This window comes from Hibiscus syriacus, unplaced genomic scaffold, assembly GCF_006381635.1.
Source record: "Hibiscus syriacus cultivar Baekdansim isolate YM2019G1 unplaced genomic scaffold, ASM638163v2 tig00013738_pilon, whole genome shotgun sequence".
Taxonomy (NCBI): Eukaryota; Viridiplantae; Streptophyta; class Magnoliopsida; order Malvales; family Malvaceae; genus Hibiscus; species Hibiscus syriacus.
This window is the reverse complement of record NW_024062308.1, coordinates 512010-584098: the sequence shown is the minus strand read 5'-3', so window position 1 is coordinate 584098 and position 72089 is coordinate 512010. Positions and strand designations below refer to the sequence as shown.

General features: G+C 33.3%; 2 protein-coding genes, 1 long non-coding RNA gene and 3 pseudogenes across 8 annotated transcripts; 2 read left to right on the top strand and 4 right to left on the bottom strand.

The window, feature by feature from the left end:
• The first annotated feature begins 8592 nt into the window (after positions 1-8592).
• On the top strand, positions 8593-10644 carry LOC120206355 (annotated as a pseudogene).
• Positions 10645-19405: 8761 nt separating this feature from the next.
• Positions 19406-20700, bottom strand: LOC120206356. The gene is made up of 4 exons (XR_005524104.1): positions 20658-20700; positions 20458-20531; positions 20220-20289; positions 19406-19419 (listed from the first exon to the last, which is right to left on the bottom strand). It is a non-coding gene; the product is annotated as an uncharacterized LOC120206356 (long non-coding RNA).
• Positions 20701-23232: 2532 nt separating this feature from the next.
• On the top strand, positions 23233-25377 carry LOC120206364 (annotated as a pseudogene).
• A 2670-nt stretch (positions 25378-28047) lies between these two features.
• Positions 28048-33457, bottom strand: LOC120206362 (annotated as a pseudogene).
• On the bottom strand, positions 32968-38628 carry LOC120206396 (protein ANTI-SILENCING 1-like). The gene is made up of 13 exons (XM_039206061.1): positions 38521-38628; positions 37784-38168; positions 37088-37256; positions 36295-36986; positions 35689-35715; positions 35454-35546; positions 35223-35301; positions 34638-34728; positions 34108-34207; positions 33772-33888; positions 33607-33688; positions 33436-33505; positions 32968-33281 (listed from the first exon to the last, which is right to left on the bottom strand). Exons 2-11 carry the CDS (start codon positions 38126-38128, stop codon positions 33638-33640), a joined length of 1764 nt encoding a protein of 587 aa, XP_039061992.1. The 5' UTR covers positions 38129-38168; positions 38521-38628; the 3' UTR covers positions 32968-33281; positions 33436-33505; positions 33607-33637.
• Positions 38629-48492: 9864 nt separating this feature from the next.
• On the bottom strand, positions 48493-50321 carry LOC120206397 (BURP domain protein RD22-like). Of its 6 annotated transcripts, none has more exons than XM_039206067.1 (5): positions 50227-50321; positions 50024-50129; positions 49682-49717; positions 49550-49618; positions 48493-49483 (listed from the first exon to the last, which is right to left on the bottom strand). In XM_039206067.1, exons 1-5 carry the CDS (start codon positions 50260-50262, stop codon positions 48720-48722), a joined length of 1011 nt encoding a protein of 336 aa, XP_039061998.1. In that variant the 5' UTR covers positions 50263-50321; the 3' UTR covers positions 48493-48719. The 6 variants fall into 6 exon arrangements, with proteins under 6 accessions (XP_039061998.1, XP_039061997.1, XP_039061996.1 ...); XM_039206066.1 differs by having other exon boundaries at positions 48493-49507; positions 49574-49618; positions 50227-50318; XM_039206065.1 differs by having other exon boundaries at positions 49550-49717; positions 50227-50320.
• Between the last annotated feature and the right edge of the window lie 21768 nt (positions 50322-72089).

The window sequence follows — 72089 nt, the reverse complement described above, 5'->3', positions numbered from 1 at the left end:
AATCCCGAAAATCATCAACTTCACTCAATTCTTCTATTTTATGCCCCTATCATGTCATTAAACTCAACTATCACTTCATAAACCACTTATATCCATATAAACTATCTTTATTTTCCATATCTCATGATTCTTAAAATTAAGATTCATACCCAATTTTTCGTGTTATCTAAATTTTGATTTAACACTTATAACTTCTTATTCACAACTATGAAAAGTCAAATTCCATCTCAACGTTCATTTATTAACTCTTTTTCATAAATTCACTTTAAAACTCATTTTCTTTAATCTTTTATAGCCTCTTCATCTTTTGATTTTAAGATAACTTAAGCTTTCCCTAAGCTTAAGTATCACCTAATGATTAAAACCCCACTTAAATTTTAGCTAATAATCAACAACTAAGAAATCTTACCTTTGCCATGGAGCTTACGGGGAGAAGAAGGAGAATAAGAAGAAGGAAATAAGCTTCTAGATACTCCCCACTCATATGCTCATCTCTTTAATAAGAGATAAATATCTTTTTCATAAAAAGACCATTATATCCCTTCCATAATTCCTTAATTACCATTTAATCCAATATTGAAATATTCCTACTTAAATCATTGAACTTTTAAATAAATTATAATTTTGTCACCAAATTTTTAATTTACAATTTGGTCACTAACCATAATTTGGGATGTTACAAATCTCCCATCCTTTTAAGAAAATTCATCCTCGAATTTTTCATTGCACACTTTAACAAGAACATATCTTTTAATATTCTTAAGTTGTTTTCACAACTTTATCCCTTCACAATTTATAATCAATGATTTGCCTTCCATTTTGAAAAGAATCCAATCCATTACCGTCTTTTCTTTCCTTCAATCTGCCTTTTCCTTTGATATTTCTAAAATTTCATATAATGTCACTTATCACGTAGACAGTAACAATCATCACACCGCTCTATAACATAAATCCATATATTTCTTCATAACTCTAATTACCTTATAACTATACCAAACTTTTATTCCGTCATCATTTGACCAAAACACAATTTTAAATCTTCTTCAATTGTGATTAAACATATACTTTATGAGTCAAACAATCTTTCACATCACCTTGCACACTTTTCGTTCTATATCAAACTTTTCATTTACACTTCCATATAACCTTTATCACATCTGATCCTTTAAACTTCATCATTTCATTTCTTTATTCCATTTTCTATAACTCTAATAATCAGCTTTACTTATACAGAACCTTCTTCACCACTTCTTGCACTTGTATTTCCTTCCTCAAAGCTCCCTTTAAACTTGTAAATACTTCTCTTGCCTTCATCATATTTATATAGGATCCAAATACATAATCATATTCAAATTCATATCATACTTAATTAACTCACTCATCTTTTCTTTCAATCTTATAACTCTATCACATTTACTATTACAATTAGCAAATATCAACAGTTAAATCTAGGGCACAAACCCTAATTAATCAATCATATATCCGACCTTTATAAATCCATATACTGTTACTCATTATATATACAGAAAAATCTAATCCTTACTTCTCGATATCATAACTCAATTAATTTCTTATCTCTTCTAATTGCCTTGCAACATAAACCTAACCTTTCCTCAGTTCTTAATCATTGTATGCACTACAATACACATGATTTTTATATTACTTTATACACTTTTCTTATTCCTTATCAAACTTAAAATCTATACTCTTGTATATCCTTGTCATATCTGATTCTGTAAACTTTATCATTTCCTTATTCCATTACTTTCCATAAATTAAAATATCCTTACAACATCGGTCATCTTTTCTTTATACTTCCTCACTCTTTTCATATTACTTACTCTTCACTATCAATCCTCAACTTCCCTTAAACACAAGAATCTTATCTCCTTCTCTTCATCACATCCACACTCTTGCTTATACACAATACTATTTACGTCGAATATTCCTTTCACATATTCTTCAATAAATCTTTGTGCTATCATAATCTTCACTTCATTACTTTAATTATTTCATTACCCTATTTCCTTATGCTTTTACATTCCTTTCTTATCCTTGATATTTTTCCTTCTTTATCATTTTTAACCTTTCTTTCAATCCTTAGCTTCCGTCAAACATACAAATCCTTTTACTTTAATACATTTACTATCCCACTACTTTATTATTGACTTATTCCTTTCAATCAAAACATAAACTTCATTAAAATAATCTATATATATATATATATTCTTTACAGTCAAAATAATTCATTCGTTTTTTCCCTCACTAATCAAACCTTCATTCTCTCTCGTACATAATACGATTCCTTTGGTTCAAATTCAACCATTCCATTTACCTTTGTCTTATAACTGATCACTGATATACATATCTTAAACCCTTCATTGGTCTTTTAATATTCTCTAATTAACATCAATCTCTTCCACTTTGTCTTGCTCATGCTGTAAACTAATTATTCTACTTTAGATCGATAAAGTTCCTTTAATACTATAATTTCCAATCCATCTGAACTGATTGGCTTTATTCTCTAGCGGAGAATACAACTAATTCATATCTGGTTTAAAGTTGAAAACCATATTCTATATCTTTCTTTGATGGTGCTTAACTTTATTAAGCAATAATTTTCTTAATCCTCTAAGATTTTTTTTTCCAATCCTCTTATTCTGAGCTCTCTCAAGAACTTTAACGCAATTAACCATTTCTTAAAAATGAAAACAAATTTAATACCATTAACACTCTTTTAATCTAAGGCACAACAAGCCCTAGACAACCAATCACAGGTATCATTCTTATCTTTCTTAATAAAAATCAACCCAGCAATAAATCTGCTTAACTTATTAAACTTATACTCATACACATATACCTTAACATGTACTCACGTATACCATATAACATATATATATATATCATGTCATGTAAAACATATATCCTATCGTAAATCAAACACACAAGCAACTATATCATTATCTTCATTCTTGAACTCTTCTACAACAATAACCACGTTATTTAATCTTTTAACATTCTTATGGTGACATTTTTCCACCATACTTCTAGATTACCCATGTAGTAACAAAACTACTCAATTTAACTTCTCCACTTTGGAGAAATAAAAACCTTCTAACATTATCTTCATATAATTTAATCAAATCTCTATAACAATAGAACATTTCTCAAATTCACCCTTGAAATCGGGTATTCTCAACTCTCTTTGATACATTCATTCTATGAATTATAGCAGTATAAAATTGAAATCATACTAAATATCATTCCATCATATAATATTCTCTAATCTTATACAGGCACTCCCTGAGGTTTTCGCTCTTCTCCCTGCCTGGCAGGGCCAGGTGAATGCTATTACCTTCAGTATTTCCTTGTGTTTCTCTTTGAAAACTTCATATATTAATGTGCTCATATCATTTCTTCTATCACATATCACGTGTACATATTATCATCTAATTCATATCATATAACATGTCATTTGCATATGTTCACATATCATCTATCATATCATATCATATAAACATATATATCTAATAAATCATTCTCAGGTATTCAATTATCTTATATAACATAAAAAAATTTAACTCTATTAACAAGACAACACACTCCTTACCCTATCAGATCAGAAAATTTTCCACTTTATGTTGGCATGTATATATTTTTTTAAAACACTTTTGACTTCGTTTTTAGCCTAGAATCGACTAAATCGTAGCTCTGATACCATTAAATGTAACACCCCTCAACTCGTACCCGACCCGGATACGAATCCGAGGTGTCACACTGACATATTAAATCATTTACTTGCATAAAATAGTGAGTAATTTAAAAACTTTTATAACATATAATTGACCAATTTACATAAAATACATTTTCATTATTGCAAAACCGATCAGAGCGTCATAATTCACTTATTCATTTACATATAACTTATTCAAAGCGTGTACAAAATTATTCCGAGATTATACAACATTCTTTTGAATACATGCCAACATGAACTTATATATACTAACATACATATTGTTTATTTTTTTTCTGATCTGACCTTCAGTAAGGAGAACTGACCTGTCTTCCCCAACTATCCATAAGCTTGTAAGAACCTGCATGTGAAACACTCACACGCTAAGTCTATGACTTTGTGAGACAATAAACATATAATGCAAACATTATCTAATAACCATACATAAACAATTACTACTATCATTCCATACAATTCATATACTTTTACATGTAACAAATACATATACACACATATATATATATATCATTATTATTCATATCTCTTATCACTATCATTGATTCCTTTTATCGTATCATATTATAATTACCCTTGTACAATCCTATATCACACATAACATTTCATAAGGACACAAGTATATCATCATATCAAGTTTTAATATTATCTTTATTAGCCCATGGTATATATGTGAGAACTGTAGATACGTGAGTCTATTGAGGTTGTGCACCACTATGCTGTCACCACAGCTCGTATAATTGCACCGAAGTGCCACGTAGAATTGCTCCGGAGTGCCGAGTATAATTGCACCGTAGTGCCATATAATAATGTCCTTAAGGACCACATATCATTCCTTAAGAATCATATACATATCTAGGGATCAAGTATGTGTCTCACAAGACTTCACATGTTCCAAAATATATATATATCCCGAAGGACCGCGTAGACCTTCAACTCTTGGCATGCCAACTATACCCCTAACTCTCGTATAACATAACATGGGCATTATTATTTATGTTATCACACTTTCACATATTCACATGTACATGTCACTTTCATATGATTCATATTCATATGTCATTAACTTGTAACACTTCTCATGTTCATAACTGAATATCACTAGTATCTCTTGTTATCAGATGCTTCACATATATCATATATATCACATTCATCTTTTCATTTATTTAATAAGCCATAACATTTACAAGAACATATCCACATATAATCAAACATACATGCATTTTCATGTCATTCATTTCACTCTCTATATCCTTATCACATAGCTTATTTGATCTCATGTTCTTATGTAAGCACATATATATATCACACAACACATAGAACATGTTAAACATATCACATACAATAACATTTTAAGAGTTACTTCTTACTATAGTAACTCTGTCAGTGGCTCATCGCAAGCCAATGTTCGTTCTATAAGTACAATTTAAATTGCACTCACCTTAGCCTTGTTTTCTTTGAATCAATCCTAATCCTTTGATTGTTCTGGAATAGTATTACGCTCTAAATCTACATAGCAATACATTGATACATATTAGTATACTAATTACATTAGATATATCTTAAACTATCACTTCTTAGGCTAAGAGAAAAGCTAATTTCAACTCTTAATGAAGGTATGCATCGATGCACTATACAGTGTATCAATGCATCCTTAACGGTGCATCGATGGTGCATCGGTGCACAAAATACATTCGATGTTTTTGTATCAAGGGAATGCATCGATGCACGCCTTATGCATTGATGCACTAATTGCATTCGATGTTTATTCTTTAAAGGGTGCATCGATGCACTTTGAATGTGAATCGATACACCTTACCTAGAAATTGTATTTCAATCTTGAAAATCATCAACTCTTCACTCAATTCTTCTATTTTAAGCCCCTATAATGTCATTAAACTCAATTATCACTTCATAAACCACATATCCATATAAATTATCTTTGTTTTCCATATCTCTTCATGATTCTTAAAATTAAGAATCATACCCAATTTTTCATGTTATCTAAATTTTGATTTAACACTTATAACTTCTTATTCACACCTATGACAAGTCAAATTCCATCTCAACGTTCATTTATTAACTCTTTTTCATAAATTCACTTTAAAACTCATTTTCTTTAATCTTTTATAACCTCTCCATCTTTTGATTTTAAGATAACTTAAGCTTTCCCTAAGCTTAAGTATCACCTAATGATTAAAACCCCACTTAAATTTTAGCTAATAATCAACAACTAAGAAATCTTACCTTTTCCATGGAGCTTACGGGGAGAAGAAGGAGAATAAGAAGAAGGAAATAAGCTTCTAGATACTCCCCACTCATATGCTAATAAGAGATAAATATCTTTTTCATAAAAAGACCATTATATCCCTTCCATAATTCCTTAATTACCATTTAATCCAATACTGAAATATTCATACTTAAATCATTAAACTTTTTAATAAATTATAATTTTTCACCAAATTTTTAAAATTTACAATTTGGTCACTAACCCATAATTTGGGATGTTACAGTAGATCTGAGGACACCGCTTCCAATCATAAGGGAGCTAATGTTAGAAAAGGTAGACAGACTCAGTCAATTGTTGCAGGTGCAAGCATATCTTCATAAAGTCAGAGTTATAGTTTACCTTGCCAACCGTGTGGCTGAAATCACACTGGTATAAGCATAATAGTCACAGGAGCATGTTTCTGATGCGGTCAATCATGAAATTTTATTCGAGTTTGCCCTCTAATGTCAGGTGAGAAGTAGATGCAATCTGAGAGATCTGTAGTAACACCTCTAAGAGGATGTGACAAAAGTAAATAGATTGCTCCGTCAGATTCTTCTAGTGCTAGGGTCAAGCATATAAATAGAAATTATTCGCTAAAAATTCAAGGCATTGAGTTTCTTGCAAACTTGATGGAGCTACCTTTTGAGGAGTTTGAGATGGTTATCTCCTCATCATGCCATGATAGATTGTCGTTTAAAGCTACTAATATTGAAAGACTCGGACGGTTTAGAGGTCATAGTAGTTGAAGAAAGGGTAAACCCCTTATCTAATGTGATTTCAATTTTTATGCTAAGAAACTGATGTTACAAGGGTGTCAAGCTTTCTTGGCCAACTTGGTGGATACTCGAACCTTGGAAGCTAGGTTGGAAGATATCCCAACTGTTAGAGATTATCCAAACATGTTTCCAAATGAGCTACCAGGATTACCTCCCGATAGAGATGTAGAGTTCATAATTGAGGTACTTCTGGGTACTGCTCCAATATCGATGGCTCCATACCGTTTTGCTTCGTTCGAGCTTCAAGAGTTAAAGGTGTAATTACAAGAATTGCTAGATAGATGATTTATCAGGTTGAGTGTGTAGCCCTGGAGAGCACATGTATTGTTTGTAAAGAATAAAGATGGGTCTATGTGATTATACATAGACTATCTTCAGCTAAACAAGGTGACCATGAAGAACAAGTATCCATCTCCAAGGATTGATGACCTATTTGACCAATTAAAGGGTGTCACAATGTTTTTGAAGATTGATCTTCGATCTGGGTACCATCAACTAAAGATTAAAGAAGAGGACATTCCAAAGACAATATTTCATACTCGATATGGACATTACGAGTTTATGGTAATGCATTCAATTTGACAAATACTTGTAATACCCCACATTTTGACTAGTGATTAAAATGAAATTTTTGAAAGTTTAGTGACTAAAGTATAAAGTTTGAAAAGTTTAGGATTTCTATTTTCCTTCTCGATTATGACTAATAGTGGGGTTTATCCACTTTCCTCTTTTATTGTATTTTTTTACTATTCTAATAAAGGCCACCGACGGTTTTTACGTAAAAAAAAAAAGGAACAGATCAGCATTACCTGAAATCGGGTTATCGTCCGAGTTAGTAAGGATATTTATTTTGGTATTTTGTTTAAATATTAGCATGTATAATATAAGTATTTTAACTACTCTGCTATATATTTTAAACAATGTTTTGTAATATAAAGTTAGTTTTATTAAAATATAGCAGTATCAATACATTTTATATTATAGTTTCCAATGAAATATATTAGTATACGTTTTAAACAATTGATGTGACATCTCTTATATACGAGATAGGGATGTTACATAATGAACGCTCAATAATACCGCTTCAGTTGTTAGTGCTCGAACTCATTATTTTTAGGAACAACAACAATTCCTTTGACCATTGAAATAAGTTGATTCGTGTTGTTTTGGGTTTTAATTGAGAGATTGTGATTGAGTGGTAAATAATTAATTTTATATACATTTTATAAATATTTTGATTATTAATTGTGATTGTAACATAATGTAGCCATAGTATAATAACAATTTTTAATGTCATATTACAACCGTATGACTTTAAGACAATACTGATTAAGTTGGCTACATTTACGACAATCTAATTTTAGGAAATGGAACGACAGGAAATATGTACGACAAAAAATGTTATAAAAATTATAATATTTTAAGTTAAGCGTAATATATTTTAACATTTTCGGTCAATTAAAAATATTATGTAGAATGTAATATTTTCGGTTGTCAATCGAAAATGTTATAAAGACAATCGAAAAAAATTAATAAAATTAATATTTTAAGTTACTCCTGTAGACACCTATTTTTGTCGAATAAAAAAATTATACTATTATTATTATTATTTTATATATATTTGTTGGGTTGGTAATATGATCGATTATCTACTTGGAATCCCATGAAATCCGCTGTATTTGACCCCATTATCTGACATTTGAGAGAAATGGCTTTGTGGGTCCATAAAAAGTGGATTTTAGGTACATTCGGAGGTTCCTGCCACTTGCTTGATAAGGACCACGGTGCCAATAAGGCTAAAAAAATGCTGAGGAAAGCTTGGAGGAATTACAGGAACTGTTTGAAGAGATGTTCCAAGTGGACATTTATTCGTTAGGGTCGAATTGTCAGTAGACTACGCCCTGTCCTTCTTCATCTCGGTTTGCATCTTTTGGTGAAAGTTCTGGCTCCAACAAATGGAATTCTACTGATATGAGTTCAGGCAGGACGATGCATGAGAGTTCGCGTCTAGCTTTGATGTACAATTTCACGGCTTCTGTTTGGGGACAGGTGGAGCGCAAGGCGGGTATCAGGCATCGGAGAGGAGCCAGAGGAGGAATAACAGTAGGCGAAGCCCGCTGAGAAACTGCTGGAAACAAAAGCTTTCATCTGGCCAAGAATACGACATCTCCGGTTCATGATCAACACTATTTCATTTGTACTAGTCGATCATATTGATTTTAACCGATTAGGGAGATGAAGATGGAACCATCGAGTGAGATCACTGTTATGGAAGCCGAAACCGAGTTTTGACGAAAAACTAAAGCAATGGCAGAGGAGGGAAACAATGGAGGAAGACAGGTGGTGATCAATGTCTCCGGCGAAAAAAATTTAAGAGGGTCTTGTCCAAAAGAAGCGAAAGCATTGGACCCTAAGCTCAATTCTCAAGGTTCACACAACAAAGCATCGACCGAATCTAGCACTATTACGGCTGGTCTATTGCAAACAAGCTACCTAAAGTCCCAATTGCACTCTTCTTAGACGAAGGTCATTTGCTAAACCCAATTCTAGATTTGGAGAACAATCTTATGTCCCTAAATCTGATCAAATGAAAGATAATAGTTTAGCTAATCCAGAACAAGTTGGTGGTAATTCACCTTATAAACTCTCCTCCATTAATAACAAGTCGGCTAGAAGTATTAGGGTGGATTCTGCCATGTCAAAAACGTTATCAATAACCTCTAGAGGCTCCACTGAGGAGGATGAAAATGAAGAGATAGTTAAGAAAGTTAAACTGCATAAAGAGAGGCTCAATGGATTGAAACCCAAGGTTGTGATTCAGTGGTTTGTATTTGTGTTGCTATTCGGTTGTTTAATAACTAGCTTAACCATAGGTAAACAAAAGAACATCCTTTTATGGGGTTTGGAAATTTGGAAGTTATGTGTACTTGTGGTGGTTATATTCTGTGGCTTTTTGGTTACTCGTTGGTTTATGCTTATGGTTGTTTTCTTGATCGAGGTTAACTTTCTGTTTCAGAAGAAAGTGTTGTATTTCGTTCATGGTTTGAAGAAGAGTGTTCAGGTGTTTATTTGGCTTAGCATAGTTCTTGCTACTTGGGTTCTTCTGTTTCTTGATATTGAGATATCAAAGACTGGAACAAAAGTTTACAATCATTTAACCTAGACTTTAGTAAGTATAGTTTTCGGATCACTTTTGTGGTTATTGAAGACTTTGTTTTTAAAGATATTGGCTTTGAATTTCCTTAAGAACAAATTCTTTGATAGAATACAAGAATCAGTCTTCCATCACTACGTGCTTAGGACACTTTCAGGACCACCATTTATGTAGATTAATGGGATTCAAAAACCGCCAGCTCAGTTGATTGTTATCAAGGCAAAAAAGGGTAAGGAGCCTAAAACAAAAAGGTTGATTGACATGGGAAAGGTCCATAGGTTGAAGCGAGAAAAAGTTTCAGCTTGGCATATGAAGCTATTGGTAGATGCTAACACGAAGTCAGGGCTTTCCACTGTTTCCAACACATTAGAGGAAAGTGCCTGTGATGAAGGTGGCAAACAAGCATATAATGAAATTACCAATGAGGAGGAGGAGACTGGGTGGAAGTACATTCATGGGGATGTGTTCAGGTTTCCAGAGCATAAGTCTTTATTTGCAGCAGCTCTTGGTTCTGGCACCATAGCTATGTTAGTCCTGCATGAAAACTCACTACTCACATCCAATTTTTTCTTTTGAACTACCCATGCAATCAGAAATGAGTTTACCCATTCGGCCGAGGCATATTTCCGGCGATCGGAGGCTCCCTTCATTGATCCGAACGGTCAACAAGTAGAAGGCAACGCGAGGATCAACATACCCCAATCACAGCTTGATCCAACGGTTCAACCTCACGTACTCGAAGGTAAAATGGCCAAGATTTTTAGTTTTCTTTCTCGTGTTTATGTTTGAAAATAATGGCTACTGCAAAGGAAAATATTATTTTTTGGTTAAAAACCCTTTAAATTATGTTTTATAAGGGGCCCACGATTGCTTGGTGTAATAATTCCATCTTTGAATACCATTCATTTTAATTCATTTTTATTAATTTTTTTATCGTTTGTTGTATTTGATTTTTATTTTAACCTTTTACATTTTGTTTCTCCTAATTAATATATTTCGTGTTTATTTTATTTTTAATCAAATTTTATTTCATTGTTTATTTACATATTTAATTTATGCTAATGTTTTTTATTTTTCAGGTTTTCTGCCACATTAATTTTATTCCAATCATTTTATTTTTTATTGTTTAGATTTTAGTTTATTTAATATTTTAATCTAATTATTTTATTTTATTTCATGTTCCCTGTAATTAAGACTACACTTTTAATTTCTAATTTTTTATATTTTTATTTATTTTATTTTTATTTGTTTTGTTTTGTTTTGTTTTCTTTCTTAACTCTAATTTTATTTTTTAGGAAATCCAATTAAATTTTATTCGATTATCAGAGATAAATAATTCATATTTTATTTAAATTATTATTTAAACTTCTACTTTTCGCGATTACGACAACCAAAAAATTAAAATTGTACCGAAAAGACAGTTCAAGGGTGCTAATTCTTCCTTGACTATAACCGACTCCCGAGCCCGACATATTTCTGGTAAAACGCATATCAGGTAAGATGGTGTCCGATCAGCCTAAATATTTTTTATGATCGGTGGCGACTCTAACCATTTTATTCAAGTCGGAACTCAATTCTGGGCCCACCCAAAAGACGGCTGTGACAGCTTGGGACTCTGCTGGGGACAGATAAATGAGTCAAGCCATAATTAATTTTCGGTTGTTTTTTAAGCGAAAATTATAAGTTTAAATTTTAATTTAACTTTTCAATTCTTATTATTTATCTTTGATTATTTTTTCAAATAAATAGTTGTAATGACGTTTTTCAATGATTCCATATTTTTGAAGAAAAAAATCATCTAAGGCTCTATACCGAGCTCTAAACCCTTTTTAAGTGGGGGTGAAAGCGACGCCTTCATGAGAATTTATTTCTGTGTGAGCCTAGCAAGTAACCTTTAGGATTCATATACCTTATTTCTTCGTGTGAATTTATTCTTCGTGCAGATATAAGGGAATATATCCTCTCGAGTTTAACTTAGTCCACATAAGCTTGTAATTGGCTTAGGACTAAGGGTTTGGTAAGACCAAGGGGGCACCGACAAGGATAACTCGGGTACCTTCTTTAGAACCTAAACCGGGAGACTACAAGAAGTTAGAGCCCACCTCAAAACTTCACTTCAAAACCTAGGATGTCTTGAGTTATTTCATGCTTTACTTTTTGTTCAAAGCATGCAGACTAGAAAGATCTACGATTAGGACTTGTTCAAAATTAACATGCGGGATAGAAATCATGTCCGGGTAGGAATAATAAATATGTGGGGTATGACTTTTTTCACCATTATTCTAATTATTATCTTTATCTCACTAACTTTTTCTTTTATTTTTTTCCTTATTTTTCTATTTTTTATCATTTACATCGTTCAAAAGAGGTGTTATTCCACAAAAAACGTGTTCGTTAAACATAAATAAATTGCATTAATGAACAAAAGGGTTATAATACAAGAGGTGAAAAACACAGATGTCCGACTATGGTCAGAAAAGACTCATAAGGAAAAAGAGACAATCTACAAGGCAACTATGTGTCACATTCAATCAAGAAGACATGGTGCCCACAATCGAAGAGTATACCACACTGCATTGTGAAGAACCCATAATGGACCGGGATTTATACCAAGCACATCAAAAGTTAACTTTTTGAGTTGGAAAAAGTTACAGGGGCAGATGAGAAAAAGGTTACTGACCTGGAGAGTCTCTTCAAAGACAACAAGAATTGAAATTGGAGGACGTTGTTGACGAATTCAAGAAACAAGAAAATGAACTTCAGATAATCCCTTTGATAGAGGATTTCAATGGCATTTTCGTTGGGAACAACTCAAAAAAGGATGAAAGCCAAAGATGCAGTCATTCGAGACTTCTTGGAGCAAGTAAAAAAGCAGTTGGTCACTTGCATGATTTAGCCAGAGAAGTCGGGGTGCTTCGACGGGTATTCAACCAGTGACAGACAAAGGAATAAGACTAGTCAACCTGTTTCGGGTCTAGAAGACTAGTCAGAATGTACCTTTAGGATGTTTTTGTCTCTTAATAAATAACACTTTTGTCCCAATAAAGATTATTTATAATAACAGACGCGTTTTCGGATCAATGCCTCGAACATTTAATACATCATTGCATTTTGCATAACATTCATTTAAACATTTTTACATGCAGTGCTTCTAACGGTAACTGCATTCACATAGTAATGAGAATGGAAGCAAAATTTGATAAATTGAAGAAATAGCTGAAAGAGAGTTTGCAAAAGATGCAAGTAGAGTGGGAAGCTAAAATGAAGTAGGCACAAAAGACTAACGTGGATTGTATCTTGCAAAACCAAAAAGACCTAGTTGACCAAGTAGCTAGGCTCAACCAATAAAGATGCAATGAGAAGATTTTCTCGATTATAGGAACCTCTGAATGTGTGAGTACACATGCAAATCCACTGATACACATTTTGCCCCATAAAGCTTCTAAGTCACCCAGTAGGCTTCACTTCCACTGATCATAACATATCCACTCCTGAGGCGATAAAAAATGCCAAGAATGAGATCCTTGAGAATTTAAAAAAAATGGTGCAAAAAGACATTCAAGGGGATGAGAGGACAGAACTCTCACAATGATATAGATGCAAATGAACTAGTTTTAGTTCCCGACCTGATGCTTCCACCCAAATTCAAGATGCTCGACTTTGAAAAATATGATGGAACCATGTTGTCCTAATCTCTATCTCACGATGTTTATTCGAAGGATGACTGGATACCCCAACAATGATCAGATGTTAATCTACTGCTTCCAAGACAGTCTGATTAATCAACTGAGTCATATTCAAGTTCACTCTTGGAAGGATTTGGCTAGTACTTTTTTGGGCCAATACAAACACATGATTGATATGGCCCCTGATCGTACAACACTGCAGAAATAAAAATGAAGAATGGTGAGAGCTTCCGACAATATTCTCAACGATGGAGAGATGTCACATCTCAAGTGTATCCACCAATGAATGTAAAAGAGTTCATCACTCTATTCATCGATATATTCAAGTCTTCCATATATCAACTACATGATAGGAACTGCCACTAAGAGTTTCTCTGACATCGTCATGTGTGGAGAAATGATATAAATAGCTATCAAGAATAGCTAGATATGTGACATTGAGGAAAGAGCTGAGATTAACATTGTGGGATCTTACCTAGATAATATGGGGACTACACCTCATAATGTCTTCCGTGAAAAAACTCGCGTCGATCCAATTCCAATGACGTATGAGGAATTGCTCCCAACGCTAGTTGAGAGAAATCTTGTGATTACAGTTCAATCCAAACCAAGAGAAGCCCCATATCCTAAATGCCATTATATTAACGCCATATACAACTATCATATTGCGGGCTTAGGGCATACCACTGAGAACTTTAGGGCATTGAAGCGCAAAGTCTAAGATCTGATCTATTCAGGGGTATGATTGATTCCAATGACAGGACCAGCATACAAAGAATGAGATTATGTCTGAGGAATAAAACAATAACTAATTCATTATGCATACATCTTAGACATACTTAAGAGCATCACATTTATCATTTTTTGCATACATAATTTTTGTAGATTTATAGTCAAGTTTCAACTTCAAGGCAAAAGATACTCAATTCAAAAGAGTTTTAAAAAAATTCGATGATGGTTGCTTAACTCACCAGTGAGGAGCTACACCTCAACCAACTTGACCTATGGAAAGTTCAAGAGATAATTCAGAACGGATCCAATTTAGTTTGACTCAACAGCGAGTGGCTAGTTACCATTTAAAGTTTTTAAACCAATTTCAACGTTACTCGAAGAACATCTCACATGACTTTCCCATGAAGGGGAGTCATCCAAATATCATCTCACTTGGTTCAGACCCGCTAAGGGGAACCACTTGAAGAATTATGACCGGCTTAGACCCGCGAAGGGGAGTCATCCTTCACTTAAAAGAACTGTTCGCAGCATAGCTCAAGGCGAAAGGGTTATCTGTCAACGAAAAACTTTCAAGTTCAATTCCTTTCAGCTCGATGATATGTCAACCACATGGTAGTTGCGAGGAACTACTTTTCAGTTGAAGTTTAAACTGAGGTCTTTAAGTCAAGAAGAAGACCTAGGTTGGTTGCGATTCAGCAATAAGGAAATATATCCCAGTCAAATTTACAGCATAGCTCAAGGCGAAAAAGGTTATCTGTCAACAAAAATCTTCGAGTTTGATTCCATTCACCTCGAGGGCATATCAAACACATGGTAGCCACACTTCTGTTTTATTTCCATAGCATTTTAAATAAAATGCTTCTTTTTGAGGAAATGAGCGATGTGGGAATTTTAATCTTCAATTCCTTGAATATAACCCTAATTAAAAGCTTTTTTAATTGAGATTGTAAATCTTTGACAAACGACAAAATTGAACCCCTGCAAAACAAGGACCCCTTGATCCTAATCTAAAAGATTCACCTGAATATACATCATTCTCTTGCATTGACCTAGCTAGTTTTCTCTTCTCGTGAAGAGTCCATCAAGGATTTGGCATTCAGGTATGTGTTAGGAGCGGACAAAATGGGGCAACTAGCACATGAAATTGCAAAACTAATTGGTTTCTACTTCTGTTAATGACGTTCAATGATGATCATGATATTCTCAGATGGAATGGTCAAGTAGGTGAATCTAGTTTAGGTCAGGTTCTTGGGAATTGAACTATAATGATGAGATTTCTAACCTTCAACAAACACCGAGACTATAACAGATTCTGCTCGAAAACTTAAGAAATATAATTTGTATACCCAACAAATATATATATGTATACAATAAAGCTGAGTTATTCCGCTAAAGAAATTAGTTATAGAGGAAACTCGAAAGCCTGGCTTTATGAATAATTATATTCAATCCATGACATTGATCGGGTACTTGGCAATTCGGTGTTTGCTCCACTGTGGTTGTCAAGTCAAAGGCTTTGTGACGACATGAATCCTTCAGCTAGCCGAACAAAGGCAATTAAAGATATATGTACAATAAAGCTGAATTCAGCTAGCCAAACAATGGCAAGTTAAGGAGTTTCAGTGAATATGGACTAAGGGAGTTGAGGAACACCTGTTATAGTCGAATTTACACGAGCACTCATAAATCTCATTTTAAACCGATATTTTTGCATTATCTTGACTAGATGAGTCTACGAAGCTTGAACAAATGGAAGATTTCAGAGAACTGGAGAAAAAGTGTTCTAAAGAGTCTAGAAATTGATTATGCTAGTTGTGAAATTTTGTTCACATCCGATCAAAATGTCAAACCAAGAAAGATGGGCATGTCATGATCTTCAAGGTGACTGAATTGATGAAACAAACCTTAGAATTTAGGTAACCAACCTCTAAGATCTTGATATTTGTCAAAGATTAAAAAAGCAGTTGATTATTTTGATATCCAATGAACTCCTATTTTATGATTTGTTTCAATTGTGAAACTTAGGAGGAGGCAAAGTTTTCAAAATTCCTTTTGATATGTTTCAAAATTTTGAAAATTCAAAGGAAGAAAAGTATTTTCAAATAAGATAAGTTCTCTAGAATTATCTTGGAATTCAACATATATCTTTCTGAAGCTCAATATCAAAGCTGGGGCAAAGGAAACCAAAATTTTGGCAAATTTTGATGGGGAAAGGAAAAGAAATTGTCTTAGGTCAAGGTTATACACCATACTTGAGAAATTTGAAGGGCATCGCCCAAATCAAGACTGAAAAATGATATTCTATACATCGGATTTAAGCATGTTAAAGAATCCAAGATCAAGAATAAAAAATTCAAGATTTCAAAATCAAGAGTCATTAAGACTAACAACCAGAGATTGAGATTTCTCTCCAAATCCTAAAATAACATATTTCACATATACATTTTAGGCACACATAAGAGCATTGGATCCATAGCATCGCTTATGTGTATAATTTTACATATTCATGCTAAAGTCAGTTTCAACTTCACAGCGAAGGATATTGGACTGGAAGCGATGCAACTTACACAAGATTGGATTTTAACTTCACAACGAAGGATATCCAACTCAAAGCCAATTTGGTGAAGCAATACAACTCGAGATTGGATTTCAACTTCATAACAAATGATAACCAATTCAAAGCTCAACTTCACAACGAATGAGCCATCCACGATTTCAACTTCATGAAGAAGTATATCGTGCCCAAATGGATTGACTTAATTTCACAGCAAATGGGTCATCTGCAACAACAGGGGTCTATTTCCCAGCCCAGTACAACATAACTCAATGCGAGAAGAGTTATCTATCAACAAGAACCTTCGAGTCTGATTTCATTCAGCTCGAGGACGTATTTACCGCAAGGTAGCAGTAAGGAACTATTTTCCAATAAAATTTTCACACCCAGTTCTTTAAATCGAGAAGAAGACCAATGTCAACCAAGATTGGAAACAAAGAGCCACTTTCCGATTCACTTACGATTTTAACTTCACAACGAAGGATATCGTACCCAAAAGATTGAACCAACTTCATGAAGAATGAGTCATCTCTGACACAATAATGAAAAACATATTTTATTTATGTCAAATTTTAGCTTCACAACAAAGTATATTGGGCTAGAAGAAAATCCAGGAGCTACTTCCCAATACTTTGAGCTCGTTTCAACGTCACAATGAGGGTTATCGCGCTCAAGAGGTCAACAATTTCAACTTCACGATGAAGGATATCGTGCTCATGATTTTACAGTTCATCTCAACTTCAGAACGAATGAGTCACCCACGATTTCAACTTCACGAAGAAGGATATCGTGCCCATTGGATCGACTTAGTGTCACAGAAAATGTGTCATCCACCGACCATCCATCCTCATCGCATAGGAATCGTGTCACCCTAGATAACCAGTCATCCTTATAACGTAGGAACCATGTTATCACCCTTTAGATAACTAGTCATCCTCATCACGTAGGAACCGTGTTATCACCCTCAGATAACCAGTCATCCTCATCACGTAGGAACCGTGTTATCACCCTCAGATAACCAGTCATCACTAGTAGAAAAAACCCCTTTAATGACGCGCATTGCTCATCATCTATGGGTGCGAATGACACACATTTTGCCTGTCGTTGAAGCCACCGACATGAATTTAAGATGGCACGCAACTGTGCGTCATAAATTTATGACGCGCATTTATGACACACATTTATGACACACATTAATGACGCTAATTTATGACGTTCATTGAGCGTCATTGAAGCCCCCGTCATAAATTAAGATGACACACATTTGTGTGTCATAAATATATGACACGCATGTATGACTTACATTGCGTGTCATTGAAGCACACGTCATTAAAAAAGATGACACACATTCGTGTATCATGATTGTATTTCGTAAATTTTATATATATATATATATATATATATATATATTGTAGATTGATAAATAATTAAACTAAATCACATTTAATGCCTCATAATACTAAATATATATATATATATATATATATATATATCATATTATATATAAGCAATCCATTTGCATACAATATATTCACATTAAGTTATCAAAAATATTGTAATCATATGTTGATACAAAATATCATGGCATAATAAAGTTCTACTAATATGCCCTCGCCATCCGGGCGTGTACACAAGAAATAATTGAAAATAATTGCAACAGTTAAAACTAGTTGCAATATATAGAACAAACACATTCCTAATATGCACATTAAACTTCTGAAAACACCTTCCTTGGTCCAGTATATTTATGCTCAAACATGCACTCATGTTTCAACAAACCAAGTGACAGCTTACTTTTTGAAACTCTATCAGATTTTTCAGCAACTTTGTATTATCAATTCCAATGGAGTTGAGGCTTCCTGATTCTAGTTGTGTTTCATCAACCATCAAGTTTGAGTTCGCAGGTAGCTGAAGAACTCCAGGAATCAATCTGCAATACAACGTGAAGTTATTTAGAAAAGAAAAAGCTGAAGGTTCCAAGCTGCTTTCTTAATGCTTGCAGACATTAACTTCCCCTAGTTGCAGGGATACGATTAAGGATACTTATTTGTTTGATAATCCTTTTTTGGGGCAAGAGAGGCAGTGTTTATATATTCCAGTGGAGAATCATATATATGCAATAAAAAATGGAAAATAATCAGCCTTGGTTGAAAAGATAAGAACAAAGGGATTAAGAATTATATATCCCAAGAAGTAATAATCTGATACAAATACACCATGTATATGCAAGAATAATCACCTAGAAATAAGACACACATATCTAGTAAATGTCTTTATAAAAATAAGCAGCAGATTCTCAAATCATTTAAAAGAATTGCAAATTTTTCATATACAAATATAAGAATTGATCTCAGGTCCCACATCCATCCAATTTCTAAGTACTAATGTGGTTTTACAAATAAATCCAAATAAAACTGCTACATGAAGCATAAATTTTCACTTCTAGAATGACCTACAAAAAGAAATGAGCAAACTAGTTGACTAAAAACACATTGACCTACACAATCAGACATGGTTCTATTCTTCATAACTAAGCACAACTAAATTAAACTTGCTTGTTTATACAGTGAAATTCACATATGACAAATAAAGCAAAAGAAAATCTAGACTTCAATCACTTCACCGCATGGCCTATCTTCAAAAGACCAGCACTAATTGTCACTATAAAGAACAAAATTAACTGTAGCAAACTCATAATAACATTTGTTTCATCATTTTGCTTTAGGTAAAAATAAAGGAAGGCGAAAATGTTAACAATCAGAATTTGAGCCAGTTAAACAAAAGTAGATAAGAAAATGAATAAATTGCTGCTTCGACAGGAAGCTTTTTTATTCATCACCCAGATAAATTTCATAAATTAATATGACCATATTCACGAAAATTTTAAGGTCATCCCTCCATACTCCAGACAAACTTACTTAACACGTGATAAGCAAACCAAAGTTCTTACTATGACTAAGAATACTAGATTTTCAAGTGAACAATCCTATTCCACTTTTAAAAGCATAAGCTAATATTACATAGGATAAAATTGAGGAACATTGACCAGAATGTCAAACTAGTCAACTTAATATTCTTTTTTATCTCATTAGCTACCTGTTGCAATAATTACATCTCACACTTTATACACATTAACATGTAGCTCAAGCACAGAAAACTGTGTATCAAAATACCATGCACATGCCATTGTCATTAGCTATTACTAGTTAAACAAAATATGAATATCATATGAAACTAAAAGAAATGGTGATAAACACAATCTCATGATAAAAATTTGTAACTTCAAACGAATAACACCAACACATACCGGAAGGAATTTTGATGATTTCTTCATAATAGCTAATGTACTGCCAAGACAACCTGATCGCTGTTAAGAGCAAATGTAATTGTATCTTAGCCCAGAAAGTATTTTAAGAGAAAAAAAACAAAGTTAAAGTGCCAAGTAGAAAATTTTGGAGCACAGCCAAATATGTTTTAGAATGGATGCTTCAACAGTATGTAAAATGTTCTGAGTTGGAATACATTAATTATAGACCTGAGCCAAAACCCATCCAACTAACCAATCGATATCACTTCTGTGATTGGATAAGACAAGGGCATGTTCCTTACCTGAAAAAATCAACAATATCAGATGCCAAGTAAATGATTCAAAAGATTTAGGATAGAACAATAGCCATTATCCATGTAACTCTAAGCCCAAGACCTAAGTTTCTTAGTAGAGGAAATTGATGTCACCCATAAAACTGAAGCTTTCATGGTCTGTAAAAACTTTAATCTGCAAATAAAATGTATCAAAGATCTAAAGTTAATTTTCAGGAGACAACTAAAGAAATGGCATTCATGGTACCGGTTCTTTTTCCACATTAAATCCTAGTTGGCTCAATAAAAGTCAATAATTAACAACTTATTCACATAACACCTATCAACCCTTAGAGAAGATAGGAAACTTCACAATAACTGTTCAAATCATTATTTGCCTAAAATCTAGATGAATTAACAATGCACCAATCTTTATGCCTCTGGACATAAAAAATATGAGTTGGGCAAACATTCTTCACCTAAATATAACTTACCCAACAAAGTTTGCACACTCAGAATCCCAAACGAAGCAGAGAGAATCTTTAACTCGATTCTGCATCTTGGTACTTAGCATGCAAAGATTATTTTGGAGACCTACTTTTTGAAGTTTAGCTGGAAATGGAAATATAAAACAATTTAAGCATTTGGTCATCATCAAATGTTGTCTCAGATTTCAGGATTAAAATAATACAATGCCAGAAAGGATTTCAGAATTAAACTATGATATCTTAAAAAATGCCCAAAAGGAGTAATATCTTCAAACAAGATTTCAGAATTAAACAATGAAATAAAAGAGTTGGTTAACACCTTAACACCCGCCCACCAATCAACAAGCCAAACGAGTTCTAGCCACAACAACTCCGCCACCACACGGTTGATCTTTCTATACGTCTTCTTGGAAATGGTCGGATGAGAACAAAACATGCTGCCTAAAAAAGCCTTCATATTGTATAAATTGAAAAGGGTCATTGAACAAGAGAGTAAAAACGAAATTTACACACCATCCAATGAAACAAACTGAGCCAACTTATTAACCTAATAAATTTTGATTGCTACAAAAACATAGGCAACAAAAATGGACTTTAAAAATCCCATTTTTAGCATCAAATAAAAGCGGAAGCTTGTAAAAGCTGAAATCAAATATCCCAACTTAAATTTTCTTTTTCTTTTCCTAAATTTTTTAGCTCATAAGTAAAGTAGAATCCAAAACCCATATTTGCATTTACAAGCTCATTAATAATTCAGCTCAAAAGGAAAACCCATTTATCGACATTTTCCTTTTAATCCAATCACATCATAATTGAAAACAAAACAGGAAAAAATGCAGGAAGCAACATTCAACAAAAAGAAACAGAGAGCAAAAATTACCAAAGAAAAGGGGATACAAATAAGTTTATTTTAAAACAAATAGGCAACAGTTATTTTCCCCTCCTTCAACGCTTCAAAATCAGATAATACCTGAAGGATCCGAGAGTTAAGCTTGACTTCTGAAAGTTGTTCCACACCAATCACCTGATGACAATACAATATCAACTAAGTCCAAATTCCAGCTTTGGGGACTGAACAACAATCTAATCAAATAGTTGATCAGCCAACAAAGCCACAATTGGCAAACATACATAAAAAGCAAAACTACCAGCATCAAATAAACTCCCCTGAATTCTCCCGAAGAAAACCATTTTTGTTTTCAGTTTATACTGAACTAGTTTATATCCTTTCATCGAACACATGATTAACTAATAAAAGGAACAATCGGCTTTTCACCACTATCATCTCAAAAAAGTCACTGATTTAAGAGTTTCAATCTAAAATACTAAAAACCGATCTGGTATATTCTTATATATCGTTACCATTTATCGAAGTAAAAAACAATATCAAATCTACACACACATATATAACCCAGAAAAACAAAAGAAAAATCGAACGCAAACGAAAGAAAAATCAGAAATACCTTTAGGCGAACCGTGGCGAGAAGCAACAATGGGGAAGCTATACCCTCCGTTCCCAAAGAAAATGGCAAAAAGAGAGGATATTGGATTAAGAATGGGAACCTTTGATAGACCCGATTCCTGGAACAGGAAGTGGAAGAGAAAAATGGAGAAGCATGCGGCGTGATTTTTGTTATCAAGGGGGGAAAAGCGGGGAATGATGAAAATAATGGGGGAAATTTAAAATACGACTTTTACAGATGACACACAATTAAAATTGTACTCCGTGTTTTTGCAAATTTTTTGGATTATGACTATTAAATATGACACACATTATTGTAAGTCATAAATCGTTCAGATTTTAAAAAACATGACATTTTTTATGACACACATTTTTTGCAAGTCATAAATTAGCGTGTTCATTATTCGTGTGTCATTAAAGGTATATTTTCTTGTAGTGCATCATCATCATGTAAGAACTGAATTATCATCATTCCTAAAGAACAAGAATTCTTCATTACGTATGGGCAGTTTCGTCCCCCAACACAAACATATCAAGTCTACAAAACCAAAAAACAAACTAGACAAAAATTGGTTGTCTTTTTCGTCTTTTTCCTATTTTGTTAACATAAGAATGTGCAAAGGAAGCAAATGTAGACACCCGTTTTTTTCCGGAAAAAAATATTATACTATTATTATTATAATTATATATATATTTATTGGCTTGGTAATATGATCGATTATCTACTTGGAATCCCATGAAATCCGTTGCACTTGACCCCATTATCTGACATTTGAGAGAAATGGCTTTGTGGGTCCTTAAAAAGTGGATTTTAGGTACATTCGGAGGTTCCTGCCACTTGCTTGATAAGGATCACGGTGCCAATAAGGCTAAAAAAATGCAGAGGAAAGCTTGGAGGAATTACAGGAACTGTTTGAGAGATGTTCCAAGTGGACATTTATTCGTTAGGGTCGAATTGTCAGCAGACTACGCCTTTTCTTCTTCATCTCGGTTTGCATATTTTGGTGAAAGTTCTGGCTCCAACAAGCGGAATTCTGCTGATATCAGTTCAGGCAGGATGATGTAGGAGAGTTCTTCTAGCTTTGATATACAATTTCACGGCTTATGTCTGGGGACAGGTGGAGCGCAAGGCAGGTATCAGGCATCAGAGAAAAGCCAGAGGAGGAATGACAGTAGGCGAAGCCGACTGAGAAACGGCTGGAAACAAAAGCTTTCATCTGGCCAGGAATACGACATCTCAGGTTCATGATCAACACCATTTCATTTGTACTAATCGATCATATTGATTTTAACCAATTAGGGAGATGAAGATGGAACCATCGAATGAGATCACTGCTATGAAAGTCAAAATCGAGGAGTTTTGACGGAAAACTAAAGCAATGGAGGAACACAGGTGGTGATCAATGTCTCCGGCGAAGAAAATTCAAGAGGGTCTTATCCAAAAGAAGCGGAAGCATTGGACCCTAAGCTCAATTCTCAAGGTTCACACAACAAAACATCGGCCGAATCTAGCTCTGTTACGGCTGGTCCTACTGCAAACAAGCCACCTAAAGCCCCAATTACAGGTAATGAGCCTCTTCTTAGACGAAGGTCATTTGCTAAACCCAATTCTAGATTCGGAGAACAATCTTATGTCCCTAAATCTGATCAAATGAAAGATAATAGTTTAGCTAATCCAGAACAAGTTGGTGGTAATTCACCTTATAAACTCTCCTCCATTAATAACAAGTCGGCTAGAAGTATTAGGGTGGATTCTGCCATGTCAAAAACGTTATCAATAACCTCTAGAGGCTCCACTGAGGAGGATGAAAAGGAAGAGATAGTTAAGAAAGTTAAACTGCATAAAGAGAGGCTCAATGGATTGAAACCCAAGGTTGTGATTCAGTGGTTTGTATTTGTGTTGCTATTCGGGTGTTTAATAACTAGCTTAACCATAGGTAAACAAAAGAACATCCTCTTGTGGGGTTTGGAAATTTGGAAGTTGTGTGTACTTGTGGTGGTTATATTCTGTGGTTTTTTGGTTACTCGTTGGTTTATGCTTCTGGTTGTTTTCTTGATCGAGGTTAACTTTCTGCTTCAGAAGAAAGTGTTGTATTTCGTTCATGGTTTTGAAGAAGAGTGTTCATGTGTTTATTTGGCTTAGCATAGTTCTTGATACTTGGGTTCTTCTGTTTCTTGATATTGAGAGATCAAAGACTGGAACAAAAGTTTACAATCATTTAACCTAGACTTTAGTAAGCATAGTTTTCGGATCACTTTTGTGGTTATTGAAGACTTTGTTGTTAAAGATATTGGCTTCGAATTTCCATAAGAACAAATTCTTTGACAGAATACAAGAATCAGTCTTCCATCACTACGTGCTTAGGACCCTTTCAGGACCACCATTTATGGAGATCAATGGGATTCAAAAACCGCCAGCTCAGTTGATTGTTAGCAAGGCAAAAAAGGATAAGGAGCCTAAAACAAACAGGTTGATTGACATGGGAAAGGTACATAGGTTGAAGCGAGAAAAAGTTTCAGCTTGGCATATGAAGTTGTTGGTAGATGCTATCACGAATTCAGGGTTTTCCACTGTTTCCAACACATTAGAGGAAAGTGCTTGTGATGAAGGTGGCAAACAAGAAGATAATGAAATTACCAATGAGGAGGAGGATGGGTGGAAGTACATTCATGGGGATGTGTTCAGGTTTCCAAAGCATAAGTTTTTATTCGCAGTTGGCACCATAGCTATGTTAGTCTTGCATGACAACTCACTACTCGCATCCAATTTTTTCTTTTGAACTACCCATGCGATCGGAGATAAGTTTACCCATTCGGCCAAGGCATATTTCCGGCGATCGGAGGCTCCCTTCATCAATCCGAACGGTCAACAAGTAGAAGGCAACGCGATGATCAACATACCCTAATCATGGCTTGATTCAATTGTTCAACCTCACGTACTCGAAGGTAAAATGGTCAAGATTTTCATTTTTCTTTCTCGTGTTTAAGTTTGAAAATAATGGCTACTGTAAAGGAAAATACTGTTTTTGGTTAAAAACCTTTAAATTATACTTTATAAAGGGCCTACGTTTTCTTGACACATCTGGCAATGTGCATGGTAAAGTGTTTTTGGATTTTCAAGGATTAATTCTTGGTGTAATCATTTCATCTTTGAATATTATTCATTTTGGTCCTTTTTTATTAAATTTTTTTATCGCTTGTTGTGTTTGATTTTTATTTTAACCCTTTCTACATTTTGTTTCCCCTAATTAATGTATTTCATGTTTTTTTATTTTAATCAATTTTTATTTCATTGTTTATTTAAATATTTAATTTATGCTAATGTTTTTTTTTTACTTTTCAGGTTCTCCATGTTAATTTTATTTATCTTATGCTTTCTTATTCCATCTATTTCTTTTCTCATTTATTCCAATTATTTTATTTTTTATTGTTTATGTTTTAGTCTATTTAATATTTTAATCTAATTATTTTATTTCAGGTTCCTGTAATTAAGACTACACTTTTAATTTCTAATTTTGTATATTTTTATTTATTTTATTATTATTTATTTTGTTTTCTTTCTTAACTCTAATTTTATTTTTTAGAGAATCCAATTAAATTTCAAATGATTATCAAAGGTAAATAATTCATATTGTATTTAAATTATTATTTAAACTTTTACTTTTCGCGATTAAGACAATTGAGAAATTAAAATAATACCAAATGGCAGTTCAATGGTGCTAATCCTTTCTTGACTGTAACCGACTCCCGAACCCAACATATTTCTGGTAAAACGCAGATTAGGTAAGATGGTGTCCGATCAACCTAAATATTTTTTTATGATCGATAGTGACGCTAACCATTTTATTCAAATCGAAACCCAATTCCGACTCACCCGAAAGACGGCTGCGACAACGCTAATCGAAAATATTATGATTTTTATAACATTTTTGATCACATGTTTTCTAAACCTTAAATTAAGCTTCCTTTCCTTATATTCTCCCAAGTGACAATCCCAATCCACAATTATTTGACGAAATATATTCATTTAGAGTGCAGATCAAAAGCAAAAGCTCACTTGCTTTTATCCTTGAAGACTTCCGTGGCTTAAGACAGATTTCAATTTTCAACACTGAATTTTACGATAAAGAATGATTGATCCCTGCTTGGAGAATCTTCGGGAGATAAATATACATCTATACTGAAAAGTGAAGGCATCAAACTTCTGTCATCATGAGAAGGAATCCTTTTAAAAGTAGTTAACTACAAGGAATGTGCGATCATCTTGGCTTTTCCTTGATTAGTTCTCTAGAATTGCTGTCAGAAACTAATAATTGTTTTTGCTCGAAGTGCATGATTTAATGGCTGAAAATGAGGTACAAGGGGATCCACCATCAAAGATGGCTTTGCCCTGGCAGTGTCAATGCCTAAAAGCAGATCTATTATGTTTCATAGCTATTAACACATAGTAGACTACAACTTCCATAGCTATTATGTTTCATTTTTCACTCACATGAATGCAGAGCATTCCTAGATGGATCAGCAAACCGAGCCGAGAAAGACCGGAGAGATTATCCGGTTCGGCCCACCCGGTTCCTTGATCAAAGTTGTGAGAATACTCATCCGGGTCATAAGAAGCCAGGAATCCAACAACAGAAGTGAAGATTTTCTTCCTTGTGAACTTGTTCCAAAACATTCTCCCCTTTGGTTTCGAGCGATCACTTGACTGCGTTGCGTGTAGCTCCGGCCTAATTTGATTGTCTCTTTTCTGCTTGAGCTTTGCCTGTGCCATACTTTGATTTCCATGGCTAAGCTAGAAATGAATTAGGACCTTTTTTTGGCATCAAACGCATGTTCTGGATTTTGGTAAAAATGGGACACCGAGGTTTATATAAAACGCTTGTACGTGACTTTATAACATAAATAATACGTATGCATGATCCAGGTACAAATAAGTTCATTGGTGAAGTTTGTTTACAGCCAACTAACTTGGGTGCACAAACGGCTCAGCATTCAATATTCTGTATGACAAGACTGCTTAAAATGACTACAGCTTTGACTAACTTAAGAATAGTTCAATGGAAAAAAATTAATTATTTTTTTAAATATGAGGACTTTATCCTTTAACCCAATTCCAATAGGAATAAAGAAGGAAAATATAGTACCGGGATCAATCTTTTCAAGTGAAGGAAAAAATTGAGAAAATTAATGGAAATAATATTAGGCCTAAGGCTTGACCTTAAGCTTGAAGGTAATGCGTTCATAATTAAAGGTAGAAGCTAGTCAGAGAGGCCCACATTTTCCAGCTTTAAGAGTCGAAAGTGAAACCGCCGGAAGAGTGGTACTTTGGTAAATATGAGAGGTGAAAGGTAGATTTTGATTTAGAATGGTAAGCAACGGTTTTGTCAATGTATTCCAACTATCAAAATACGTAGTCTCCGCTCGCTCTCCCTATCCTGACATGGTATTTATCGAAATTAAAACCGATTCTTTTGCGCATAGGTATTTAAATAACAATTTGCATTGCCAAAAACTGGAATTACCAAGTTACATTAGCTAATAAGACGCTCCTAGCAAAACAGAGCTGAATCTATTAAGAGGGAGCACTATTTGGTTTTTACGACAGGTTAATAGTCCTTAACTTCTCATAAGCATCAGAGCAGGCATGAGAATATTCCGACATAGCCCGGAAAAGTTCCGGCAGTCGGATTTTAAGACTTACCAACGATTTCTCTCTCACCTGAATGCAATGTTTTTCATTAGCATCAACTTCCTCTTCCAACCTCTTTTTCAAGCTCTCCACCGCAAATTGCCTCTCGGATACAGCATCATCATTGGCATTTGCATCTTCACCCTTTTCTGCATCTGTTTCATCTGACCCAAATCGCTTTGCTTATACTTGTGATACCATTCCTCGAATGCCTGGCTCTTTCGCAAAAATTCCTTCTGGGTTTCCTCGCACTTCTCTTTTAGTTTCATCTCTTCGTCTTGATGAATGATTATGGTTTTTATCACAGCAGCAAATGAAGAAATAGTGGATTTGGCTACCTCGTCAGGAAGCTTTTCAAGACAATCATGCCACGTATGAAGGAGTGTTTTGATAGGAGGATTCTGCGCTCGTGGAGGCGAGGAGACTTTCTCTTTCAAGTTGCTTTCGATAGGGATTAGATTCAACTTTAGCCAGTTGTACAGAGCTAGAATGTATTGCTTCTGATGAGTGACAAGCTTATCGAATTGTAAATGCCATTCTTGGAAGACACTATGAAGTTGGATGGTCTGCTCGTGGTGGTGCTTCGTTGTTTCTTTGGAGACAAATGCAATGTCAAGAGAGTTGAGCTTTTCAACAATCTTGAGCTGCCTATCATGACGTATGCACGTCCTTGCCCACATGTTAGCCATCCTGCAAATTAGAATGTCAACTTTTATAGCCATTGTTGGATAGTGATTAGTCGGTTGGTTTCTTAGTTCAATACGTAGGAGCAAACAAAAACAATTAGGTATAAGCTTATAAAGACAGATACCAAGTGAAACAGAAAGCGTAATCTTTCCATCAGATATATTATTAGCAGCAGCATTAGAAGCAATAGATACAACTTTCTTGATATTTTCATATTAAAACTTACCCATCAACAAGCATAAAAAGTTTTGGATACAACTGCTCATCACGTATTCGGTTAACTTCTGCCACTGTTGAATCCAGGGACTGCATGTCAACTATGTATCTCGTGTGTAAATGACTTACAGCTGCTTTTGTTCTTTCCAACGATTCAGTACTAGCTCTGTGTTTTTTCTGCTTGTTTAACGAAGCCAGCTTCCTTTTGTACTCGAGTTTCACCAACTCCCCTTGCTACAAACAGGACCAAATTTCATAAGATTCAGAAGAACATCAAAAAAAGAAAACATCATATCAATATTAAGATTAAGATAATCTTTCATTCAGGCGATACATTTGGCAGAAAGGTGGTTTGCAATGGATTAAAAGAAGGAACTAGAGAAAGTTGCTTGCCAAGGAAGCAATAAACACGGTCATGGCAAGTAGCAGGCCGTACAATTTTAACAGAGAAAACAATAAACTAGTATAAAAAAATGCACCTTCACTTCATCATAAAGTTTCTTCTCCCATGCTAACAACTTCTCCAGAATAGTAGCATGAGTCTCGTAGTCTTCTGAATCAAACTCACCCTTCCCATTTTCACCATTCGTCATGCCTCTAACAGACCTATTCCATGTAATGACACGCATTACCCTTTCAGAATGATCAATATGTCCTACAATCAACAAGATCACAAAAACGATCAATATATGTCCACTGTATAAAAACATTAAAGCATTTCCTTTTTCTCTTGGAATAGTTATTAAAGATTTCTCATTAGAACAGCAATTACAAATAGTAATACAAGATTATAAAGTGAAATTCATAATCTTTATGAGCTGGATAGACATATTCTCAAATCTCAAACCAACATCTGATTGTTCTTTTGCTTTTAGGCTTTGCTTGCTTGGATAGAAAAATGAAAGGATGGGAGAAGGGGGTGGAAAATGAAAAGAAAATAAATATTGAGTATGGTTGGTAGGAAAGAAACTTGAGGGAAGGGAAAATGAGATCACTTTCTATCTTCATGTGTAAAAACAAATCATCCTAATTTGGTAGGAAAAGAGGAGAGAAAATATGAATTAGTTCAAAATATATGTATTTTTCAAAGTTCAATTTTATTCCCTCTCATTCTTCGACCCTACCAAGCAATTAATGGAAATAAAATTTTATTTTTTTTTCAATTTTACCATACTTCCAACCAAGCCCACAATGGAAAGAAAAATTAATTTTCCATCTTTCCACTTTTCTATCCTTTTAAATTTCCACCCTACTAATTTTATTTCCAGCTTGAATGTGCATTTCTCAAAGAATAACATGATGAATATTCACCCTTTCAAAATATTAGCAGTTTTTCATCTTTTCAATAGAAAGAAAAAGTAGAAAGATCTAAGGTCAAGGCCAGATTCCAGCGTGGAGCTAAAGGACAACAAGATCTAAATGTAAAGCCACCTTCCACCAAGAAGCCCATCAAATCACATTCAGAACTACAATTTCTTTTTCCAGATCTAAACATGCGTCACGCTTCAACCTTTCTCAGAAAAGATGTTCACAAATCCCTGCTTTGATCAAACACAAGCAAGTGCAATCATCAGTTGTGAAGAAAACTCATTTTGTCACAGCCCAAACTTATTAGCAAATTAACAACATCTAAATAACTTAATGCCAAAGCAATAAAGAAAACACATGTAGATTACCTCGATTATCAGCAAAATTGGAATGATAATGCAACCTTGTTGCTTCCAGCAACTTAGAAACCTCCTGAGCACTCTCTGAGGCTTTCAGGAAATGATCATCAATCTCATTCAAAACCTCCATTAAATTAACACTGGGAACAACCTTCGTTCTCCTGAAATCCGCCGGAGCCGTTTTCGAATGTTCAATATGTACCTGTTGCTTCCCTTTATCATCATTAACCTCCAGGTCCTCAACTGCCATCGCCACCTTCTCAGTCCTTTCCGGCGTTTTTGGCTCAATCTCACTATCAAATCCGCCGGGGTCGCTAAGCCCCACTTCATTGACATTGTTCTCTAAAGCATCAACATTTGTACTAGCAGCTTCATTATTTCCATCGTCCAAATCCAAGCTCGGACCTGGCATGTTATCGTCGACCATGAAGAAGTAATCCCAAGCAACGTTTTTAGCTTCCGGCATCGGCGGCGGGCGGTGGTCGACATTGTTGTTCTCAGGAGTCCTTGTGGGAGTTATCTCCTCCCGACGGAACCCTATTGAATCTTTTCTCAGATCCTCATTATTATTATCATTGTCGTTTCCCTCATGATGTTCTTCATCATCTTCTTCTTCCTCCTCTTCTTCAATAGCGAGGGAAGCATCAAACTCCTTGCGATTTTTTACGGGCATTGCGGGCATACTAACGGTGCGTTTGATGGGGAGGGCTAGGGGAGAAATTAGGAAGCGGTGGCGGTGGAGGGAAATTGTCCATCATCGGAGGCGGTGGAGGCGGTTGAGGAGTAGATTCAAGAGAAGCAGGGATCTGTGGAGGGTTTAGGAGAGGCACTTCAGCTTCTCCATGGCCATAGTCACTCAAGGCAGCTCCAGTGTTCTTCAAGGAAATGGCGTACCCATAATGGGCAGCTGCAAAGGCGTTGCGATCTACAACCGCTTCTTTCATTAAGCTTTTTCGGTCCTTGCAACGAGCCACCGATTCTTCGTTATCTATTCTGGACTGAGCGCAACCCTTTTAAAAAAATGTTCAGTTCCCACCGACTCGGACAATGAACACCGAACCGGAGACGGTGGTTCGATTCTTATTGGTTTTTAACGGGGCCAGGATTAGATTTATGGTTTGAAAACGGTAAGAGTCAGATTCGAGAGAAGACGAGAAGATACCAAGTGAAGGATGCACAGGCTGCAAAGCCGAGGGAGGGAAACAAAAGATGGAGATGGAGATGGAGATGGAGATGGGAAGGGCTGGGTGGGAATCCCTCTGTACTCGCTCTAATTGATTACCAGGTGTCCTTTCCTGTTTCTCTCTCTTTCTATATATATATTTTCAAATAACGGTCAGATTAAACGAACAAAATGAAAGCTTTACGACGTCGTTCCTTCGTCTTGCTTGATTCATTTTTACCAGTTCTAAAACATACCATGTAACGAAAACACGTCTCAATAAATAAATTATTTATCGTAGCATATTTATCTTTTAATTTATTTGAACTGATGCGATGCGATGCGAGTATCACCTACTCGTAAATTATATGTTGGTTCATACTTTTATGCGTAATAGTTAGTTACGAAGTTTGAATATTTATATTCTTAATTAAATAATTTTTTTTCAATTTATTTCATTTAATTTGTTAATCAATTTTTCCGATTTAAAATTGCTCTATAGATTTCCTTTTTCTTCTATGTATGGAACTATACTATTGAGTATAAAGGGGTTCATGTAGCAGAAGATACTAAAAATAAACGGAACCAAGCAAAATGAGAAGACTATTACAACTTGAATCCCCCATGAATTAGGTGTTTGGTGAGCGGAGATAAGGCGGAATGTTTTTTTTACGTGACTTCAACGGTTATAATTGAAAAATGTCTTGGTGAATGTAATTTCACATTTTTTTTTATTTATAAACAATAAAATAAAGAAGAAAACTCTTCTGTAACTAAAAAACATGAATCGAGCGCACTTTACATCAACTAGATGCCAACGGCCAGATGTCTTGTACTTGCATTTCATTATTAAAGCGAATCTTATATAAACTAAAAATAAAAAAACGACAAGCCACGCTCAAGTATCAAAATATATGAATTGTGAATAGTTTATAGACAATAAAGTTGTTTTGATTTTCAATCTCTCTACATCACGTTCAATGTCAAATTGTCCTATTAAAAGGCTAACAAAATATAAACTTTAAAAAAGATTATTGTCAACATTCTACTGCATATTTGACACAGGTGGATTCAGCGGTAGGCACGTCAATATCATACGCATTTAAAACAACATTCCTTCTTGGATCATTAACTTACAAGTACCCTAGGAAAAAGAACAAAGTTGTATACGATGACAAACACGCAACATACCCATAGGTTTTACATATACAAGAGGATTTAACCATCATGCTAAAACTGAACTGCAAATCGTAATTACTTCTCTTTCCAAAATTTGCCTTGATTACCTAACAATGGAAGCTCAGGCATCCATTTTGCAAATTCCATCAGCTTTAACAATACTTCACCTAGTTGAAGTGCATCGACAACACATGTGGAATCAAGTTTCCCCACTTCCAACAGCTTGACAACTGCAACATATTTTCCACGAGTATAGGTCACCAAAGGAAAAAAATGTAACAAACTTAGAAAAGAAACCAGTATCATCAAAAAGAAGTTCCAAGACACTGGAGCTTTTTTTTTTTGGCGGAAAGTAGGCAAATGGAATAGTCGTAGAGACCATACCTTCATATAGGAAAATCCACATTGGATGTTTGCTTCCAAAAATGGCTTCCTTCCAATTCCAAGGGATATACTAAACAAAAAATTAGCACTTTAGCAGCCATATCATCTATAAACAGAACCACATATTATGCTTAAAACAGAAAAGGGTAGTAGCTAGTCGGTTGTACTAACCAAAATCAGGGGACGACAAAATCATCGGCGCTCATTTGGACTTAAAGTTGGCTTTTACTCTTTTTATCTCTTTCCATTGTTGCTAAAAAAAATCCAAAATACATGCTTAACACAAAGCAACAAAAGGTAGGAAAACATATAAAAAGAATGGTAGAAATAAAAAACCTCATATAGTTTTTTCCAGGACTGATTGGATGTTTCTGCCAGTAAGCACCATTCCATGGCCATATCATATTCAAGTGTGTTGGGTTGGGAACAATGTGAAGTAGATACCGCTTCTTTCTGTGAAAAGAAAGGGGAATACCCAGCAACAAATTAACAGAAACAAAAAGAAAAAACAGAACCATGAAATAAAGTCACATTTACTACATCCATGTAGCATAGGGTGTGATTAAACATGCCAACACCAACCAACACCTACAAATTGAGAGAGACGGAAGGAGGGAGAGAGAGAGGTAGAGAGAGAGAGAGAGAGAGAGAGAGAGAGAGAGAAATAGGTACCATCTCCCGTAGGGATTTGAGCTTATCAACAATGAGATGACCTGCAAAAGTGGACTGCTTCCTGGAGAAGCAGGGATTTGGGATGCAAACAACGAGTGGCCTACACGACAAAAAATAAAAGAAAATAAATGGTATCCTCAGCCCTTAGGGCCAGTTTCGCATGCTGCAAATTAATCTAAAGGTTATGAATAAGACAAAATAAACGGACCAGCACAGAGCCCCAGACAAACAATATGGTGAAAATGAGCAAAATGAATGATTAAAAGAGGGATAAGAGAGTGCTAATGAGGTCAGGACACTACAGAAAATGAGATCATATGATCAAAAAAACTAAAACTATATATTTTAGTAAGACAAAAGGGAAAGCTGATCACAAACACTTCCATTATAAAACAAGGAAAAAATGAAAATGTGCAAGCTGTGAAGAGAAACTTTCTAAACCATTGGTTGAAGAAGCATGAAACTAGGAATGGATTATGATAACAATAACATAAGTGCTGCACCACATATTGAAAATGATTGCACCATACCTCTGATTTGGTAGCAACAAGCATCCCTTATCCAATTTTGTAATAACATCCTTTGCTACTTCCCTAGTATCGAATATAGCAAATGCTTGAACTACAACATAAACAAACTATTTTCCTTAAAATGCTCAATTTATCCACCACAAGTTATACTTGAGGTAGCCTGCCTAAAGAGGCTGCTTTTAGTTTTATATTTTAAATATAGGTATATTGATGAACTATGTTAGGAAGCAAAAGCAAGGATATACATGAAGATGATATTAAACAGACATGATATAACTTCAAAAATCATTTGAGACAAACACCAATAGCCATTAACAAAACACTCAGGCCAACCTTTCTTGTCTACCTTTTCTAATATATCCTGTTTGAAAGCTCCAATATTGACTAGAATCTAGATATCATCCCCCAGTGAGAATAATAGCAGAGTTCTGTATCAGTACCTCTAGCTATTCAAAGTATCAGATGATATTTCGTATTATTTTGGCAACTTTTCATTCCGTATTCAGATAATCCATATTACTTTTTTTAGTTCCACTGGGAGGAAAACTGTTTCCCGTGAAAATTCCATATAGAACATGTTTATACCAGAATGAGAGCTAGAATATGCAGTCCTCTGCAACACCTTTGCTCTGCAAGTTTTCTTGAAGGCAGTCCAAACTATATCCTGAAAAATAAATATATATTCTTCATAACAAAGTAAAAAGGTACAAGGCAGATAAGGTAGAGAGAGGAAAATAGAGATAAAACAGATATAGATGGATGAAAACACAAAACGCTACAAACACAACATAATATTTTATTCATAAAAGATATTACCTCCACATCTGCTGAAGTGTAAGCTGGATCTAAATTTTGAAACAGAACAAGTTTTCCTTGCTCATGTGCATCTTGCATTCTTTCTTCCCAAGGCTGAAACAATATATGAGGCAGTTTAAAGATCAGTTTGAAGATTCTAGACTAAATTTATGAAAGCATAACAACATTCAAAGTAGGATGTGAAACTAATTTAACCAATCACTTTAGAAATTTGAAGTGACGGAGGAGTACTTACAATTTCACCAAACCAATTGCTCCTATCCTGTCAGTATGAAACAATAACATGTAAGAAGTAAATATCCACAGAATTTTTCACATCAGAGAAAACAACACAGGGATATGGGTAGTAAATCCACAATAGGTGGGAAAGCAGAAACAGGCAAGCATGACACTGTACAGGATAGAAGTAATGGCAGGAACCAAGTAGGAGAAACAAGCATATGAGACTACACTATTATTTTATTACACGTTAAATAAATTGAAATTTTTAGGACGTGTGATTTTATTTATTCAATTATTTTTCAAAGGATTCAAGAGGAAGAAATTAGACTCTAAATTGGTCAGGCAAACCAAGAAAAGAAAGGTTTCACAAGATTTACCTATCATCTATATAACAATAAAAGTACAACAAAGCCATTAATCAACAATAGAATTCCAAAAACTAAGATTTGGCCAAATAACTGTCAGTTGCAAAGTAATCACATCTTTCTTATCAAATAATACCAACCCCATGCTTTGAGCTTAATGTGCATTAGAACCCTGTGTCCCCTCAACATAATATCTTTAAAATGAAATTGATCAGGAGGGAAAAAAGAAAATGCAACTGCAAAATACCACTTACGGAAACAGGCATACGGGTAACTTCTACAGCTTTTTCACCAGTTCTTTTACCATTGTTTGGAGGCATTGCTGGAGTTTTGCAGTTAGTAAGTTTTGTGAGTTTATCATCAATTTTCAGCTTATTGGAACAGTTTTTGGCAGTCCGACAAGGATCTGTAGGATGTCTTGAACTTTCCTTGTCATTTGAGACCTTCACAGAACCATCAAGCTTTGCTTTCTTATATGGCCTCTCATCCAATTCACTCGTATCCTTGATGGATTTTAATTTTTCATCAATTTTGACTTGATTGGCATGACCTATCTTCTCAACAGAAGAGTTTGCATTTTCTTTAATGTTACCGCTAAAACCTGTCTTATTACCATAAGTACTTTCCTGTCTGTCATCTCTTTTTGCCTGTCCAACTGAGTCTGTAAGTACACCAGAAATAAGCTTCTCTCTCTGGGAGATATTAGGTTTAACTGATGAAACTTTTACGTCTGAAGTTGATTTGTAGTTAAAGCCATTTTCTTGTCTATCATTGGGAGCAAGATTCTCTGCAACCACAGGTTTCTGTTCTTGTCTATCATCTTCAGGAATTTGATCCTCGGATGAGTTTGGCTTAGTCAAACTCACTCTTCCATTTGTTTCTATAGCATTTTCACGAGCATTTTTATCATCCACGCTAAAGTTGGGTAGGTTAAAAATAAATTTAGCTGCAACAAATTGAGAAATAGAAACAGGAATTTCAACAATTAATACAACCAGCATCAAAATCACAATAGAAGAGATGAATATATGACTGTAAAATAAATACCTTCAGTTCCAGCAATTTTTTCATCTATCTTATCGAAGATAATGCACAGCCCAACATCAAAAGTACGGTAAAACACAAAGTCCGCCATTTGGATATCTCTTTCTGAAGGTTGTGGATTTCTGCTATCCTTTGAAATGCAAACTACATTGCATTTTCCAATAATTGCTTCCTGAATGTATGTTTAACACTTAAAAACTGAATCATATCTAACAAGGTACTTACTTTAGACATAACTGATAAACAATTCAAGTAACGACTTTAATATCCTTAAGGCTAAAGTGAATTGAACATAAATAAACATTTTCAAGGATTATAAGTAGACCAAATCTATTCCACTTTATAGCCCACTACTGTGTCAAAAGTAAATAAGAGATAAGAACTCTTGGACACGTTCCATCCAACTGTTTTCTACTCATTTCATGCAAGGAATTTCCAAATAGCCTAATAGCTAAACAAAAAGGTGAAATTACCACTTAAATAATTAGTTGAACAGAAAGCCCCTAAAATTATCATGCTAAATACTTCCTCAAATAAAAAGCAATAGAAAAAATAATACACCTGCTGTCAGTCACTACTAAAACTCACCAAAATCAAATTGTGAATTACAAGTCACGGCACACATAACTATGACAATTTCTGTCTAGAAAATGAAATATAAGAGAACTGATTTTTTTATATATATAAAATCACAATTACCAATGGATTAACGTTGGAAAGGCCTACTCCATCACCAGATGCTAAAAATATTTCATTCGGATGTGCCAATCCATCGACAAGATAATTTGAGATCTCCTCAGGTCGAAAAAACCATAAGACCTTCACTTTCTTCGATTTATCTGCATTCTCCCATATTTTTATAAGTTTCCCAAGATAAGGCAATGGTTCGTCTTCCTTATAAAGATAAACATTGTCATAAAGAGCATAATCAACACCATCAAAAGTAAATGATTCATAAAACTGAACATCTCTCTTTTTCCCACCAATTCCCCTTTTTTTACCCCACTTGAATTCAAGGTCCTCAGTTCCATCGACTTCTATCATACTCACACAGCAGGCCTCCACTTAACAAGAAAAACAAAACCTGTAAAAAATTAAGATAATGGAAGAAATATTCAACACACAAATCGAACATTCCAACTTATATTGACATACTTTATTAAAAATAACAGAACCCATGATGAAATTTTCCCCCAAAAAAATTAATTACGAAAAATCATACGAGAAAAATAGAACACCAATGAGATTAGTTTAAAAACAAGATTTGTGAAGGACCGCCAATAAAACAATTTCTAACAGAAATATTTCAAGAAACTACATTCCGGGAAAACCAAAAGCCGCAAAGAACCCTAAATTGATTCTTATAAACCAATGCCGTTAGTAACAGCTACTAAACTCTACAATAAACAGAAAAGAATACCGATAAATTATCTTACTTTTTCAGAAGAAAACGAAAGAGAAGACTGATTGTCTGTACAATTTTTTCCCTTTTTTATAAACCCTAACCCTTAACCTCCCACCTTTGTCCCGCTTGAGTTAAATCCTTTAACCTCCTTATTTTTGTAACCTTTTAAAAAGAATAATAATAAATTAAATTTGTGTCTGTGCGCGCGCGCGTGACGTGTTTTTCTTTAGGTTTTCCTCGACGTTTGTCAGTTTTTTTTTTATAATAATTGGTTTCGTGTCAAAATAAATGATTAAACTATATTTTTTTTGTCAAATAAATATTTAATTTTTTATTTATCTGTCTAATATTATAAATGTTATTTTTTTAGTTGCACAGACCATTAATGATGTTAATTTTTTCGTTAAGTAACACGTGTTACAATTTGGTAATTTTAAAATATATAAAATCATATATATTTTTTAAAAAAAACAAATAAATTTTGAAATAACCCCTAAACTTTGAAAACATTCATTTCAACCCCTAACCTTCGCCTACCGTCGCCTTTTGCCGTAGAAGGAGCTCCACCCGACCTCCCATCCCCCCGACGACCAAAACCCATATGAAATTGTGATTGATTGATGATTGATTGACCACAAATTAATGTTTTAAATCCCGCAAACTATAGGATGAAAATTGTGATCTCACACGATTTCGATGGTGAATCGGCGACAACTACAGCGACATATAACTAGGATGATGACAAAGACTACGTTGACGACAGTAGTTATGGCCGAAGAGGGTGGCGACGCAGATTAAGGTTAAGATTTGAAAAATTATCTAACTTTTTCAGAAGAAAGCAAAAGAGAAAATTGATTGCCTGTACATTTGTTTCCTTTTTTAAAAACCCTAACCCTTAACCTCCCACCTTTATCCCGCTTGAGTTAACTCCTTTAACCTCCCTCTTTTTTTTAATCTTTTAAAAATAATAATAGTAAATCAAAATTATGTGTGTGCGTGTGACGTGTTCCTCCTTGGGTTCTCCTCGGTATTCGGTAGTCTTTTTCGATAATAATTGGCTTAATGCCTAAATAAGTGCCCAAACTATGTTTTTTGTCAAATAAGTGCTTATGTTTTTATTGTACATCCGGGTTCCTAACGTTACAAACGTTACCCTTATAGGTGTCCATACCGTTAACAGTGTTAATTTTCCCGTTAAGTGACACGTGTTACAACCTTTTAATTTTAAAAATAAACAAAATATATATATATTTTTTTTTAAAACACAAAAACTTCGAAGTAACCCCTAAACTTTGAAAACTTCATTTCAACCCCTAACCTGCATCTACCACCGCCTTTTGCCATCTAAGAAGATACACCCGACCTCCTCTCCCCTCAGCGAGCAAAACCCATATGAAATTGTGACCGATTGATGATCGATAGACCACAAATCGATATTTTAAATCCCGCAAACTATAGGATGAAAATTGTAATTGATGTAAGGCTCTTTTGATGCCTTAACAAATTGATTGTGGATCTAGGAAGAAAGTAAAACAACCTGCAAAGTGAATGGCTCAAAACAGAATGGTTAAGGGTGGTTAACGTATAGGTGATTAGGTGGGCTGTTTAATTGAGAGATGGAAGCGGAAGATGGTTGATATGACTATGGTTATGGTTTATGAAACAAAGGGATGGTTGTGAGGATAGTATCTTAAAGAAGACTCAAAGAAGAACCAATGCTATATAGAGCAAAGACCCATACTTTATATTGCTTCTTTAAGGGGTGGTATGAAGTACTTTGACCCACTAGTTATAAAGAACTAGGAACCAGAAGTATTAAGATGAAAAGAAAAGGGTTGACGCCACAAGTATAAATTATACTTGATAAGTCGATAAAAGTCACCAGGACTTAAGGAAGAGAATAATCTCACTTTAATTAAACAAAAGGTCTGATTACAAATGATGAATGATTTCCTATTTATAGGAAATGGAGAGACATGGCCGAATAATTACAAGGAGATTTGGCCAGCCTTGTGCATTCCTATAGAGACATAATTTAATGCTAAATAGAGATGACAGTTCAGTTTAAATGGAGGGTAATAACCCTTGGCCGAATAGTTCTTGTGTCACTTCATGTTGGCGCCAATTTGGATGGCAGTTAATGCTTGGCCGAATAAGGAGAGAACTCTTCATCTTGGTGCCTAAATGAACCACATGCAAGGCACATGGGAGCTGATCACATGCAAAACACATGGCTTGGCCGAATAGGGAGAGAACTCTTTATCTTGGCGCCTAAATGATCCACATGCAAGGCACATGGAGGCTGGTCATATGCAAGGCACATGGGTGTTCTAGGAAGCCTTGTGGTGCAGCCTTGTGCATGGAATGATGGCTGGTCATGTGCTCTCTCTTGGGCGTGCATGTGTCTCCTTCAAGCTAGCTTGAGTTGTGGAGCTAGCTAGCAAACATGGGCTGTTTGTGAACAAGCTTCCTAGCTAAGTCCTTGTGATCTCCTTAACATTATGTTCAGCTACATTCAGCTACCTTTGACATCACTTTTGGCAACTCAGCTCCAAATAGTCCAACTAGCTAAGTTTAGCTAGCCTTAAGCTCCTCCAGCTGAATCGAGCTTCCCTTAGTGTTCCATGAGTTGCCTTGTACTTTGTAAGATGTTTGTGAGCTGCATATGACGTCCAAATCATTCACCAAGCTACCTCAATGTGCATCATGCTCCAATGTACCTACATGTGCAAGAAAATAAGGTAATTATATGGTATTGAGCTGATATGAGCTAAATACCTTGCTGCCATGTTTGTTTATGGTAATGTGAGCTAAGTTTGAAGGCCATGAGCTAATTATATCATCTCATAATATGTATAAGATTATGCATGAGGCTTAAGAGCTAATATGAATGCATATGAACTAACGAAATGCATTATAAGTATGTTGCCTTGATGTATATATAATAATCATGCTTAATATGATTATAAAACTATCATATCATGTTTAACATATTAAAATAACAATGTGCAAGTTGTGTTCATACTTAGTTATTCTTTAACTTCATAACTAATATCCTAAGCATGATATGTATTATAATAGTATATATTATAAGGCTAATATAAAGTGAATGTATTATAAGGATGTTCAAGAATACTCCCTTTATAGTTGAAAACGTGTTTGTATCATCCCCCCTTCTTTAGGGCGATTTATCCTCAAATCGAGTTCATTCTGTCCTTGCATAGTGTCACGTCTTTTTGCTAAAAGAAAACATCCTTTGAACGATTGTGTTTTTCCATTAGACTCCCTTTCGTAAGATTTCCCTTTAGGTCTTTCTTTGGAATATGATTTACCAATAGGTACCTTTTGGGAATGATCTTTATCTAGGGATATCCCTTTTGGAAGTGACCTTTCACGTGATTTGTCCTGAAAAGTGAGGAGAGAAAAGGTTTCATATGAAAGGGTACTTACATTTTGAAGATTAAAACCATTGGTGAAGAGTTGTGACTTTAAGTCCCAATCATCACCATTTTTCGTAGGAGACCCTTCATTTTCCAGAATTGAACCATCATGTTTCTTTATGAAGAAGTTTGGTTTCTTGTTTAGTTCCTCTTCATTTTTCGTTGGGGTTTTATTTTTGCGCCATGCTTGTACACTCTTTCGCATATGCAATTGATCTTATTGTACTTCTTTAGGCGTTAAAGGCATCAAGGTCACCTTGCGTCCATCATGATTAAAAGTGTATTGATTGTGAAAACAATCATGAATGACCCTTTTGTCATACTGCCATGGTCTCCCAAGTAGAATGTGGCTAGCATGCATAGGGACAATGTCACAAAGCACCTTGTCCTTGTATCTACCAACTGAAAAAGGAATTAGAACTTGTTTGGTAAAATTTAACTCACCTCCTTCATTAAGCCATTGGAGTTTATATGGCATAGGATGCTTTAACGTTGCCAATCCAAGTTTTTCAACCATAAGAGTGATGGCTATGTTTGTGCAACTTCCTCCATCGATGATCATTGTGCAAACCTTATCCTTAACATGGCACCTTGTATGAAAGATATTGTTTCTTTGAATATCATCTTGGGATATTTGTGATTGTAGGCACCTCTTTGAAACAAGCATCTCACCATGATCTGCATTTTCTTCCGCTTCTTCTTCTTGTATTGTTTCAGGTTCCTCGTCAAAAATAGGCTCATCAGAATCTGATACAATATCTCCATTGTCAAGCAACATCATGGTATTTCGGTTGGGACATTGACTAGCAACATGCCCTTTTCCAAAACAATTGAAACATTTAATATCTCTTGATCTCTCGAAAGTGCTGGTTTGTTTTTCTTTACCCTTGCTAGATTCGGCCATTTGTATAATTTTGGGTACCTCTGTACGATCCTTTGATTGGACTGGAGTTTGTTTCCGGAAGGTAATAGGCTCTTGCTTCCATTTGGTGGTCGAATTTGGACTGCTCCGATTGCAGGTTTTCCTCTTAAGTTGTCATTCAATTTTCATGGCTACATGCACAATCTCTTCAATCTCTACATAATGTTGAAGTTCAACAAGGTTAGCAATATCAAGATTTAGGACAGATAAGAACATTGTCATTGTTGCTTCTTTATCTTCATCCACATTGGCTCGGATCATGGCTATCTTCATTTCTTTGAAATAATCTTCAACACTCTTGCTTCCTTGTTTCAAGTTTTGTAGTTTATGATAAAGATCTCGGTGATAGTGAGTAGGCACGAACATTTTCCTCATAATGGCTTTCATTTCTTCCCATGTAGTGATGGGGTGTTCACCATTCCGTCTTCTTGAACTTACCAATTGATCCTACCAAACTAAGGCATAATCCACGAATTCTATAGCAGCAAGCCTAACCTTCTTTTGTTCTTTATAATTTTGACATTCGAAAATGTGTTCGATTTTGATTACCCAGTCCATATAGGCTTCAAGATCTGTTCGTCCTTAAAATGGAGGAATGGTCACTTTGATGTTGCTAAAGTTGTCATTCTGATTTCTATGAACATCTCTTCTTGCTACTGATGTTACTTCAGCCTCCTCCTCTTCTAATTTTTCTTCCATTCTAGGGCGGTTTACTCTCCGGTTGCCTAAGGATGCTTCTAATTGATCCATACGATCTTTCAAAGGCTCCAATTCTAATTTCAGCAATCTTGCCATTTCATGCATAATGGCTTGGGTTTGCAAGTTAGGGGCTTCTCTTTCTGGTGATCGTCCTGAACTCCGATACATGGTTAGCAAATAAGAAAAGAATAAGATGTGTAAAAGACCTTACCATAATATACTCTCACAAAGCCTCACAAGTCACTCCAAGAAAACTTGATGTCACTCAATCCACTCGTGTTTGCACTCGAGGACTTTAATGGCTTTTATTTGTCCTCTTCTGATCTCACACACTCTCCAGCCTTTTTCCTCTCGATTCTCTTGTCTCAAGTTCTAGAGAACTTTACTCAAGACTATATCAAGTAAATTTTACTTGTTTGGCGTCGGCTGTAAAAGGGTTAGTAGGAAGGGAAAAACAAATATAATGAAAGGGTGGCTTAGAAATAGAAAGAAGAGAAACAAAAGGGTTACTTACACAAGTCACTTCACAACCTTCTATCACCACAATCAATTTAAACGGCTTACTTGAATTGCTTGGTGATGATAATTGTTGATGAGTGCTTCAACTTCTTTATTTTCTTTTCTTTGTTTTTCTTCTTTTTGAGTGCTAGATTTTCTTTCTTTCTTTTGGAGTGCTTCAATTTCTTTTCTGATTTTTTTTGACTTTGCACTTCACTTGCACTTCTTTTTGTATTTTCCTTTTTGTTTTTGTTGCACGTTGCTTTCTTCCACCAAAGCTCTTATTACTGCTTGATGTAAGGCTCTTCTGATGCCTTAACAAATTGATTGTGGATCTAGGAAAGAAGCAAAACAACCTGCAAAGTGAATGGCTCAAAACAGAATGGTTAAGGGTGGTTAACGTATAGGTGATTAGGTGGGTTGTTTAATTGAGAGATGGAAGCGAAAGATGGTTGATATGGCTATGGTTATGGTTTATAAAACAAAGGGATGGTTGTGAGGATAGTATCTTAAAGAAGACTCAAAGAAGAACCAATGCTATATAGAGCAAAGACCCAGACTTTATATTGCTTCTTTAAGGGGTGGTATGAAGTACTTTGACCCACTAGTTATAAAGAACTAGGAACTAGAAGTATCAAGATGAAAAGAAAGAGGTTGACGCCACAAGTATAAATTATACTTGATAAGTCGATAAAAGTCACCAGGACTTAAGGAAGAGAATAATCTCACTTTAATTAAACAAAAGGTCTGATTACAAATCATGAATGCTTTCCTATTTATAGGAAATGGAGAGACATGGCCGAATAATTACAAGGAGATTTGGCCAGCCTTGTGCATTCCTATAGAGACATAATTTAATGCTAAATAGAGATGACAGTTCAGTTTAAATGGAGGGTAATAACCCTTGGCCGAATAGTTCTTGTGTCACTTCATATTGGCGCCAATTTGGATGGCAGTTAATGCTTGGCCGAATAAGGAGAGAACTCTTCATCTTGGTGCCTAAATGAACCACATGCAAGGCACATGGGGGCTGATCACATGCAAAACACATGGCTTGGCCGAATAGGGAGAGAACTCTTCATCTTGGCGCCTAAATGATCCACATGCAAGGCACGTGGAGGCTGGTCATATGCAAGGCACATGGGTGTTCTAGGAAGCCTTGTTGTGCAGCCTTGTGCATGGATTGATGGCTGGTCATGTGCTCTCTCTTGGGCGTGCATGTGTCTCCTTCAAGCTAGCTTGAGTTGTGGAGCTAGCTAGCAAACATGGGCTGTTTGTGAACAAGCTTCCTAGCTAAGTCCTTGTGAGCTCCTTAACATTATATTCAGCTACATTCAGCTACCTTTGACATTACTTTTGGCAACTCAGCTCCAAATAGTCCAACTAGCTAAGTTTAGCTAGCCTTAAGCTCCTCTAGCTGAATCAAGCTTCCCTTAGTGTTCCATGAGTTGCCTTGTACTTTGTAAGCTGTTTGTGAGCTGCATATGACGTCCAAATCATTCACCAAGCTACCTCAACGTGCATCATGCTCTAATGTACCTACATGTGCAAGGAAACAAGGTAATTCCATGGTATTGAGCTGATATGAGCTAAATACCTTGCTGTCATGTTTGTTTATGGTAATGTAAGCTAAGTTTGAAGGCCATGAGCTAATTATATCATCTCATAATATGTATAAGATTATGCATGAGGCTTAAGAGCTAATATGAATGCATATGAACTAACGAAATGCATTATAAGTATGCTGCCTTGATGCATATATAATAATCATGCTTAATATGATTATAAAACTATCCTATCATGTTTAACATATTAAAATAACAATGTGCAAGTTGTGTTCATACTTAGTTACTTCGTAACTAATATCCTAAGCATGATATGTATTATAATAGTATATATTATAAGGCTAATATAAAGTGAATGCATTATAAGGATGTTCAAGAATACTCCCTTTATAGTTGAAAACGTGCTTGTATCAGTGATCTCACGCGATTCCAATGGTGAATCGACGACAACTACGGTGGCATATAACTAGGATGATGGCAAAGACTATATCGGTCATGGTCTGAGAGGGTGGCGACGGCATATTAAGGTTAAGATTTGGAAAATTATCTTACTTTTTCAAAAGAAAGCGAAAGAGAAGACTAATTGTCTGTACAATTTTTTTCATTTTTAAAAAACCATAACCCTTAACCTCTCACCTTTGTCCCACTTGAGTTAACTCCTCTAACATTCCTCCTTTTGTAATCTTTTTAAAAAGAATAATAGTAAATCAAATTTATGTGTGTGCATGTGACGTGTTTCTCCTTGGGTTATCCTCGACGTCCGTTACTCTTTTTCGATAATAATTGGCTTAACGCCCAAATAAGTGTCCAGACTATGCCTTTTTTTTTCAAATAAGTGCCTACCGGGTGCCTAACGTTACAAACATTACTTTTTGGTCCATCCGGGTGCCTAACGTTACAAACATTACCCTTTTAGATGCTTGGACCGTTAACGGTTTTAATTTACCGTTAAGTGACACATGTTATAACCTGGTAATTTTAAAAATATATAAAATAATATATTTTTAAAAAATAAAACACATAAATTTTGAAATAACCCCTAAAATTTGAAAACTTCATTTCAACCCCTAACCCACGCCTATCACCGCCCTTTGTCGTCGAAGAAGCTCCACCTGACCTCCCCTCCCTTGGCGACCAAAACCCCTATGAAATCGTGACCGGTTGACGATTGATCGGCGACAAATCGATGTTTTAAATCACGTAAACCCTAGGATGCAAATTGTGTCACGCGATTCTGATGGTTAATCGACGACATATAACTATGATGATGGCAAGGACTAGGTCAACCACGGTGGTCGTGGCAACGACAGATTAAGCTTAAGATTTGGGATTTTGGGGTTGTTTTATAATATAAGAAAAATTAGGGTTTTCTATAAATATAATAATATTTTTAATATTTTATAAAAAAAAATAAATCTCAAAATTATCAGGTTGTGACACGTATCACTTAACGGTCCAAAGTAACGATATTGACGGCCCAAACACCTAAAGTGTTAACATTTGTAATGTTAGACACTCGGATGGAAAAAAACGTAGGCACTTATTTGACACAAAATACATAGTTTGGGCAATTGTTTGGGCATTAAGCCATAATAAATTAATAATCGAATACTTATTTATTACTGCAATACCTTTCGAAAAAAATAAGTTACTCTTTAATTGAGTTTTTTTAATAGTTTAATTAATTTAAATCAGTTTTAAATTAAGTAGTTGCTTTAGTGGATAATTATTTTCAAAATAAATTTTTTATTAGTCAAAATAAAATTTTAAATAATCCAAATATGTATCCTACTATCTTATATATTTATGAAAGAATTTATGTGGATGGTTTAAATTATTAATGTGTCAATTAATGAATAATATTATTTTCATTTTAAGTTAAATTTAGGGTAAACTACACAAATATTCACTAATGTTTGAGTAAGTTTTCGTTTTTACCACTGATATTTCAAAAGTTACAAATTGGTTACTTGCGTAGTAACATTATCGTTTGTTAAAAATTAGTCACTTGAAGTTAATAGTCTTTACTATGGATGACGGAAAATTGAATTGTACCGTTAAATGCTTACCTGGTCGGTTAACTGATTACATGGCTCATTAACCAATTAGTAGATAAAATTTACTCAAACATTGAGTTAGTGATTAGTTAACGTGCCATGTAAGTAGTTAACCGGCCAGGTAAGCATTTAACGATACAATTAAACTTTGTGTCACCCACAGTAACAATTGTTAACGTCGAGTGACCAATTTGTAACAAACGATAACAATAGTGACCAATTTGTGACTTTTGAAACATCAATAGTGAAAACGAAAATTTACTCAAACATTTTGTGACCATTAGCGCAGTTTACCCATAAATTTATTTGATTGAATTAACCATAGTTATTCTTTTCCAAATATGTAAACAGAATCGTTGCTTCTATATAATATTGTATACATTTATATTAATTACCATTAATTTTGCAAATAGAATCATGTGCAATTAATAAATATTAGGAATAAATACCTCTAAATTAAAAAAATATTCCCTTACTTTTATCTATAAATCCGATGAAGTCAATGAAATAAGATTTAATTGAAGATTAAACATTCCATATAACTATAAAAATAATATAAAATCAAACTAAATAATCTACCAATCTCACAAATATTTAATTAATTAATTAATATAATCTTACTCATTGGTTTATTTTTATTTAAACTTTTAATATAGTTTTCATTTTATCAGTAGATAAAATGTCATTTATCTTTTTAGTATAAAATCATAATATTTTACTAATAAGCATCCTTCTTTGATTCATGGCATTACAATGCTTGAGAAAATTCTTGTATGTGCATGTAGTGGAAAATGTAATTAGCTACCAAAACACACATACACGCACATGAAGTTCGAATAGATTTACCAGGAAACCATTGTGATACAATAAGTAATATCATTTTATCCATACTAAGAACATGATCCATTGATAGAACATGCATAACTAAACTCGTGGGTTTGAGGTATTATTATTATACAACAAACTGGATATTGCTTAAAGCTATTTTAATGCACTCTGTACGTGGTAGATCAATGAAACTGAAGGGTCTGGGTCTACTCTTCAGGATTTTACTTGGGGACCCAAACAATGTGATCTTGAGGAAGGAAATGACAGATAGGAACGGTTCCTGGCTTAACCTTAAGGACTTGAAAAGCCAAATGCTTTGGGTTCCATGCCGATGTATCTGTGTGGCAGACTGCTACTGCTTTGGCTTTTGTACCGTCAGCACCCTTCAAAGGAACCATGTAAGCCCTTGTTGTTTCTGATTTATGGCAATAGAAGACGGCATATGCATAATTCTGCTTGTGGCACACTACAGTTTTCTCGCCTCCCATCCTCTCTACTCCAGCTGTTACTGTGTACTTCTGCTTTGGGGTTTGCTTTTCCACCTCTGTAGAGACTGCCTTATCAATTTTGCCTAGCTTGGATGTGGTAAAGTCGATCATTGATTCAAGTGAGGTTGCACAATATTTTTCTTCTCCTAGAATCGATGGCGCTTCGCACTCCTTGATCGTGTTCTTCATCGTCTCTGCCTTTTCTGTTCCAGGTTTTACTGAAAATTTGTTGAGAATTTCTGGCAACTTGTTAGATGAAAACGGTATTGATTGGGATATTTGATAAGGTAAGAAAGTTGGTTTCTCTGTAGTTTCGGTGAAATGAAGGGTCATTGTTGCCCCGGGGTGCATATCCTTTTCCAAAAAGAAAAGTGCCACATTCGGGTCATCATGGATTTGGTTCTCAGTGGCTGCATAATTGTATCTAAACGGTGAAACATTAACATGTACCGGCTTTCCCTTGTGACCGGTGTTTACAGATACTCCTCCACCTTTACCTCCGACGTTGACATGAGTGCCATCTCCTGGCTTTCCTTTCCCAGTGTTCACTCCAACTCCTTTGCCGCCAACGTTCACATGGGTGCCACCCCCTGCCTTTCCTTTCCCGGTGTTCACATGTACTCCGCCCTTCCCTACGTTCACAGCAGTACCCCCAGGCTTCCCTTTTCCTGTATTGACGTTTACACCACCGCCACCTACATTCACAGAGGTACTTTTCTCCTCCAACAGTTCTGCAAATACACCAAAATGAATGCATCAGTTAGCATATTTGCTCATGTCCTATGCTTACATTTTCCAGAATAAATTGCTAAACAGAACATATTTGCTCATTCTCTTTCAATAAATCATGAACACAACATTAAGCTTCACATCCGATTATTAGCTGCTTCGCTGATTACGTGACTGTTTACTGCGTTAGACTCATTCAATCCTATGGGGGAACCGGTTAATGAGGTTCTACAAAGTTTATCTCATAAACTATGGTAGTGAGTAAATTGATTTAAATAAGAACAATCCTTAGGGTACTGAACACTCACCAGAAGGTAGAATTTCTTGGACAACCTTCGGCATAGGAGTATTTGGCAGCTTATTGTTCCAATATTGCTCAGGTGAAGGAACATCATGGCTTGCCACCACAGCAAGCTGCAAAAACAAACAACAAGCAAGAAAAGGTACAAGGAAACACTCATTAGTTATTTACACCCAACAACAAGCAATCACATGAAATCGAAAAACTTACTGCTAGTAAAGCAAGAACCAGCGAGAGAATCTTCATCAAGATCCGGGTAAATAATCTGAAATTTAGTGTAGCATGAATGGAATGAAAAGTAGGGCAACAATTCTCCACATTTATAGTGAGAGGTGAACTAGGAGCCTTGGGACAAGTAACACTCCCAGCGGTTTTTCTCAACAATAATATCTCCAACTGCCACTGGTTAACTTAAATGCAGTATGTGTCATATGGGTTGCGGGTGGTGGTACATTCATTCAAATTTGGTTTGCCAACATAATTGATTGGCCATTTGTCACTTGGTTATGGCCCTCAATAGCACCAACAGCTTCGACAGCAATATGTTTTAATTTCCTTGGACTTTTATGAGATTTTATTAAACTAACAACTACCCAATTTATGAGGGTTTAGTATGAGTTATTTTCAGATAATTATATGTTTAACATGGTTTTGAGCATTCAACATGTGCCTTTAAAACTACGAATACAACGTAGAATGTAATGAGGCAAAGAGGTGAGCATTTTTTGGCGCTTTTTTTTATCCATGCTTACGTTCAATAATGGACAGAGAGGATGATCGAGGCGAGCGTAAATTCTAAATTCTTATATAATTTAGATATTTATTTTTACTGGTGTAAATGAATAGAGATTTATGTGAATTGTTTGTGAACCATTCGTATAACACTCATTTACGTTCGTTGTTAAGCTAAATAAACGAGTATGAACAAAAAAATTTATGTTCATTTAATAAACGAACGAACATGAATAAAAGTGTGTTTGAATCATTTATGTTCACAAACAAGCTTATTTATTCATTTCTCCTTTTTTTATCTTTTTATATTTTAAATATTGGTGAAGAGAGGGACTAAATTAAAAACATAGCAAAAGTTGAAAACTGTGAATTTTAAGGAGTTTTCGCACTAGTGACATAATTTTACCATTTTTTTAACAAGCAAATGAAAGGGTAAAAATAAATGTAAACTAACACTAAACGAACATGTTCATAAACGTTAAATAAACACGTTCGTGAATGCTAAATGAACACGATCGTGAATATATAAATGAACATGTTCACGAAAATAAATAAATGAACACGAACACTTCTAAAAATAAATAAACGAACATAATATTAAATTTAAACGAACACGAACCGAACATGAACACACTCAAAAATAAACAAACGAATACGAACATAACCTTGTTCGTGAAGGTTGGTTCATTTACATCCATATTTACTTTTTATTGATAATTTGTTTTTACATCCTCCTAAAAATTTATAATATCACCTCTAACATAAAATTTTGTGTCTGCCTTACATTTACTCCAGTGTTATTTAGATAGAACCTTTGAAGAAATGAATGATTGGGATTAAACATGGGAGGGATAAAGTTGCTTAATTTCAAAAGAATAGGGAACTATTAAGAATTTAAACCAAAAGACAAATAAAATAAGGCTTAATTTGATCAATACTTGAAGTAATAAGACCTAAAATGTCATGTGACAAAAATATTAAGGGATGGTCATGCTCCTCCCAAGCATTGTTGTAATACCCCAAATATCAGGTCGGAGACCATAGTGAAAGTATTTAAAATTTTGATGGATTAAAGTGAGTATATTGAAAAGTATAGGGAATGATTTAGGAAATTGTTTTTAAGACTAATTAGTAAGAATGGAATAATTGAAGGACATTGTGGTCCTATGGAGGAAATGAATTTAATATTCATTATTATTAAGGATATTTAATAAAAGAAATAAGGGATAAGTCAAAGTGATTATCTTCTTCTTCCCCGTAGTCTCATGCCCTCCATAGCCAAGGTAAGGATTCTTCAATGTTGGTTTTTCTTTTTGTTTTTGGGTTGGTTTTGAAACCTTAAGTGTTATAGAGGCTTAAGGAAAGTTTAAGGAGGATTAAAACTAAAAGATAAAGGATTTATTTGATATTTAATAAAATGAGTTTTTAAATGATTTGATGAGATTTGGTCTGATATTGAAGTTTAAAGGTATATTTGACTTGCCAAAGAGGTAAATAAGAGATTTAGAGTTTTAAAAGTGATTAAAAACATGTTTGAGATTTGGATGTGATTTTAGTTCTTAAAGGGTTTTTTTGGAGTTATTTGATGTTATAGGGAGATTTATGGATGTAAGATAGTTGGTTTGAGTAATGATGAGTTTAAGGTTCTGTTTGGTGATAAAATTAAGAGATTTAGACGAAAATGTGGTAAAAAACGAAGTGAAATAGGTGAAATCTGGGTTATGGTATCGATACTGGAAGAACAGTATCGATACTATAGGGTTAAATTTGAGGATTGAGGATGAACACAATGAATAGTATCGATACTGATGCAAGTAGTATCGATACTAAAGTGGGGTATCGATACCATTATTGAAAAATGGATTCCATAATGTAAAAATGGTATCGATACTGAAAGGAGTATCGATACCATAGTAGGTAAGTATCGATACCATAGGAGGAGTACCAATACTACTCGGTCAGAAATTTTAAGTTAAGGCAAATTTTAATAGAATTCGAAATTTTACAATACTTTTGAATACTAGTACTTTAAATAAATGTTGGTAAGTATATTAACATCATATTGTATGTGTGACTATGAATGCTTATGTAGATCGTAATCAAGCTCTCGAGTCAAGCAAACAAAAAGACAATGATAAAGACGCAGAATAGTCGAACTACATATGTGCATAATAGTGAGGTCAATCAGGTGAGTGAATTTATTATGTACATTGAGAGTTATATGTGCATGTTGTTAAATGCATATGTTGTATTTTTATATCAGTACTATGTGTACTATAGGCACTATGAGCGCAACGCACGAAATTCATAATAAGTTTATGAACGACCGTATCGGCATTATGTGTGCAACCCACAGAATTCATAATAAGTTTATGAACGACCGTATCGGCACTAAGTGTGCAACCCACGTAATTCATAATAAGTTTATGAACAATCGTATCAGTACTATGTGTTCAACCCACAGAATTCATAATAAGTTTATGAACGACTGTATCGACACTAAGTGTGCAACCCACGGAATTCATAATAAGTTTATGAACGAGTGTATCGAAACTAAGTGTGCAACCCACGGAATTCATAATAAGTTTATGAACGACTGTATCGACACTAAGTGTGCAACCCACGAAATTCATAATAAGTTTATGAACGAGTGTATCGGCACTAAGTGTGCAACCCACGTAATTCATAATAAGTTTATGAACGACCGTATCGACACTAAGTGTGCAACCCACAGAATTCATAATAAGTTTATGAACGACCGTATCGACACTAAGTGTGCAACCCAAGAAATTCATAATAAGTTTATGAACAACCGTAGCGGCACTATGTGTGCAACCCACGACATTCATAATGAGCTTATGAATGACCGTAACGACACTACTTGTGCACCCCAAAGAACTTATAATGTTTTGAAAACAATAAATTTGTATTTTGATAGTTATATTATATTGATGTATTCATTTCACCTCATTAGTGTTATTGCCTCACTAAGTAAATACTTAATGTGTGTTTATTTCACGCGTAGATTTTAGAGAGCGAAGCAAGGAGTGCATCTGACATTGTCATTCAAGGGTCGTCTCATCAGTAACCGTACGACAACTATGTCTACTTTTGTTGTTGTTAGCTAGCATGTAATAGATTTATTATAATGCTCTGAAAAATATTTTAACTTATGATGATGTAAAAATTAAAGATGTTCAAATCTTTAAGATCTATTTACATATTATAAGTAAATGAATGTTTTAGTTTATTAAATTAAAATGTTTTATGATTGGAAACAAAATTTTTACTGGTTCTTCAAAAGTGGAAGTTTTAAAAGTGATGTGACATCTATGACTCGTGTAAGGAAATGTATACGGGAATTGGATGTTACAATTGTATATAAGGAAGGACGTATGATTTTATGTTAGAGGGTAAACTTCAATTTAAAAAATTTCAAGAGGAGCGAATAAAGTTTAAGGTAGACGAAAATTGATTTTCAATAAAAAATACATATAAAAAATTTAAAATATATAATAATTTTATATTCTTAAGGGGCGACCGCCCCCACCCATTTCGCCTAGGTCCATCCCAGACTGTATAGTTTATTCCATTCGTGGAAGGCAATCAGGCATGTTCTTAGTTATTATTCCCTCCATCACAATTATTTTTAAAAAAAGTAACTTTAGAAAAATATTTTATTAATATTTTTAAAATGTTATTTTCAAAATAATATATAAGAAATTTAGTAAAATGAATACAGCATTATTTTGTTCAAGAAAGATATATCATTAGATGACATACTATAGGAACCACGGATTTGAATTTCATGAATTATTAGTACAGTTCAAGGGAAGCTATATGAAAACGAAAGAATTTATGTGAAAATAGACATGCACGCTGTGTCCTTAAATAAATTGTGTAAACGTGTATTTTAAGATTTGTTAAAAATATTAAAATCGTAAACATGAGAATGATATATATCCGTCTATTAGTAAGTGTAGCAAATGATATATTATAATATCTTAGAATTTTAAAGATCCTAAATTTTAAAAAAAATATGTTAACTTAAAAAATTTATTTTTCGTTGGTAAGATGTAACAAAAAAATCTTTTAATTTTTTCTGTTATTGTCTCAGTAATTCAATTGTAGTTAATTTCTTTTTTAAAAAAAATTAAATTTATGACTTTAATGGATTAAAGAATTTTGTTTATGTTCATCTTAGTTTCAATTTTTAAATTTTGATATATTATAATTTTATGTTATTATAATATATTTTAAAAGTCTCATTTTAATAAAATAGCACGAGACCCACATATTTTCTTTTGAGATGAACGAGTATGATATATGTATTATCGATTATAGGCATATGATATATATATTAAACATTTATTATTAATTATATTAATCTTATTTAAATGTGTTGTATCATATTTATTATATCAACTTTTATGTTTACGAAAGTATGTATCATGCACAAATTTACAAAATCATGGGAGCAAGATGAGAATGCCTTTATACATAATATTACTTTGAATAATGTAAAATAGTAGAAGATTATTAGGGGTTCATTATTTGGTTTTAATTGAATGACTTAATCTAATTGAATTAGTTCGATCAATTCGGTCGGTCACCGAATTAGTTCGGTTCGGAACGGTTTATTTTTTTCAATATTTGATTAACAGTTAAATCAGTTTGTAATCGGTTAATTAACTGAGTTAATCAAATTAATCAAAATATTAAATATTAAATATATTATATATATTAAATCCATATTTTAAGATCAAAACAATTAAGAATTAAGATTTAATTATTTTGTTAATCACGTTAAATTCATTAAATTATCAATACCTAATTAAATTTTAACTAAAAAATATATATCTATTATAATCAAATTAATCAAATTAAAAAATCGATTAATTCAGTTAACCGACCAAAATAATTTAACTTTGTTCGGTTCGATTAATATTTTAAAAAAAGTTATATTCAATTAAAAGTTAAAAAAATCAATTAATTCAATTAATGATAATTTGATTTGACGTGATCGAATTAATCGTTTAACCACCACCAGATGAAAAACCGTACGTACGCCGCCCTCGCACTATTAAACCATCCACTTGTTATCATGGGGTCTGAAGATGGAGATTAGATTCTTGAAGTCACTTTTTCGATAGTATTTTCTTCTTCCAGGCCTAGCCCTAGCCCTAGTCCCTTAGGTGGTATTTGTTTTTATTGTGTAAGGTCTGTAAAGCTCTTATGTCTGCGCAGCGCAGACATTGGACTTCACAGACCGTTTATTTTTTAGAAGACATAAGCTCATCTAACGTCTGCGCGAGCTCTTCTTGGTACATACATGATTTTATGTCTTCAAAGGTCTGCGGAAAATTAAAATCATTTAAATCTATTTTAAAATTTATTTTAAAATATAGATTAATTTATTTTAAAATATGGATTGATTTATTTTAAAATATGGATTGATTTATTTTAAAATATAAATTGATTTATTTTAAAAATGGAAAATTTTATTTTAAAATAAGGATTGATTTATTTTAAAATATGGAAAATTTTATTTTAAAATAAGGATTGATTTATTTTAAAATATGGAAAAATTTATTTTAAAATATGGATTGATTTATTTTAAAATATTGATTGATTTATTTTAAAATATTGATTGATTTATTTTAAAATATGGAAAACTTTATTTTAAAATATGAATTAATTTATTTTAAAATATAGAAAAATTTATTTTAAAATATGGATTGATTTATTTTAAAATATGGAAAAATTTATTTTAAAATATAGATTGATTTATTTTAAAATATGGATTGATTTATTTTAAAATATGGATTGATTTATTTTAAAATATGGATTGATTTATTTTTAAAATATGGATTAATTTATTTTAAAATATTGATTGATTTATTTTAAAATATGGATTGATTTATTTTAAAATATGAAAAATTTTATTTTAAAATATGGATTGATTTATTTTAAAATATGGAAAAATTTAGTTTAAAATATGAATTGATTTATTTTAAAATATGGAAAAAATTATTTTAAAATATGGATTGATTTATTTTAAAATATGGATTGATTTATTTTAAAATATGAATTGATTTATTTTAAAATATGGATTGATTTATTTTAAAATATGGATTGATTTATTTATAAAATATGGAAAAATTTATTTTGAAATATGGATTGATTTATTTTAAAATATGAATTAATTTATTTTAAAATATGGAAAAATTTATTTTAAAATATAGATTGATTTATTTTAAAATATGGATTGATTTATTTTAAAATATGAATTGATTTATTTTAAAATATGGATTGATTTATTTTAAAATATGGATTGATTTATTTTAAAATATGGATTGATTTATTTTAAAATATGGATTGATTTATTTTTAAAATATGGAAAAATTTATTTTAAAATATGGATTGATTTATTTTAAAATATGAATTGATTTATTTTAAAATATGGAAAAATTTATTTTAAAATATAGATTGATTTATTTTAAAATATGGATTGATTTATTTTAAAATATGGTTTGATTTATTTTAAAATATGGAAAAATTTATTTTAAAATATGGATTGATTTATTTTAAAATATGAAAAAATTTATTTTAAAATATGAATTGATTTATTTTAAAATATGGATTGATTTATTTTAAAATATGGAAAATTTTATTTTAAAATATGGATTGATTTATTTTAAAATATGGAAAATTTTATTTTAAAATATGGATTTATTTATTTTAAAATATGGAAAATTTATTTTAAAATATGGAAAATTTTATTTTAAAATATGGATTTATTTATTTTAAAATATGAATTGATTTATTTTAAAATATGGAAAAATTTATTTTAAAATATGGATTGATTTATTTTAAAATATGGATTGATTTATTTTAAAATATGGATTGATTTATTTTAAAATATGAATTGATTTATTTTAAAATATGGATTGATTCATTTTAAAATATGAATTGATTTATTTTAAAATATGGATTGATTTATTTTAAAATATGGATTGATTTATTTTAAAATATGGATTGATTTATTTAAAAAAATTTATTATTGTAGCTGTATGGATTATTTAAATTTCAGTATTATAAAACTAAAATTATTTAAATTTCAGTATTGCAAAACTCTTTTAAGTTTAAAAAATCAGTTTATTTATATTTCAGTTTATTTTAGCAGTCTGCAGACGTTAAAAAACAAACAGTCTTCTTCTTGCAGACTGCAGACTTTTGGTCCACCTCTTCTGCTGCAGATACCTACAGATGTGGTTCGCAGACTGCAAACCTTTTACCTCTTCAAAAACAAACACCACCTTACCCTCAATCTACATGGTTAGAAGTTGTGGTCTTTTTCGAGATTATGTTTGCTTACTCAAATTAATCTAACTATCCAATGCTACCTAAATCCGTCTTTACTTAGAACTCAGATGGGCTTCAATCTAATGAACCCAAAGAAGTTTCTAGTTTAAACACTAGCTTTAAACTCAAAAAGTATTACATCTTTTAATTTTAGTGGTTGTACCATATGGTGGGACAGATTTATAAAAATACATCAAATGAAATAAGAAGAGATTATAAAATATTTGATGAAAATATGTTACACATGACATACGATAAAATAATCTATAAAAATTTGAAGCATCTAATTAAATATATATTCAAATTGAGATTTGAGTTAAATGCGAAAAAGTTATTACTAGTATTTCATGGAAATTTTTTGATATTAATCGCAAAATAATCTTTAGAAAACGTAAAGTTGTAGCCTTTTAGGGTAATTTGAACTAATTCATGTGTCAGGATAGTGGTGGGCTATGGCCACATTATACTTACAAGTAAGCAAACCATTGTGATACAACAAGTATTATTAGATTCTGCGTAACTAAACTCGTGGGTTTGAGGTATTATTATTATACGACAAACTGGATATTGCTTTAAGCTATTTTAATGCACTATATACTTAGTTGATCGATGAAACTAAAGGGTCCGAGTCTACTCCAGGATTTTACTGGGGGACCCAAACAATGTGATCCTGAGGAAGAAAATGACAGATAGGAACGGTTCCTGGCTCAACCTTAAGGACTTGAAAAGCCAAATGCTTTGGGTTCCATGCTGATGTATCTGTGTGGCAGGCTGCTGCAGCTTTGGCTCTTGTTCCGTCAGCACCCTTCAAAGGAACTTCTGATTTTTGGCAATAGAAGACGGCATATGCATAATTCTGCTTGTGACACTACAGTTTTCTCGCCTCCCATCCTCTCTACTCCAGCTGCTCTTGCAAAATTGGATATTTTCTTTTCCAAGTTTAATAATGTGTTTGATAATGTTCTGTAGTTGTCTACAAGCCTTGGTGTAGGATTACGGTATGATAGGCGTGATAAGGTGCGGTACACGCTTTAAGGGAAAAAAAACTTTTCTGATAACGAATGATGATTCGGTGAATTTTGTTGTCGAAGGATATATGATGTTGATCAAGAATTCAAGGGGTAGGTCCAACCTTTAATTTTGCCAATATTTTGTTTGTATGATTCGTTTTCTTGCACCCATGAGTACAGTTTAGACACATGGTCCTTCGTTTTCATTTCTGATCGAATACTTCGATAGTCGGTTACGTGTGGGGAATGATTAGCACCCCCACAACGCCCTAAATCAGTACCTAATCGATCAACTAGTTGTCTTTGCAATGAAAATTTACGAGTTCGAGTCTAATTTAATTTAAGATCCCCTACAAATAATACTCTTTGAATTTTAGGACGAAGCACAATGATATTTAATTATTTCCTATCGAGAATAATCGACCTCTCATACCTTAAAGCAATCAATTCTTACTCCAATCGAAATAAAATAATATTAAAAATTTCATTCTAAAGTTCATTATTAATTCAAAATAACAATACAAAATAATTCTAAGAGAGAAAATGATAATTTCTAATTATTTCCAATTGATAATAAATTACCTCTCATGCCTTAAAGTATTCATTTATTACTCCAATCAAAATGAAGAGATATCACTATTTCGTCTTAAAATTCTATATCGATTCGAGTGAAAACAATAATATCTAATGATTTCCAATCGAGAATAAATGACCTCTCATACCTTAAAGCAGTCATTTATTGCTCCAATCGAAATGAAGAGATATCACTATTACGTCTTAAAAATTAATAGTGATTCGAGAGAAAATGATAATATCTAATGATTTACAATCGAGAATGAATGACCTCTCATACCTTTAAGCATACATTTATTGCTCTAATCGAAATGAAGAGATATCACTATTTCGTCTTAAAAATCAATATTGGTTCGAGAGAAAACGGTAATATCGAATTATTTTCAATCAAGAATAAATGACCTCTCATGCCTTAAAGCATTCATTTATTACTCCAACCGAAATAAAAAGATATTACTATTCTTAATATCGATTCGAGTGTTATTATTTTGAAAACCCATTGGAAAACCCATGCAAAAATAAAGCAAATTAAAAGCATATATCAAGCAAGTATAATTAATTATTCATTTTATCAATATTTAATGTGAATAAGGCTGTTCAATTATTTAAATACATTGAGACGATACTTTAAATCCGATCTAACAACCTTTTCTCGGTGAATTTAATCAAAAGAACATGAATTTTTTCCCAATCCCTGAATTTTAAAATAGATTCAATTTAATTTGTGTCACTAAATTAGATATTGTTTTTAAATTGTCGAAAGTAATTTTCTTATACGTTAAGACATTCACTTTACGACAATATTAAAATGAACAAATATTACCCTTAGTCAATTTATTTCGATTCGAGTCAAGAGATGCTTATGAGGGTATCATGCAAAATTAATTAAGGACTAAAATGAACTAACATGTAAGCAACATGCAAAAATTAAAATAAAATGAAATGCAAATAGTACTAAAATATAAACAATCAAACCATCATGTCAAAATAAAATAAAATAAAGTATAAAAGTGACTAAAATGAACATTTTTAATATTGAGTGCTAAAATTACAAAGAATAAAAATAAATAAAACATGGGGACTACATTAAAATAAACTAAAATTACATGTCCAAATTAAAATAAAAAAACATATTCTGGTTTGAAATATAAACATGCAGAAAATATAGGGGCTATTTCCTAATTATTCCTTTTTTTCTAGCCTAGAACATGCATTCAAATAAAAAAAAGGCTAAATTATAAAACCAGTCCAGAAGTATTTAAAAAAATTAAATCATCACTACACATGACTAAACTGTAAAACACGCTAAACATACAGGGATTAAAAAGCAAATAACCCTAAAAATATATAATATGCACAAAAAAAGGGTAAACTACATAAACAGTCCCTATATGTGATTAACACGTAAAACACGCTAAAGTTAGAGGGACTAAACATTAATTATACTAAAAATTTATAACATGCACAAGAAACGGGTAAATTACAAAATTGATCCCTACAAGTGATTATTTTGCAAAAACATGCACAAGTTAGGGGAACCTAAGCGCATTTTCCCCTAACTTATTCTATATATACAACTTAAACCTTTTTTAATCGATTTTTCAAAAAAAACTTAAAACTCTATTCTCTCTCTTTTTCTGGCCGTTTTTCTCTGTCCCCGACCGCCGTTCGGCAGTCGTTCCAACTACCACACATGGTGTTCAGAGCTCCGAAACTCCCCCAAAAACTCCTAAACGCTCGAATCTAGACCCCTAATCCTAGATCTAGGGCTAAACCCGCCTAAAAAACCTCTAAATACCTGAAAACCCCCTCAACCCTTTGACTTTCTCACCCTCCGGTGACCTACGACGAAGAATCGATCCCTAGTTTGACACCCCTCTAAGGTAGATCTAACCCTTTACTATTTATTTTTGGTTACATGCAAGTAGTGTTTACTTATTTTTAAAAGCTTTTTGTTTCGAACACTGAAAATAAATGAAAAAATACCTTGAATCTTTCAGTTTTTTTTCTTTTCTTCATATTGCTTTCGAAAATCAAAGGGTGAGGACCCTTTTTCTTACATCATTCGGGTTTGTTGGGTTTGTGTGTTGTTTGTTGCTTACTGACTTATGCATTGTATTGGAAGAGCTGATGGGGATTGGTGGAAGTATCGGTGGCCGGGGATTGGAGTAGCAAGGTGACAGATCTGATTGGGGAAGAGGGCGGTGACAGAGGGCTCCATCTGATAGCAGCGGTGGCGGGTGGCTAACCCTAAGATTAGGGTTAGCCAAAGTTTTCAAACATAGTAGGTCTTTAGGGTTTAGGTCTATTGGGATCCGAATTTGGGCTAGATGTTGTTGTATATGGGTTAGATTATTTTGGGGCCTAATTAGGCTTGTTGTTAAGGCCTGTAATAATAATAATAATAATAATAATAATAATAATAATAATAATAATAATAATATAATAATAATAATAATAATAATAATAATATGGAACGAAAACGAATATCGACAGCTGTCCCTCTTTGCCCATTCTTATATCAACAAGAATAGGCAAAGTCGAAGAGACAATGAGTTTTCGTCCGATTAACTTCATGCTTTGAAATCTGATAAGGGATCAGCTCCAATGTTTCTTCAGGGTAGATCATATTGAGAAATGTTGATTCATTCCACTTTTCTTCAGGGAAGATTGAATCGAGGCAGACTTGTTCCACTATTACTCAGGGAAGATCAAATCTTGAAAGAGAGGGATCTGTTCCGTTGCTTCTTGAAGAAAATCAGATATGGAATGTTGATTCATACCACTGTTCTTTAGGGAAGATTGAATCGAGGTAGACTTGTTCCCCTATTCCTCATGGAATATCAAATTTGGAAAAAATGGGATATGTTCCGCTGCTTCTTGAGGGAAAATCAGATCTGGAAACGTTGATTAATTCCACTGTTCTTCAAGGAAGATTAAATATGAAAGAGAGGGATCTATTCTGTTGCTTCTTGAGGGAAAATTAGATCTGAAAATGTTGATTCATTCCATTGTTCTTCAGTGAAGATTGAATCTGAAAAAGAGGGATATGTTCTGCTACTTCTTGAGGGAAAATCATATCTGGGGACATTGATTCGTTCCACTGTTCTTCAGAGAAGATTGAATCGAGTTGGATTTGTTTCTCTTGTCTTCAAGAATATCAAATCTGAAAATTAAACATTAACCTTTGTTAGTATGTGTTTTGAGAATTTGAAAACATCATACCTGAAAGTCTTGGGAGGATAATCTTTGGAAAGAGATTTCTCTTGTGGGAGCTTGTCTTGATGCCACCAAACATGGGAATCTGAATTGGTTACTTTTATATTGGGTCTTTACATCTTCATCCTTTTCTTTTGGAGAACCTGTAAGTACTCAATTGCATTTATCATTATCATGCATTTTATGTCATGATCCTATTTGTGCCTAAAATGTGTGTAATGGTGCAGTTTTTTAGGGTATTTTCTTTTTAAATGAGAACTCTCTTTTGTCGACAACCTTGTAATTCAGTCGAATATTGGGCACGAAAATCAATAGTAGTTCACCCTGGCTGACAACTCTGGTTGGACACTCTTTGGTTAAACATGACTCTGATTCTCTTTACTCTTGAACCAAGGCACTACTCACGACCAACTACTTGATCAGTGACAAACCTCTTGAATTATCCCACCTTGCTGAGCTTTTATGTGTAGCCCAACATCATGTAAGCCTCATGCTAAAGCCATTTTGAGTATTTGGAAATACCAACACTTTTTCAAAATTTTGTACAATAATACAAAATAATCTCATGTTTCTCAAGTTAATCAACATGTTTTTTATTTTCAAATTAGGATGCTTGCAACATGGTTTTAATAAGAAACATACATCTTTTTTATTTATATAAATAAAGAGTTTTGGGTAAATACATGGAAAACTTTTAACTGAAATAATCAAAAGAAAACACAGTGGGCGTCCTCATATATCAATAGTATGAATGCTTTTGAACTGGCACGCTATAGAATGACTTGAGTGTAGCTTATGTCAAAGGGATCTTGAGGATTGTGATAATACGTAAGGGTGTGAAGTTCCTCATGTACTACCAAATTCCCCAAATATTGAATGTCGTAAACCAATATTTGAATCTCATGCATTCTTCATTTCTTTTCTGGTTATCCAAGCATTTTCGCACTCTAGTCCTAACCCTGACCACCATTTGATGTCATTGTTCAAGCCTTCAAAACTAATTTAGAACATCCACAATGCACGAATTCTGAATTTGAATAATTCTCAAGTCGCCCTTTGTGAGTTTTCAACTTGAGTCCTTATTTGGTTTTAAGACCCCCTTTACGAGTTTTCATCTTGAACCCTGTTTTATTTATTTTATTTTTTCTTTCTTTTTCTCTTTTCCATTTCTCTTTTTTTTCTTTCATTTTTTTTCTTTCTTTCTTTCTTTCGTTCTTTCTTTTCTTTTTTATTTTTCTTTCTTCAGGCAAAGTACTTCTTGACAGCGTCAGAATTAGGGTTGTAAATGAGATGAGACTGATCGCTAGCTACTCGAGATTGACTCGGTCAAAGCTTGATCAACACTCGAATCAAATGAACTCGACTCGAGCTTGAACTCGACTCGAATTTTGAACGAGTTAAAACGAGCTACTTAATACTCGACTCGGAAAGCTCACGAGCTACTCGAAAAAAATGTTATATAATAATTTTAGATTTTTTTAAATTACATTATTAAAAATATATTAAAAATACATTATTGATAATTATAAATTTTTAAAAATATATTAAATTCTATAATACAACTACCCTCAAATTGTATTTTATTTAAAATATATATTTTTTTAAAATATATAATTGTTGCATTGTATATTACTAATAGAAAAATAAAACCCATTTAATTAAGCACATGCTAGATTACACATGTTTGGTTAGTTTTCTTCTTCTTTCTTTTTCAACTTTTTACTAGATCTTTATGATTCAAAGTTTCAAACAGCAGCAATATTCAGTAGTTAGAATATCATGCTTCACGCAACATTTGAACTCACTCTGAACTTTTTGTTTTCAAGCTTTCATCGGAAGAGGTAGCGACCATTAATAGTTGGTCGTCGTTACTGTCATTTGCCAACCGTTGTTAATCACCGCCTTTATTTATAAGTAATTTTCTTTTTCTTTTTTTTTCTTTTAATTTTTAGGGCTTAAACTCTATCTCTCTAAGTATTCTTTTCTAAATTCTTCATTGATGGGTTAGAGTATTGACAGTAGCTTATCATCGTATTCACTCATAGGTCTCAACGATCAATCGTCGTTTGTGGTTGTCTTCATGCACGAGTAAATTTTCTTTTTTCTTTTTTAATTTTTGTAAGATATTTGTTTATTATAACAGGTAATAAATATAAACCTAGATTCTATTGTTTATAATGGTCAAATATTATTATATAAATGGACGTATATACAAATATTATTAGATTGAGGCTTGGGACAACTAAATAGGAATAAAATAAACGTTATTGGTAGAGTTTAGGTTGAGGTTTAAATAAAAATAAAGTAAATTTTATTTGTAAAGCTAAGCCTATTCACCGCAACCTTTTAAATACTAAATTCAGAATCAATGAACCATCAAAATAATAATAATGAGCATAAATCACTCAGCTTGTAAAGATTAAAACTACAGTTAAAACTCTATAAATTAATAATGTCAGGACCGGAAAAATTTATTAATTTAGAGAGTTATTAATTTATCGATAAATTAATAATTATTAATTTAAAGAGTTTTTAAGTAATTATACTGTACATACCAAACAAAAAGGCAAATTAGTCTATGTCTCTTAGAATTACGTTGCAAGAGATGAGTTAAATTAATAATGAGCTCCAAATAGACTTGAACTTTAAAGGAAAACAAACAACTATTGAATCATATTTCAATAGAGTGTAATATATTTTCTTCAGTTTCTATGAATTATTAATTTATGATTTTCTTGGGACCGAAAATTATAAAGGGATCTCACGAAAAATTATTATCTTATTATTTTATCGAGTTTTTCAATTTTTTACATTGGCCCAAGTCGGGACCGGACAAATTTATTATTTTAGAGAGTTTATTAATTTACCGAGTATTAATTTAAAGAGTTTCTACTGTAAATTGTATGTTTATGTTACGAATACCTAGAAATGATTAAGCGAAATTATGATTAAGTTGGTTTGTATAATGAGGTTCGATTAAAAAATTATTTATTATTTGTTTATCATTTATTATGAGTTTGTTATCTTTAAATAATATTCCTTTAGATTTTTATTTATATTGTCATTTGTATTTTCAGATATGTCTATTGAACCACAAAGTTTTTCAATATCCATTGGTGTTTCAAGAGTTGAAGAGTTTTTTGTGAATGTTGATGATGAACATAATAGAGATAATGTTCTTAATGAAGAATAAGAGTGCAATATAAAGCTTCTGAACCTACTGTTGATACCACAACAAAAAGAAGCTGAGGTTGAAAATTCTTTCCAAGCCTTTAAGATACCAAGAAGATCAAAGGTGTGGGATGATTTCTTAGAACCTGAAATCATAAACGAACAATGTAAAGTAAGGTGTAAGTAATGCAAACATCCTTTTTATGTCTTGAAATCTAAGAGCACTTCTCATTTGAAACGACATTTGAATACTTGCATAAAGAAGTCAATATTATTTAAGCAACAACAGATAATTAATTTATTACCATCTGTGAGAAAGCAATCATGGAGACTGAGAGTGATGAAAGGCCGGTGGTCTGAGTTGGAGAATGAAGGTTGTGGGTGTTTAGATTTAGGTTCAAGAAATAAGAAAGTGAAAAGAAAGGACTAAAAATATTTTTTATTGTAACTATGACTTCCTTGAATTACAAACCAAACTTGGGTATTTTACAACCCAAATATAACAACCCAATAACAACTCAAAAACATATTAACAAACTAACAACTAATTACAACTTATTTATAATTCTCCCTACTTTCTCAACCTTCTTGATCTTCAGAACTTGACTCGTTCTCGAGCAAATTACAATTCATTTCTGACATTCTCCACCTGGCTAGTTCACGATCAAAACTAGTCTCCAAACTGCTTGAAGTTGAAGTAGTAAATGAAATGTGAGCTGTGTCTAAAAAGAAATATACTTTCTTTATTTATTCTTTATTCTATCAATGAGAATCAAAAGTATTATGCCTCCTTTCGTTCTACTTGAATCGAAAGTGCGATGTTTCCTTCCATTCTACTTTAAAGGAGAATCAAAGTGTTATGCCTCCTTTCGTTCTAATTGAATCGAAAGTGCGATGCTTCATTCCATTCTACTTTATACGAGAATCGAAAGTGCTATGCCTCATTTCGTTCAACTTGAATCGAAAGTGCGATGCTTCCTTTCGTTATTCTTATTTACCTTCATTTCTTTCTTCTTCATCCACTTATACAAGGCTCCTTGACATCACTTGGCTGTGAAGCTTTCAAGTCCCATGACACTTTGAGATATAAGCAACAAATCAAGACGATGCACAATACAAAATAACCAGCAATGCTGTGCAACACATCCAAAAGAAAACATCACGAACAAAATTTGTTTCCAATGGCAACAAGAAATTAAACTCCCGACAAACTATAAATGTAAACAAACCATTAAAAAAAACTCTTATCAAAACGGTGGTAACATCGATCCACCATATACCCTATTTTGTTGCACAACTGACATTGTACCCGACTGTTTCCACGCTCCCTGCCACCTTGAGGTTGGTTGTCGTTTTGATGATAAGGACATTAAAATTGCTCACCACCCTTGATTTTAGAACGTTTTGAGTTATCGAACGATGAGTGAGCCAAATTAGCACTCATTAGCATTCCAAAAATCTTATTTGAATTGTACATCTCTTGATGTGCCTCAGCATCGAGTAGAACTGAAACAACACCTTCCACAGAGAAAGTTTCTCGACTCGTTGTTATAACAAAAACAAAAGGTTTATATTCTTTGGGCAACTCCTTTAGAATAGAGGCTATGTGCTCGACATCTGAAATAAGATTCCTACATGATGCAAAAGCTTAAAAAACTTCCTTCACTTGTGAAACATAAGATCTCATACTCAATTCACCTTTTCGAATAAATTGTAACTTGTAATGAAGATTCATCACGGTTTTTATGGAGCGATTGCTAAAAAATTATTCACCGTTCTCCACACCTCAGATGAAGTTTCAGCCCCAACGAAATTTGTTAATAAATGAGGGCTTATGGTAGACAATAACCACAAAGACACATGAAAATTTTAGCAAATTCCAAACCCTAACCAAACAAACTAAGCAAAATTCCAGCAACAAAGAAACGTAGGAAACCAAAACTCAAGAACGAATCGCAATCCCTAACTGATAACAGGAAAAAATCAAGAATTCAAGTATAAGATTACCAAATTAATATGCAAATCTTTGAATCAAAAAACACACAACTGAGTCAGAAAGACGATCGATAGCAAGACCATCAAAAGCTCTGAGATACGATCATTAACGGAGGTGGAGGCAGTTACTATGGTACCAGAACCGTTCAGCAAATGATACTATATGAGAAAGCAACCATGGAGACTGAGAGTGATGAAAGACCGGTGGCCTGAGTTGGAGAACGGAGGTTGTGGGTGTTTAGATTTAGGTTCAAGAAATAAGAAAGTGAAAAGAAATAACTAAAAATATTTTTTATTGTAACTATGACTTCCTTGAATTACAAACCAAACTTGGGTATTTTATAGCCCAAATATAACAACCCAATAGCAACTCAAAAACAGATTAACAAACTAATAACTAATTACAACTTATTTCTAACACCTTTAATTCAAGCATCAACATGAATCAATATGGATTTGTTAGTGCTTTACATGATGGTAAAATTGACATGTTGAAGAAGAGAGAGGCTATAGGATCACAGTGCATAAGCATCCTTTAAGTATTGTGGATGAGGAAGGATTTATTTTGATGATGAAACGAGGAATGCCACAATGGACTAGTGTTTCTTGAGTTACTATAAGAAGTGACTCATTCAAATTTTATGAGTTTGAGAAGAAAAAGTTAAAAGCTTGTTGAAAAAAGTGGATCGAATTAGCTTGACTACAAATTTGTGGAAATCTAAGCCATAAAAAATTAAATACATGGTTCTTACGGCTCATTTTGTGGATATTGATTGAAAGCTTCAAAAGCAGGTACAACCTCCAAGAAAATGTGCTAATATTGCTGATTTCATTTTAACATGTTTAAAGGAGTGGGAAATTGAAGACAAAGTAAGTATGCTTATATTATTTTTATTTTAATATACTTATTAATTAGTAGTATTTGTCTTTTTGTTATGATTATATAATACTAAAAGATTTTTATTTGTTTCTTTTTATAGGTTTTCACAATTTTAGTGGATAATGCATCAACAAATGATTCTTGTATTAAGATATTGAAGGACAATTTTGTAACAAATAGAAGACTTCTTTGTGGAAAAATATTTCATGTTCGTTGTTGTACGCATATTCTTAACATAAGGGTACAACATGGTCTCCAACAAGTGAAAAGCATCTTTGAAAAAGTTCATGACACAGTTGACTTCTTGAATGCAAGTGATGCGTGACTCAAACGATTTGGTAAACTTGTTAGTCAATACAATGTGCAAGATCAAAATTGATTATTGAATGCAAGACACATTGGAATTCTACATATGACATGTTAGATTGTGCTATCAAGTTTAGAAAGGTATTCCCTAGATATGCTTTACATGATCATTCTTATAAGAATTGTCTTGATGATGATGAGTGCGAAAAATTGAAAAACTGCTTGAAATTTTGAAAGTGTTTAAAGCCACTACTAATATTAGGTCATGCTCTGAATATTCAACTTCTAACATTTTTCTTGGAGAGGTGCAAATAATTAAAGTGTTATTGGATTCAAAATTTGAGTATGCTGATGATTTTGTTAAAAATATGGTTGATAACATGAAGAGAGGTTTTACAAGTATTGGGGTGAATGCAATTTGTTAATGGCAATAGGTTCAGTATTGGATCCTAGATTGAAAATGAGGGCGGTAGAAATTGCATTTCCCAAAATGTTTCCAACACATTTAGTTAGGGAGAATATTCATGTATCAACTTTTTAATGAATATTTGACAATGTATTCTTCATCTTGTAATGTGAAAGAAAGTGAAGAACATGCATTTTCTATAGATGTTCATGAAGTTGATGTTACATCTAGTGGGTTGTATGAGCTTTTGCAAGACGTTTTTAGTGAGGAAACATATGTACCATGTGTGAAGTCTGAACTTGATTCATAATTGGATGAGGGGTGCATCTTTAGTCAAGATGCGAAATTTGATGTCATTGCTTGGAGGAGGGAGAAGTTATACAAATTTCACATTTTATCTAGAGTGGTAGTAAATATATTGGTTGTTCCTATTACTACCGTGGTTTATGAGGCCACATTTAGTGTTGGAAGTCATGTAATAGATCCTTATAGGTCTTCCCTTACTCCAGAAACAGTTCAAATGTTGATGTGTTCAGTTGATCAGTGTAGATCTCTTCATGGATTGAAAAGAAAGAATAAGGTAAGTGTATTTTCTTATAACAAAGTTTGTTTACTTTTTTAAATATATGTAGACTTATTTGAGTTTTTAAATTATTGCAGAATGATGACAAACAACCAAAAGAAATTATTATATCAATACCTTCGAAAGAATCGATAATGTGACAAATTAAAATGTTTAATATTTGAATTTGTTAATCTTATATTTTTTACTCCATATTTATAATGATTTCATGCTTTTTTTATAGAATAATTTATTATTATTTTTGTCTTTTACTCTTTTTGATATGTGCTATGTACAGAAGCTTGGGCATGTTGCTGTCATTTTTTTTTTGAATTTAGACATGCAACTACCATCTTTTGTAAGTAAACTTGACATGTTGCAATCTTTTATAAGTAAACTTGACATTTTGTTGTCATCTTTTATAAGTAAGCTTAACTTGTTTCTATCATTTTTTGTATCATTTTTTTGTAAATAAACATAACATGAAACTGTAATTTTTTGTATGTAAACTTGATCATGATATTGTTATCTTTTGTAAGGAAAATATTGTCATCTTGTATAAATTTGGATATGTTGTCATATTTGTCACGTTTTTATAAATTTAGATGTGTTGTTATATTTTGTAAACTTTCAATTTGAAGTTTTAAAAACTTCAAAGCTTATATTAATTATCCTAAATTTATGGTAATTGTATTTTTATTTTTTAGATTTTTTATAGTTCATACATTCATATTATAATGTATTGGTGATGGGGGAAAATTATTTATATATTTATAAATGTAATATAATATTTTTGAAAGTTCAAATTTGAGTTTGCGAACAAGCTTGAATCGAGCTCAAAATTGAGCTTCAATCGAGCTCGAGTCTCGAGCTTCAATCGAGCTCGATTCTCGAGCTTCAATCGAGCTCGACTCTCGAGCATCAATCGAGCTCCTGAATTTTTTGAGTTCGAGTTCGAATCGAGTTTCAATATTATATTTCGAGTTCGAGTTGAGCTTGATAATTTTTAGCTCGCGAGTTTTCGAGTCGATTCGAGTCTAATTTTAAAATTTTCAAGTTCGAGTCGAGCTTAGCAATACTTGAGCTCGACTTAGCTCGTTTACAGCCCTATTCATAATTCACAGGGGTAGGTAAATGTAACACCCCCAACCCGTACCTGACCCGGATACGAGTTCGAGATGTAACATTGACTTTTTAAAACAATATTCTTACAAAGTAAAAGAATATTTGGACTTATATTAAGAAAATACAATAATATACTATTGAATTATGTTTCATTATAAAAATTTAAGGTAAAAACGTTTTTATGAACAGTAATATATGGTATGAACAATACCGTGAATAATAATGTATAATATGAACAATACCATGAACAATAATGTATACTTATCTTTTCTGTGTATCATATAATACATATAACATCATATAATTCATGTGAAACATTTCATATCACCAAAAGCATATACATAACATATATTGTAGTTGTTATTATCTCTTTATTAGCTCATGTACATTACTGAGAACTTAAGGTATGTGAGTACACTGAGGTTGTGCACACATATGTTGTCACCACAGCTCGTATAATAATCTGTCCATATGTCCCGAAAGACATAGGTAAATTTTCCATATGTCCCGAAGAACATAGGTAAATTGTCTATAGGTCCCGAAAGACATAGGTAAACTGTTCATATGTCCCGAAGAACATAGGTAAACTGTCCATATGTCTTGAAAGACATAGGTAATCTGTCTAAATGTCTCGAAAGACATAGGTAATCATGTTCATATGTCCCGAAAGACATAGGTAACCCTCGACTCTTGGCATTCCAACTATACCACTAGCTCTCATATCACATA

Excerpts from the sequence above, each read along its gene's own strand:
- LOC120206396 (XM_039206061.1), bottom strand. The coding sequence starts at position 38,128 with ATGATAGAAGTCGATGGAACTGAGGACCTTGAATTCAAGTGGGGTAAA. Across the intron at positions 36,987-37,087 it reads AAAAATTGCTGGAACTGAAG|CTAAATTTATTTTTAACCTA; the intron begins GTATTTATTTTA and ends AATTTGTTGCAG. Across the intron at positions 34,208-34,637 it reads TTGTTGCTACCAAATCAGAG|GCCACTCGTTGTTTGCATCC; the intron begins GTATGGTGCAAT and ends TTTGTCGTGTAG.
- LOC120206397 (XM_039206062.1), bottom strand. The coding sequence starts at position 50,262 with ATGAAGATTCTCTCGCTGGTTCTTGCTTTACTAGCA. Across the intron at positions 50,130-50,226 it reads TGGTTCTTGCTTTACTAGCA|CTTGCTGTGGTGGCAAGCCA; the intron begins GTAAGTTTTTCG and ends TTGTTTTTGCAG. Across the intron at positions 49,718-50,023 it reads CCAAGAAATTCTACCTTCTG|AACTGTTGGAGGAGAAAAGT; the intron begins GTGAGTGTTCAG and ends GTGTATTTGCAG.